The sequence below is a fragment of the Euphorbia lathyris genome, chromosome 1, assembly GCF_963576675.1.
Source record: "Euphorbia lathyris chromosome 1, ddEupLath1.1, whole genome shotgun sequence".
Classification (NCBI taxonomy): domain Eukaryota; kingdom Viridiplantae; phylum Streptophyta; class Magnoliopsida; order Malpighiales; family Euphorbiaceae; genus Euphorbia; species Euphorbia lathyris.
Window position 1 is genome coordinate 41,466,031 of NC_088910.1, and position 72,089 is coordinate 41,538,119.

At 37.5% G+C, this 72,089-nt stretch overlaps 3 protein-coding genes and 1 long non-coding RNA gene across 5 annotated transcripts in view; 1 reads left to right on the forward strand and 3 right to left on the reverse strand.

The window, feature by feature from the left end:
* Positions 1-15,712: 15,712 nt before the first annotated feature.
* LOC136233276 (cycloartenol synthase-like) lies at positions 15,713-36,199 on the reverse strand. Its single transcript, XM_066022929.1, has 19 exons — positions 36,002-36,199; positions 35,079-35,349; positions 34,820-35,005; positions 26,512-26,601; positions 26,236-26,430; positions 26,049-26,133; positions 24,628-24,794; positions 22,099-22,287; positions 21,424-21,537; positions 21,039-21,161; positions 20,817-20,936; positions 20,648-20,746; positions 19,460-19,516; positions 18,343-18,389; positions 18,118-18,261; positions 17,734-17,911; positions 16,428-16,508; positions 16,070-16,153; positions 15,713-15,898 (listed from the first exon to the last, which is right to left on the reverse strand). Exons 2-19 carry the CDS (start codon positions 35,277-35,279, stop codon positions 15,785-15,787), a joined length of 2,274 nt encoding a protein of 757 aa, XP_065879001.1. The 5' UTR covers positions 35,280-35,349; positions 36,002-36,199; the 3' UTR covers positions 15,713-15,784.
* A 2,714-nt stretch (positions 36,200-38,913) lies between these two features.
* Positions 38,914-41,590, reverse strand: LOC136233357 (cytochrome P450 736A117-like). The gene is made up of 2 exons (XM_066023017.1): positions 40,607-41,590; positions 38,914-39,698 (listed from the first exon to the last, which is right to left on the reverse strand). The coding sequence occupies exons 1-2, from the start codon at positions 41,504-41,506 to the stop codon at positions 39,069-39,071; spliced, it is 1,530 nt and encodes a 509-aa protein (XP_065879089.1). The 5' UTR covers positions 41,507-41,590; the 3' UTR covers positions 38,914-39,068.
* A 20,368-nt stretch (positions 41,591-61,958) lies between these two features.
* Positions 61,959-63,744, reverse strand: LOC136229624 (uncharacterized). Its single transcript, XR_010689184.1, has 4 exons — positions 63,424-63,744; positions 63,276-63,356; positions 62,964-63,003; positions 61,959-62,690 (listed from the first exon to the last, which is right to left on the reverse strand). It is a non-coding gene; the product is annotated as an uncharacterized lncRNA (long non-coding RNA).
* Positions 63,745-71,925: 8,181 nt separating this feature from the next.
* Positions 71,926-72,089, forward strand: part of LOC136229627 (serine/threonine-protein kinase AFC2) — a 4,025-nt gene continuing 3,861 nt past the window's right edge. Inside the window, exon 1 of one of the 2 annotated variants that reach the window (XM_066018540.1) lies at positions 71,926-72,089. This exon is cut by the window's right edge and continues 77 nt beyond it. In XM_066018540.1, the coding sequence (XP_065874612.1) occupies positions 72,068-72,089 (22 nt within the window). In that variant the 5' untranslated portion in view covers positions 71,926-72,067. The other variant, XM_066018547.1, reaches the window with a different exon arrangement.

Sequence of the window (72,089 nt, forward strand, 5' to 3'; positions counted from 1 at the left end):
TTCCCCATGATTGTTTTTCCTTTTATTCTTCTGAGGTTACTCCCCCGTAAGGGTTGCATCTATTGACTTAATTTAACCCTAAACTTTCTAAGATCTAATCGAGTGAAATTAAGACATGCCTTTACTGACTTAGTTCAGTTCTAGACCTTCCAAGATCTAATTCAGATGAGCCTAGGTCAGCTTTCAGAAGTAGGTCAACGCTTGGAACATTTAGTTATTACTTAGTGTCGCATATAGGTATCAGAGTTGTGTGCTGAGTATATTTTACTTGTATATTCCTTATGTTCACAAGATTTAATTTGTTGTTTCAACGAATAGTTAAGTATGACAGATCAGCATATAAGCACAACAAGTAAGCATCGCATATATAAAGTCAGTTTGAATAAAAGATGCTTATAAATCATGTAACTCAGCTTAACAAGAACACGCCATAAAATATAAGTTTCAAGCACTATAGACTATTGCTAGCACTATTTCCTAATATTGGCTTGAACTTGATTCGACTTGGGTTTGGTTTGGGCAGTTCGTTGTTGCTAAGTGTGGGTGCTCGGGTCAGCAGAAGTTGAACCAGGCTTCTACTGAGCTCCAGCAGCTGGCTTAGATATCTCCCCCATTTTCTGCTGAGTTCCAGCAGCTTGCTTTGTTCATTCTTTCTCCCCCATTTTGCCAGCATCATGAGATGGAGGAGAAGGAGCATAGAAAATTCCCTGTTGAATAGCACGAGTCAGTTTTGAGGAATACAGTTGGAGTTGACTACTCTTAGACCTTGGAAGACCTGCATGCCATCGGCCATACTGGAAGCGGGGATCTTAATATTGGCATTGAGCATACTTAGCAGATACTCTTGAGATTTCCCGATCCAAGTTATCGATTCTATCATCCGGGCATAGAATTGATGATACATCCTGAGCAGGGCAGTGTCGTATGCTTGACGTTGAGTATTTGTGTGCCGGACCTGCGCAAGAGTGGACTGAGTGCACTGCAGAATCTCGTTGGTCTTCACTTGGTCAGTGTCTATTTCCTCTTTACTCAGGTTGAGTAGGCGAATGGCTTCACCAATCTGTTCGATGGAGCACTGAGAGGAAGAGGAGATAAGGTCACGAGCTCTAGTCAGCTCAGAAGTTAGCTGGGAAAAATGTTGATTGACCTCAGCAGAGGTTGCATATGTTGAGTTCACAGCTAATAAGGTATTGAGTTGACCTTGGATGGAGTTCATATGATTGACCATCATCAGCTGAAGTTCATCCAGCTTCACTATTGACTCTTGCTTGGGCTGTTGAGATACAAAAGATGTCATGACACTCATCAAGTCTTTGAGACCCTTGATTTCGGTCAGAAGTTGAGTGACAGTGGAGATTTGAGTTGCCTCAGCAGGAACAGGCCCAGCAGCATCGGCTTGAGTTTGATGAATATCCTGAAGTAAAGCTTGAGATGAGTCGATGATTTTTCTTCCAGACTCAGAAGCATTAAGATAGGTATAGGAATCATCAATGTTTTGCTCAGGGGCCGGAATCTTGTCAGCACCGGATAGAAGAAGTGTTTGGTGCTGGGAAGTGGAGGTGCCAGCTTGGTTAACAGCTGCACTTATAATCAGGTCAGCAGCAGGTGCTGACAGATTGTCTTTCTGCGTTGAAGGTGTAGGAAGAATCTGATCAGCAGAAATATTGACCTGCTCAGTGTCAGTCTGAAGTTGAGTAGATTTGGGAGGTTGAGGTAACTCAAAACTTTCTTGAGCAGGGGTTTCCTTTGCGAGCTCGTTTGGTTGAGCAGCATGGACTTCGAGCACTTGCTCAGTGGAAGGATGAGCAGAAGTGTCGGCAGAAGTTTGACCCATAGGAACGTTGGGGTTGGCTTGTTCCTCAGCTTGAGAAACAGAGGCTTGTTTTTCCTTGATTTGGTCCGGAGTAGGTTCAATGACGTTGGTGAAGAACTGGAACTAAAGTCCGGTCAAGTCTGTGATTGGATCTCTGAGTGGGGAGTCATCCAACAAATCGATGAGGTTGGGTTTTTGAGCTTTGCGTTTGACATGCTTGTCCGTACTGTCCTTAGGAGTTTTGGTTGGTGGAGAAGGATCAGCAGGAATAGACTCAAGGGACTCAGAGGAGGAGTTAAGGTCAGTATCAAGTCCTTCCACAGCCTTGTCCTTCACTAGTGACTCAGCAGGGTTCACAACTTGCTCAGCATCAACTGGTTTACTTTACTCAGCATGACCCATCACGTCAGCATGAGGCTGATCTTCAGTGTAGCCTTGTTCTTCCTCCTGGCCAAAGGGAATTTTCTCCAGATCAATCTCTTGACTCCGTGCGAAGTGTGATTCCTTTGTAATCACGAAGTCAAGTGGGTTAGCTTCAATCGGTTTCAACCCCGAGGTTTTCTTCCTCTTCAGGGGCTGATCAGGTGTCTCCTCACTTTCTTCATCAGGCTCAACTTGCCTTTTCTGTTTCTCCGCTGACTTAGGTTCCCCTTGAGCTTGCTCAGTAGCAGCTTTCTTTGCACTAGATATTATTCGAAGCTTCCTCGGAGCTGTGTTAATATCTTTGGAGGAGGATTGGTCAGCTTCCTCTTTTTATCCTGCCTAGTGCGGTCAGTGGGTTCTTTGTCACCCATCACTTTCTTCCCTTTCTTGGTCAGCGCATCCTGTGCTGCTTCAACCATATTATCCCCTTCAACCATATTATCACCTTCTTCATTTTCATCAGCGGGATCTTCTTCAACCATAGCCCCCTTTCCTTTCTTGGGCTTAATGGGTTGGTTGTAGGCTAAGCCGAATAGTACTGCTGCAGTGATTTCCGTACCCCAAATCTCAATTTCTTTGACTAAGCTCACCTTGTGATCCTGAAGTATCCTGGTGATGAGAGAGCCCATCCTGAGTGACCCGGTACTTCATTGGAACGCACCGATGAGTAAGACGGGCATGTTGAGTGGCTTATAGTTCAGCATGTGCCAGATGAAGCACTGCTTAAAGTTAGAAGATGAGGAGGAGGCATTGATCTTAGGGAACAGGAAGTTAGTCAGGATGTAGTGTGCCATCTTCTGAGGCTGACCCATGCATGTGCTTGCAATTTCTCCTTTGTGATTCTTTGGTTTATAGAACTCAATAGGATAATCAATATGCGTGTAGTCGTTCGTGCACCTGAGTTCTGATCCTTTGGCCGTTAGCTTTAACATTTTGGCGAGATAGGACAGAGTGATGGTGATGTCCTTGCTTTTGACTTTGGTGACTAAATGGTCAACGTCATCTTCGGCGACTCTAAGATTAGTGTAGAATTCCCTCACCAGCTGCGGGTAAGTGGTTCCGGGGAAAGAGAATAGCTCGGTCCAGCCATTCTTGGAAAGCCACTCGCAAAAGGGTTTCTCAGCTTCTACGAACCCTTTTGAGAACCAACGGGAAAGGCAGACTTTACAATTCTTTATGCTTTTGTATACTGGGAGGAATACCTTCTCCTTCGGCTGCTTGCTCTTTTTCTCCTTCTTCTTTCTTGAAGGAGTTGCTTGGTCAGCTTGGGGGTTTTTGCTTGGAGTGCTAACCTTGGATTGGTCATGCTGACCTTGTTCTTGAGACTCAGTGGAAGTCTCTTCATAGTCCTGCTTAGCAGGAGATGGAGGGTTTAGGTCGGAGTGATTGTCGTCGTAATCGGCACTGGAGATGTCCTGAGAATCGTTGGACATGGTGTTCTTGAGGATTCTTGAGAGAGTTTAGAGGATTTGGGATTTGAGAGAGAGAAATCGAATGCCAAAGATTTCAAGTGTAAAGAGAATTTAGTTGGAAATCATCCACTATTTATAGTCGTTTTGAATTGATCTGATAGGTCGGAATGGCGGTTTCACCTCGAGTTGATCAATCGACCGTTATCTCTGGCATTTATGACACATTCGGCGCATGTGTTTTCTATTTATTACGCTTACGTCATCCTATGTGGCTATTTAACGCACGTGCTAACATTAATTGTGCAAGTGGCTTCACTCAGTATCTAGAATACTAAACGTTTTGAAGTTCTGAGTGCTCAGTTTTACGTAGAAGGGATTTTATCATGCTTAGTAACTCAGCTCATAGTAATCACTCAGTATGTATGTCTACTCAGCATAAGGTGATTTTATGTTATTTATATTAGCTCAGCATACAATAGTTACTCATTAAGCACTAATCACTCAGCATGTAATAATCACTCAACATTCATTTAAGCGCAGAAATCTATTGAAGAGGATTAGACATACCGATAGCTTCCCTTAGTATGTTAAATTGCTCACGAGCCAAAAGCTTCGTAAAGATATCAGCAAGCTATTCATCTGTTGGAACATAGGTCAGCTTGATCTCACCCTTGAGTACATGGTCTCTGATGAAGTGATGCCTAATGCTGACATGCTTCATCCTGCTGTGTTGGATTGGATTTTTGGATAAGTCAATGGCACTCTTGTTGTCGCATTTGACTTCGATTGTTTCTGTTTGTACTCCATAATCCTCCAAATGTTGCTTAATCCATAGGACTTGTGCCACACTGCTTCCAGCAGTAATGTACTTAGCTTCAGTTGTTGACAGGGCCACTGACGATTGCTTCTTACTAAACCAAGACACTAGACAGCTTCCAAGGAAGTGACATCCTCCTGAAGTACTCCTACGCTCTAGATTATCTCGTCCATAGTCAGCGTCAGTGTATCCAATGAGTGTGAAGTCATTTGTGTTTGGATACCATAAACTTGTATTAACTGAGCTCTACAAATATCTAAAAATTCTTTTTACAGCTATATAGTGAGATTCCATGGGGTCAGCTTGATATCTCGCACAATAACATACTGAGTACTGAATGTCTGGCCTACTAGCAGTTAGATAAAGTAGAGAGCCAATCATACCTCGATATAACTTACTGTCTACTGACTTACCTTTCTCATCAGCACAAAGCACAATGTCAGTACCCATTAGGGTAGATATGGGCTTACATTCTTCCATATCAAATTTCTTTAATATTTCTTTGGCATACTTGGTCTGACTAATGAAGATGCCATTCTTCCCTTGCTTAATTTGAAGTCCAAGGAATAAGTTGATTTCGCCCATCATTGACATCTCGAACTCAGTTTGCATCTGTTTACTAAATTCCTTGCACATAGATTCATTAGTAGCACTAAAAATAATATCATCTACGTATATTTGTGTCAGCAGGGTATCTTTACCCTTTTTCTTAATGAATAAGGTTGCGTCAGCTTTACCTCTGACATAGTTCCTGGTCAGCAGGAAACTGGTCAACCTTTCGTACCAAGCACATGGTGCTTATTTCAGGCCGTACAGGGCCTTCTTGAGTTTATAAACGTGGTTTGGAAATTTTGGATCTTCAAACCCTGGAGGCTGACTAACATATACCTCTTCGTTTATAACTCCATTAAGAAATGCACTCTTGACATCCATTTGGAATAGTTTAAAGTTCATGAAGCTAGCATATGCACACAATATTCTTATAGCCTCTAACCTAGCTACGGGTGCAAAGGTCTCACCATAGTCAATGCCTTCTTGCTGACTGTAGCCCTGAGCTACGAGTCTGGCTTTGTTCCTGACTACATTACCTTGTTCATCTAGCTTATTTCGAAAGACCCATTTAGTACCTATGGTCTTTTGATTCCTAGGTTTTGGCACTAAATCCCATACCTCATTTCTCTTGAATTGATCAAGCTCTTCTTGCATCGCATTGATCCAGAATTCGTCGTGCTCAGCTTCGGTGAAGTTCTTTGGTTCATGGACTGAGACGAACGTAACATTACTGAGATATCTCCTGAGTTGATTTCTGGTCATCAGGGTGTTCTCAGCAGCATCAAGAATGGACTTCTCTGAGTGTCCTTTTAGAATTTTGATCTCCTTGGGCAGTGTTGAGTTTTCAGGTGGAGGTGTTTCAACAATCTCTGCAGTGTTAGATTGGTCAGCAAAGGTAATTTCAGGTTCGTTTTTATCTTTGGTCAGCCCATGTGGTAATGACTCAGCGGCTCCATTTTGGTCAGCGGAAACTGATCATGGGTCATCTTCGGTAGGCTGACTTGACTTTCCTGCAGGGTCAGTTTCATCGAACTCAACATGTACAGACTCTTCTACGACCTGAGTTCGTTTATTGAACACCTTATATGCTTTATTAGTTGAGTACCCTAGAAAGATCGCTTCGTCAGCTTTAGAGTCAAACTTGGCAAGGTTGTCTTTCGTATTGAGTATAAAACATTTACAACCAAAGGCACGAAAATATCCAATGTTGGGTTTTCGTCCTTTCCAAAGTTCATAGGGGGTTTTCTTAAGTATAGGTCTAACTAAAGCCCTATTGAGTATATAGCACGCTGTGTTGACAGCTTCACCCCAGAAATACTTTGGAAGCCTATTCTCACTCAGCATTGTCCTAGCTATTTTGACTAATGTTCTGTTCTTCCTCTCAACTACCCCATTTTGTTGAGGAGTTCTAGGAGCAGAAAAATTATGGTCAATGCCGCTTACTTCACAGAATTCGTCAAACTGTTGGTTTTTGAATTCTCCGCCATTATCACTACGGATGTGAGCTAATTTCAAATCTTTGTCATTTTCAAGTTTTCTAATCAGTGTTGAGAACATCTCAAAAGCTTCATCCTTGCTACTCAGCAAGATGACCCAAGTATACCGAGAGAAATCATCTACAATGACCAAGGAAAATCTCTTACCGCCCAAGCTGAGTGGCTGGACAGGTCCAAAAAGATCCAAGTGTAGTAATTCCAATGGACGCTTGGTTGAGACAATATTTTTACTTTGAAAAGACTTTTTGGTTTGTTTACCTTGCTGACAAGCATTGCATAATTGATCTTTCTCAAATCTAAGTTTGGGCAAACCCTCAACTAATTGCTTTCTTGCTAATTTGGCAAGGAGGTCCATGCTTACATGACTAAGTCTCCTATGTCATAGCCAGAAATTATCTTCCTTTGACACTAAGCATATATTTTTTGAAAACTTCTTTTCTAAACTCAGCATGAAGACATTGTCAACACGAAGGGCAGTTAAAATCAATTCATTTGTTTTTCCCTCGAGTATCCGACACTCAGTGGCATCAAATACAACCTTTCTACCGTTGTCACACAGCTGAGCCACGCTCAACAGGTTATACTTGAGACCCCTGACTAGGGAGACTGACTCAATAGTAGGATTTCCTCCGATAGTACCTGATCCTACTATCTTACCCTTTTTATTGTCTCCAAAGCTTACATTTCCACCTCGTTTATGCACAAGTGTGATGAACTGAGTTTCATCACCAGTCATATGCCTCGAGCATGCGCTGTCAATGTACCATAGCTTTGACTTCTCCGCACACCTCAGGCTCACCTACAATTTAAACTATTCATCTTTAGGTACCCAATTCTTTTTGGGTCCTCGTTGGTTAGCATCAACAGGTGAAGAATCATATTTTATTTTGTGACGACATACATTTATGGTGTGGCCATCTTTACCACAATAGTCACAAAAAAATTACCCTTTGAGGGTATTTCCTCTTTTGGTCAGCACGATGGTGCTGAGCATACCAACACACATTTATAGTGTGTCCTATTTTTCCACAACAGTCACACTGACTGTTCTGCTGAATGTACTGTCTATGCTGACCAGTACCTTGATACTCAGCATTTGGATAGAACCTTTTCTTAGCCGATGTACTCAGCTGGTTCTGTATAGATGTGATGTCCTTTCTCAGCTTCTTAGAGTCTGATTGGACTTCCGAGACAAACCGATGCATGATTTTTAGATTTTCATCTTGCCTAGTGTTGTTTTCAATCAGATGTCGGAGGTCACTCAGTTTGACCTCTTCAATCTCATCACATCGCCTGCTGAGTGCTCTTATTTTCTTATTACACTTTTTGGTCAGTGTATAGAGATCACTCAGGGCATTAACCATTTCATTTCTGAGCAGAAGAAGAGATGTTACCTTATTGGAGTGTTCCTCTTGGTCAGATCCATCTGAGAGGTCAGCTTGCTCAGATCGACAGTGGTCAGCAGATTCGTCAGCAATGAAACATATGTTTGCTGACTCAGTGGCATCAGCTTCTGATGAGGTTGACTCGTCACTATCGCTCCATGTTGCCACCATTGCTTTTCTGCTACCTTTCTTTTCTTTCTTCAAAGTGGTACAACTTGATTTAATGTGCCCAGTTTGATGGCATTCAAAGCAAGTGACAGGCCTTGAGCTGTCCTTCTTGTATTTGCTGTCGCTGGACTCAGCTTTGTATTTATCGCTTCTTCTGAATGGCCTTTTGTTGTTCTTGTCATTCTTTCGGAACAGCTTCTTCATCTTTCTGGTGAACATGGCCATCTCCTCATCATCTGATGAGTCAGCTTCTGTTGAGTCAGCTTTCATGACAAAAGATTTTTGCTTCTTGCCCTCTGACTTTTCTTTAGCTTCGAAATTCTTCATGGAGATCTCGTGGGTCAGCAGAGATCCTATGAGCTCATCATATTTGTATGTGGTCAGGTCCTGAGCTTCTTTCACAGCTGTCTTCTTAGCTTGCCAGCTCTTGGGGAGACTCCTCAAGATTTTCTTCACCTGTTCTTCTTCTGTGAAGTTCTTGCCGAGTCTCTTAAGCTCATTTATGATATTGGTGAATCTTGAGTTCATCTCAGAGATATCTTCATTCTCGTTCATCTCAAACATCTCATATAGTCTCATGTGTTGATTCACCTTGGACTCCTTGACCTTGTTGGTTCCTTCATAGGTCACCTCCAGCTTTTTCCATATTTCCTGTGCTGACTCACAACCTAAAATTTTGTTGTACTCTGCAGCATCTAAAGCATAATGAAGCATATTGATAGCCGAAGCATTATTCTGTAATTTCTTAAGGTCGTCTTCTGACCACTCAGTCTCACTTTTAACAACTTTCTCGTTGTTAACAATTTTGTAAGGAACAAATGGGCCTTGGACTATCGCAAGCCATGCATTCATGTTTGTTGCCTGAATAAAAATTTTCATCCTGTTCTTCCAAAATGTATAATTTGACCCGAAGAACAAGGGAGGCCGACTAATAGATAATCCCTCAGGGAGTATCTGTGTTGTTTGATTTCCTGGAAGGAAACGAGTGCTGTTCTCAGCCATTTATAGGGATCAACTCAAGATAGTTTTATCTTTGAGTAGTGAGCTACTGAGCTCTGATACCACTTGTTGGTCCCGTGTAATGTAATAGGATTAGTTCCAAGGGGGGTTAGGAACTAATGTAACTTTTTCGCTAATTATGCTGACTTAATTTGATTCTTTAAATAACTTCACTCAGTTTTGGTCAGCAAGGCTGAGCGTGATGTAAGACAGCTTTAGTCAGAGGCTGACTAGTGTTTCACTTGTGAGTTGGGAAATAACGCTTAAGGTTAGCTTCCAACTCAGCACTCTGATTACTCAGCGTCAGCTTATATAAATTATATACTGAGTAGTTTAAGCAAGCAACACATACATGTATATATCAAGAGAAGGATTAGAGATTGCTCAGCAGTCTTATCCTGGTTCGGCCTCACCGCCTATGTCCAGTCCCCAGAATCCTTCCGGGCTTTTTCAATCCACTACTGAGCTCTTTAAAGGTAGAGCACAAACCGTTTACAAAGAAATTGAGTATGCAAGAGTACCATCCTCTATTCGTCTACTCAATCCTACTGAGCGCTATAACCGAACACTCAGATTTTCTCTACCGCTAAGTACTAAAACCGAGTACTCAGCTTCACTCTCTCAACCTTTACAATTGATACAAGATTTGTTCTCTCAAACGAAGAACACTTTAGATGAATACAAATTCACTCTAAACTTTTACACAGAGATTGGATTTGGGTGTAAGAACTTACTTTTTCTATTTAGACAGCTTCTATGTTGGATTTTCACTCTTGTGAAGATTTGCTTTTTTGTCTGTGCTTTCTTGTATTTCGGCAAAGGATCCAAGTGATGAACTTGTCCTTTTATAGTAATTTCTGAAGCTCCAATGATTTGAATTCGGACTTATCCGTTGAATTCAAATGGTCTTCTTGCGTCATTCATTTGGTCAGCATTCAGAATCGCAGGCCAATCCTGTCGTCTGAATTTAGCAGGCGCCAGGCTTGCTAGTTTCCTCTTCTTGCGCCAGGTTTCATCTTTTAGCGCCAGGTTTGTCTTCTTGCAAAATGCCAGTTGATCTATGCGTCTCAAAAAGGTCTTTTGGCGTAATTCCGAGGCTTCTGAATTGGTGCAGACCTTTGTCGGGCTTTGTCTTCTAGTTAACGGATCATTGGTACTGTCCTGACGATCAATCAGCTTGACTTAATTGACGTTGCCTTTAAGATCTCTTTTGACGGGGCTGAGTTATGTTCTACTCAGCTTCTTCGGTCAGCTTCGTCTTCAAGCGTTTGTTCTGAAGAAGACTTTTCTTCTATGATGCTGAATTGTGTTCTACTCAGCTTCTGTGGCTCATGCTGACTTCGTTCTGTCTTACTTTTTGTTCATGTTCTTATTTATTAATATACTCAACATTGAACAAACACATTAGTACAATTAAATCAAAGCACTTAAATTTAATTGTCTTAATCATGGGATTAACTTAAATAATTTTGTCAAATCAAAATCATGTGAAAAGGTGTTTCAACAAACGAGGCCTCCAATTCCTGCATGGACGAGCTGAACAAGAAAATGGACACATTAATGGTAACATTAAGCCTCAACAACCCGACATGGATGCCATTCTGTGCATAATATGGCGGCAATCACTACAGTAATGTTTGTCAAATCAAACATATTTTTGCCAAAGATGAGAATGTAAGTTTTGTGGACAACCACCGAATGTATAACTCTCACCCCAATACTTACAACTCTTCAAATGATTGGGAGAGGTCTCAATACCCGATTGGACCTTATAAGATATCTAATAACAACTTTTTGATACCCAACTTGACTTGGTCGTTGATTGCAAATGGAGCAACGTTGGAACGACCTCTCACAAACAAGCAGGGTATATAGATGAAATAATGTCCCTCCTGAGGAATATATCAACCCAGCTTGCAAGTAATGAGGCAGTTTGCAAGAACTTGAGCAATCAGTTAACCCTGATTAGGCAAAGGGAAGAATAGAACCAAGATATCCCCCAAGTTAATAAGGAATTGTTGAAACACGATTTCCATACTGACTTTTGATTATGACAAAAATATTATATAGGAAATTAAAATCCCATAAATAGGTTAAGTATAAAACTTAAATGTTATTTAATTTAACTAATTGTTTGTTAAGTGTGTTTGATTGAATAAGAGAAAGAAAATGAATTAAAAAAAGGCTTTAAGATTGGCTAAAAGCCCAAAGCTTCAATCCGGCCTAGAAGCTGGAAGAATCCAGAAGCTTTGTCTCAAGCCCAGAAGATTGATTCTACCGGAAGACAAGAGAATCAAAGTTGACTTCTCTCATTGACAATGCGCTACTAAATGTGGAAAGAAGTACAAGCAACATGTTGCTTGTCCCCCTAAACAATTTGGACTCTTTGGCATAATTGTCCAACCCGTCAGACTGCCTCCAGCAGAAATCAGAAACATGTTGTCTCAAGAAGATAGATGGAAAAGCAACTTCAACGGAAAGCATTTGTACTGAAATCAGAAGGTGAAAGCGATAAAAGGAGCTTTCCCTCCAACAGTCTTTTTTGAATTTCGAAATGACCTCCTCCAGACTTCACTATAAAAGCCCCAACAAAAGCTTCATTTGGACTTAATCATCAACGCTGAAATCAAGAGAATCATCCTTCAAGTGCCAAAAGCAAAAAGCAAAAAGCAAAAGTTTATACACATTCATTGTTTTCATTCATGTAATAGATACTTTACTTTGTGTTCTAAGTTAGAACAAAATTCATCTTTTGTTAAAAGATCAGAAGTTGTTCTGTTCACTTCGATTATAAGTGAATAGGTTGAGAGGTAGATAGATTGTTAAGTGTAGTGTGCAAAGGACGGTACTTTGTAGTGCCTATGAGTCTATTGTAAAGGTTTTTGCTCTACCGTTTGAAAGAGTTCATTAGTGGATTAAAACCCAGAAGAATGGATTTTAGGACTGGATGTAGGCAGGAGGCCGAACCAGTATAAATAACTGAGTAACTTTTCTCTAACTCTTTACTTTACTTACTTCTGATATTTGCTTACTTTGGAATAAAATCATCTAAGTAACGATTCCGACTCTTGTGCACAATAGATTGCATAACCTTAAGTCCTAACAGAAGCTCCTTTAGTTGAGTTGCGTTCTATTAAGAAAGATCAGAAGCAGAATCAAGCTTCGTTTGGCTGTATAACTCAGTAAATGAAGATTGCCTCTGATTCCGAATCTGCCTTTGTCTGTGCTATTGAATTAATTGTGAGAAAATTTATTAAGGGTTAAATTTAGCCAATAATTTCACTCACCCCCTTTGGAACTAAACTATATCTCACAAGGGACCAACAGGAATCACATATTCCACAAAGGGAATCAGCCCAAGCCATTGCCCTAAGAAGTGGTAAGGAAGTTGAATCATCACTACCACCTCAATTGCAAACTCAATTGTCATCTCAGGTAAGTAAGGAACCGGAAGTGGTAAGCAACCCCGGTCCTATTTCTGAAACCTCAGCTCCTTAGACAATTAAGTTAAGCTTTTTGTGCCTAAATTACCATTTCCTCAAAAACTGAAAAAGGCTGCACTTGATAAGAAATTTGCTACGTTTTTAGAAATATTTAGCAAACTGGAAATTAATATTCCATTAACAGAGGCACTTGAGGAAATGCCTACATATGCAAAATTCCTTAGAGACATGTTGTCCAAGAGGAAGAAATTTGGGGAAAACGAAGTTGTGGCCCTAACTGAGGAATGTTCGGCTATTATCACTCATAAACTACCCCCAAACTTAAAGACCAAGGGAGCTTTATCATCCCTTGTAGAATAGGAAGCATGCACATAGATAGAGCATTATGTGATTTATGAGCCATTATTAATTTCCAGGAAATTAGGACTTGGAGAACCAAAACCAACAAACATGACACTGTAGCTAGCAGATAGGTCGATTGCCCGATCTAGAGGGATAATCGAAGATGTGTTGGTATGGTGGAAATTTAGGGAGTATTTGAGGGTAAGTAGTTAGAGTTGAGAGTGTGCAAGGTTATGGGTGTGAGGGAGTAGCAGTTAAGAGTAAATTGCGCCATTAATTGATGCTAGAAAGAAAGAAATATATAAAAAAATAGTAAAATGAGAAAAGAATATTGAAGCTCTATTCTATTTACACGTAAGATAAATATGCTATCAAACTTCCATGTGTAAAATTTTGTTTAGAGCTTTAGATGATAGTAATAGATAGATATGGTTGTTGTTCGTTTATTGCAGGTTTCAAGAAATAGTGCCATTGAGTGCTCGAAATGTACTAGTGAGTGAAGACAATGAACCAACAGCAAAATGGCTAGCTCTGATAAACCATGCACTTAATAAATCCAGACATATGATCAATCTGGCACTATCATTTTCTAATTGGTGATTGCTTCCACATCGTTGATAGATTCTAACACAGTTAACTTTCCATCCAATATGGGTTGCATTTTATCTAATTGGATAGATCAGATGTGACCAAATAATAGATCCGAGACTAAATACACAAATTTTGGATAAATTAGGAACCAAAAAATGCTTTAATATTACTATGAAATACTATCTTACGATGAAATACTAATTTTCAGATCATCATTTCATTAATTTTTTTAATAGACGTTCATTAATTTGAACTTTAATATCAATATGAAGTAAAATTCAAAAACTTTTAAGTTATGAAATGAAATTTAGAAACCATAATGTTATAAAGTAAAGTTCAAAAACTTGTAAGTTATGAAATGAAAATTTAGAAACCACAATGTTATAAAGTAAAGTTGAAAAACTTGTAAGTTATAATTTATACATCACAGATGTAATTTACCCCCAAGATTTAACGAGATACTTCTCCAAGTAAAAAAGACATCAAAACCATTTGGGAAAGGAAAATTCACTGGTGTAGTTAGGAAAGGTTGAGTGTTAGAAAGGAAAATGGTGGGTTGGGTTTTAGGAAGTTGCATGAGTTCAATCTCGCCCTCTTGGGTAAACAAAGTTGGAAGTTAATTGAAAAGCCAAACCTGCTTGTGAGCCGTATGTTCAAAGCCAAATACTACCCCCATGGTTCACTTCTTTCAGCTAACTTGGAGAGCAATCCCAGTCTGGTTTGGCGGAGCGTTTGGAGTTCATTAGCCGTTATCAGGGAGGGCGTGAGATGGAGAATTGGAAGGGGCACTCAAATTTCAGTTCGGAGAGATCCCTGGCTGTTATCTGATGATAGGAGAATGGTGGAACCCCTAAGTACGGATGTGAATAAGGATGCGGTTGTTGCCGACCTTTTTGTACCGGGCACACGGATTTGGGATAGAGGGAAAGTTGAGGAGTGGTTTGCTATTGAGGATAGCAGTATAATACTTAATATGGTTGTGCCGTTATCATTTTTGGATGATTCTATCATTTGGCATTTTAATTCTAAAGGCATTTACACTGCTAAATCAGGTTATCGCCGGCTTGATCCTAGTCCGCCAGTAACTGAACTGAATTTAGGATGGAAACGGATTTGGAGTTTGGAAATCCCTCCAAAATTCCGTTCGTTTTTGTGGAGATTATGTGCAAGGATTCTGCCTCTGAGAAGTCGATTGTCGCATCGGTATATTGCGGTTCCTATTGAATGTGTAATCTGTGGTAGGGAAGTAGAGCGTGGATGGCATCTCTTCGGGGGTTGCGACTTCGCGGTTTCTTGTTGGCAGTTGTCGGGGTTGGATGCTCCTGGTTGTGACGGGGATTGGATCGAAGATTGGGTTCTTAATATGTTGATTAATTCATCTTCCGAGATAGCAAGTAAGTATGCTGCAGTTTTTTGGGCTATTTGGAACTATAGGAACCAGAAATTGTGGTCGGGTCAAAGAGGCGATGTTGGATCCGTGGTGGCACAAGCTGAAACGTTGGTAATTGAATGGAGGGAGGCGAATCGTAGATTGGCTAGTAACAGTGCTGGTACGCGAGCTGTTCGTGATAATAAGTGGAAAAAGCCAGTAGAGGGGACACTCAAATGTAATGTTGATGCTTCTATTTTTGCTGATACAATCCAATTCGGTGCAGGGGCTGTTGTGCGTAATCATTTAGGATGCTTAGTGGTTTGCTGCAGTATGTGGAGATCGGGAGTTATCTCGGTTCCGTTGACTGAAGCATTAGCAATCAGATATGCTATGGAATGCTGCATTTCACTGTCTTTTACCAATGTTTGTTTCGAATCGGATGCAAAAATCATCACTGACAGTATACATTTGCCGCAAATTGATAGATCGGAAGTCGGGGGTGTTATTGGGGATATCCGTAGGATACTTGTTGAACGTCAGGATTTTTCTGTGACTTATGTTCCGCGATTAGCGAACGGTGCTGCTCATACTATTACTATTGTTGAACGTCAGGATTTTTCTGTGACTTATGTTCCGCGATTAGCGAACGGTGCTGCTCATACTATGGCTAGGCATGCTCGTTCCAATGCTAATTGTTTCAGTGTTTTTGATGCGCCAAGTTTTTTGGCTCCTATTCTTTGTACTGATCTTGTTTCTTCTTAATAAAAGTTGGTTTTGTTTCAAAAAAAAATAAGCTCAATAAAAATAAGATTCGATGTTCGAAGTCTCGATGCATATTTTCCTCCGCAAAGAGCTGGATTTGAAAGACATTCATTTAATAAAATTAGATAATTTTGATTAACAAAAATGTTCACGAATCTGGACCAGTAAACAACAATAAACAGAAATTAGAAAAATTGAATAGTTTTTCTCTAAGAAGCCTGCAATACCCGGCATCTGTATTCCCCCAATGCCCAAATGGGAAAAACATTTCTGTAGGCTGCACATGTTACCAAACAATGCTTACCGAACATTCCCCTCGTCTCCTGATAATAACAAAAGCAAGAGAGTTGAATCAACGCTCATCTAGAAATTAAATGTGCGAAATTTATATGCAGCATATGTACATAGATAACATTGTTTTGAAATTATATATATTATGCAGAGCAGTAGCATTAGACCAGCAAATACATGACATCCAAAATCTTGCAGTTTACCTCCTCTGGAAAATCTCCGTTCTCCATTTGAGAATTTATCACGTATCTTGCTGCACGGTGCAACGGCGTTGGGTCTCTCTCAGCCTGTTGACCGTTGAAAAGCATATAGTGAAAATCTCTTTTTTATAAGTAAAATTTGAGGATATTTCAAAATTAAGCATTCTGTAAATATGCATATATGTTAGATACTTGACAGCATGCAATGCAGAGTGTAACAGCATATATGTGTTTCCGGCAATCAACATATTCCCAGTCAGGGAAAGAGAAATCAATTGCAACAATCAGCTTATCTTAAATAAACTAATAAACTAGTTTTGACTAATAATTCTATAAGAGACCAGTAAAACTGAACATCTACCTGGCCAGCCTCAATAAGACCCATCATAGCCCAACAAGTATTTAATAAATTAGACTTGTCATCTTCAAGATTTGTATAAACCTGCATCAACACATTTTATAAATTAGCATACAAAATAGTAAAATAAGGAGCACTAGCAAAAAAAATCAGTGCTATCTCCGACTATTGCTACCCAGGGAAAAAGTAAACTGGATAATACGTTCTTGTCTGATAAAATGGCATGTCATTGTCTACTGTTGCCAAACTAATAGAGTTAGTTAGTAAAGTCCTCACTAGAACTTAAGATAAAATACAAATGGTTCAATTTGACTCAAATTAGAAGTTTACGAGGCCGATGTGATTAAAAATTAAAGTTAAAATCTAATAGCTTAAAAATACTCAAAAGTTAAGCCTGATGGCTTGATATAATACAATACAAATTGCAGTACTTGATAGAACAAATAGAAATGTGAAACTCAAGAAAAGAAACCAGATAATCCAAAGACTTTTCTACATATAATAATAATCCAAAGACTTAATAATGAATTTTTCCAACAAACCCCATTATCTCAATATTGTCAGAACATGGGTGCACTCAGGATTGTAAGACAAACAAAATTTATTTTTATTGCTGTCAACTAGATTCCGAGTTTATTCAAATTTTCTGATATGACATGTCCAACATCATCTACTCCATAGCTTATCCTTTGTGGTTAAAAACTTATTGCTCAAGATTTTGGACAGTGTTTCCACAGTTTGGCAACTTCGATTATGACTCTTTGGTTTCCTATTCTCCTATTTGGGTTTAAGTATGTTATTTCTTTATCTCATTGCCGATATAAACCTCTTGCAGTTTTAAGTTTTTCATACCTATTCCTGCAAACGGCCCAGGTTGAAACCAGAACTGACACAGACAATCCACCTCGAACCAGTCAAGCCATATAATCATGGCAAAACAAAGGAGAAATCGTTCACTTTTGGTGCCTCCTTTCCAGAGAAACACTTAATATAATATAAATATAATATAATAAATAGGGGTCTGTAATTTCATAACAGTTTAAAAACAAAATAAAAACACGAATTTAATTCCTGTAAACCTTGAGAGGATAGATAAGTAGCTTAAATTAAGTCCAAATTCTTTTAAAGAAAAAACATTATTTTTTCAATTTCAAACATGTGAAAGATGAGAACCAAAGGTAAACGGAATGATCTTGGACCGTAGCCACGCTTACTCGTGACAAACATCCAAAGCAAATCTATTAGGAAGCATACAAGCAGATCAGTTTTTGAAGAGAATGCTAGATAATATTAAGTATGACCATTTTACCTGATTTTGACATGAAAGGTAACTCTCACCCCAGCCACCAGAAGGGCACTGTTTAGACAGCAGAAATTCACAAGCTTTGGGGATATTGGAGCAGTTGTGGAAGTTCTTTCCAGCATCCACCAAGCCTTTTATGCCAAACCATGTACCATAGGTGAAGCAAACACCCCATGAGCCATACCTGTCCAGCAATTTTGCATTTTCAGGAAGTTATGTGACAATGACCAGAATGCTCAGTTGCAGCAAATGGAATCATAGGGAAATTTGAAAACCATCAAGTGTCGAGGATTGATATTTGTAACCAGACAATAGGAAATCCAGAAGTTAGTTTATTGACCCAATCAATGAGTGATCTAAATAATAGTTCTTTAGAAAACAGGAACAAACCATGAGCCATCTGCTCCCTGACTACTTTCAAGGAACTTAGTAGCCTTTCTGATGCAAGATTCTATTTCTTCCCGCCGATGATCAGGATGTAATTTATTGAATGATGACAGAGCTTGAATCACAGCTGAAGTACACTCAACATGACTTCAGAGATTGGAGTAAGTCAGAATTCATATTAATAATGAAAAAAGAATCGTTGGAAAAAAAAAAGGTTAGACAACTTACGATGAGTCGATAAATAGATCACCAAAAGTTTCAGCACGGTTTATAAACTGAAAAATCAAAAATTGAGGCACGACAATTGACTAAGCAATTAATCAAACTATAATCATAATCATATAAGGCATGTATATATGTAATTGATTCATATTTAATATGTTTCAAAGCAAAGCATAAATAATTTTATATCTCTTGATAATAGTCAAATTTCTATCATAGAAGCTCTTTCTTATTTATTAATTTTAGAAAAAAGCACAAGCTTAAACATAAATTTTATTCTTGCTTAAATAGACTCGAACAGAAACAAAGGTAAGGAAGCTCAATACATCATGCCTATAATAAGCTTGTTTAACATAGCCATAGTTATTAAGGCGCAAGGCGCACTAAGGCGCAAGGGGGGTCCTGGAGCCTTGGTGCAAGGCACAACTTAAGGCGCGCGCCCGAGCGACTCGAGGCGCACCAAAAAAATATTCAGAAATTCATAATACTAGTCACAAATAGTCAAATACCAACAATAAAACCATAAAATGCATGAGTTAAGTTCTAGTTAACTACTAAGACATAATGTCTGCTGCGATATGTAGTAAAAACTTTCGATCTTTGTCTGTCTCTGTTTTTCTTTTATTTTTTGAACTTAAAAAACCCTAAAATACCCTAACCCTAAAACACCCTCAAAACCCTAAAATACCCTCAGCCCTAAAATACCCTAAATTACCCTAAGGTAACCAAGGCGCTAAGGCTGGAGCCTTAGCCGAGGCGCGCCTTTAATAACTATGAACATAGCCAAGCTCCACTCAGTTATTGTCGGCAAATGGGCTTGTCTATGTTCAACTATTATATATTTTTGTAGTTTAACATAGGGAAGCTCCACTCGCTTATGCCTATTACTAAGTTACTAAATTTAGACTATAACCTGTAAGCAACAGTGAGAAGATAGCTTGAAGAGCATCCCCTAAATCATGCATGCTCATATGATAGCAATATGTCTAGTGTCTGCTAGATATCATTTCAGAAGATGGATTTCATTGAACCATGCCCGTACAATTTCATGAAAAGTGCAGAATCAAGAAAATAAATTAAGGAAAAAAAAAACTGAAGGCAAGTAACATTTCATAAATATTACCTCTACCCATTTGTAGGATCTTATACGCTCAAACGTAGAATAGCCACCATCATCATTCTGCAAATTGCAGGAAAAAGATATTTGAATCTTAAAGGTTTTGATGGGAAATCACAATCAAACAGTAAACAATCCAACACAAAGCACAAGCAAGTAGCACGATTACGAAAAAGAATGGACGAATTAGGAGAGAGCTTTATTGAATGAAATGGGAAGGCAAACAGTAATGGAAAGGGAAAAGCAAGACAGAGTATTTCCCAGGGAAAATGTCCCCCGTCTCTCCTAGATATCACCAGGAACCAAACATTCACAATAACAGAATTATGCCTCCCCTAATCAGCCTGTAAATAGTACTATATAACTAACAGCACTCCATCCAACGCATAACTAACTATGCCCTTCTATTTTCCATATAACCCCTTTTCTCTTCTACAATACACATTGAGATTGATGGGCCATGAGTCGTCAGATGGGCCAACACAGGCTTATTAGTTGTCTATGGAAGATTCTCTATCTGGTTCTCTGTCTGTAGCAGATTCTCAATAAGGTTCTCTTGAATTGCTGATGTAAAGATTTACAGTACAACAGAACAATCATGACTAGCTAGCATATCAAATTTTCCAAAAATAAGTGGTGCACAAGAAGTTGGCTGCACTACATCTGAATATAGTTAAATTATCACTTTTCTATCAGTATAAATTATGTATAGAATTGGATTTATCATTTGTATAAAGAATGTCATACGTTAGTGTCGCAGAGAGAATGAGAAAAAGAGTATGATATATATTCTATTAGAGAGACCCAATTATTCCATCATAATAAGATCTGGAATTTCTTGATCAAGAGTATAAAAAAAAGGCGGCCCGGTCGCACTACGCGTCCCGCGAGCGAGGGTCCGGGGAGGGGTCCCACCACAAGGGTGTACTGGGGGCAAGCCTTCCCTTGCCAATTTATTTGGCAAGAGGCCGCTCCTAAGACTCGAACCCGTGACCTCTTGGTCACACAACAACAACGTTTACCATTGCACCAAGGCTCGCCCTCTATATTTAAGAGTATAATATCTAAAAATCTGAAAAGGGAAAATGTTTAAACCCAATATTTGTGTTCTTCAAACTCAAGTATCGTTCAGAGATACTTCTATCAGCAAACAACTAAAGATTGTCAAATTTCGAATACCAGAGCATAAGTTACCTGCAATGAGAGAAGAACATTGACTGTATCATATAACCGGTTTGCATCTATGGCATCCCCAACAATATTGGATGGAATTTTGGATAATAGAAGAGCAGCCTGTAAAAACTATATGTGAGTTTTCTAACAAAATAAGTGAAGGTAACAATTCTAGTTTAATAATCATTACTTTAAATCCTTCTGATGTACAATCTGGGAGAAGCCAACCCTGATCTGCCGTTGTAAAAGTCCATCCACCTTTTGATATGTGACGGTACCAAAAATTATGATCTGGACAATTTTCCAATATCTTCAAAGCAAAGAAAGTGGTTAATTGGGGCGAAATATTTAACAGTTAAAATTCCCAGTCATCAATAAAAAGGTCCACAGACTTGAGAAGAGAGAAACAAACCTGTGAATTCTTAATGTATGTATGTGCTTTTCTTAAAGCCAGGCCATATTCTTCAACAAGATTAGTTGACACGATGGCCTGAACTGCAAATGAAGCGTCCCACAGTTGACTTCCATTATAACCCTGCAACAAAGTAATAAATCTACTAATCATGATAATCTTCATAGCACACTGCACTGTAAAACTGAACAAAACATGTTCAAGTAACAACACAGTTTTCAACGTCCTAGCAGCTACAGATCATGTTGGTGGTACATATTGGAAGGTAGATACACCCACAACAGACATCTTATCAACTACAGTCCCTGAAATCCCTGCAAACTCTCCCTAACACAGTGCTTATACCACAAACGATTCATCTGCTAAATGGTACATATATAGATACCGTCATTTTCATTCCATCTTCTGCAATCCAAAGGTAATCATATATTCTTGGAATATGCATCTTGAAAGATTCAGAGTATGGGTCTTCCACCCAACAGCAGAGCATATTTAGCATCTGTACACCAGAGAGAAAGAGAGAGATAAAACACTGATTAAAATCAGAAAAGGGAACTTATTCTAACCTAAATGACATATCAACATGGACATGGCTGAATACTTTCAAATAAAATCACATTTACTGGATGATGTTACCAAAGAATAGGAAGTGTAAGAAAAGAAGAACCAGTATAAAAAGATACTCTCTCCATTCCAAAATATAAGTCATTCTAGGTTGTTTCACACAAATTAAAAACTATAATTAATAAAGAGTGAAATTAATGAATTTACATTGGTTAACTAAAAAAAATTCTCTCATGTAATGGTTGGTGAATAAATCTTGTAATTTTGAAAAACACATGGACCAAGACAAAAAATTTAATGCTTGGACCAGAAAACTATACTAAAAGTTCTTGGAAAACTAGAAAGACTTATATTTTGGAAAAAAAACTCAATTGCTAGAATGACTTATAAAAAGTAACGGGGGAGTATTACTTAAAGAATCTAGTTAAATCGAATTCGGAGTGAACAGGCAATTTTCAACAGAATTTATGTACATTATTACATCTGAAATGCACACCTTGTTTATAGGTCCAAGGCATACATAACAAGAAGTTTCATCTTCATAATGTATGTGCCGCATCACAGTCTGAAGAGCCTTTTCTCTCAACCCTTTTCCCGGCCAACACATAAAAATGGGTTCAACGAACTTATCAAGCATTGCTGAAAGTACATCTTGCAACAGAGTATGTGGATAGTTCAAATCTTCCTGGAAAAACCAAAAGAAATTAAGCTTTAGCCATTATAGAGAAGTTTACAGACCAGATGAAACTGATTGGGAAGCATATCGCTTATACTGTACTAGCAATGCTAGACTAACAATCAGAAAAAAAAATATGGATTGGGAAGCATATCGCTTTTAGATGGATTGGGAAGCATATCGGAAGAAACATGTATAACAATTTATTATGTTGCTAATTTCTTGACTTCTTTTCTTAAGTCATTCCAGGCAAAAGAGAAGATACATAATAGAAGACAACATATCCTGTAAGAGAACAGAGCTCCAATAAATCAATGAGCTATAAAACCCATAATAGAAGAAAACACAATAGAAGAAAAGAGAGCTAACTCAGCTAAGAACAAGAAGAAAACAAAAAATCAATGAGCTCCAATCAACACACAAAAGCAACACATCTGAAAGCTTATCCCAAAGAAGAACTAAAGTAAAAATACATGCAAAGCTCCAAATACAGGGATTTCTCTGCATCCATGTACTCCATATCAGAGCAAAGGAAACGCACCCTTAACCACTATGTAGCCCTATTTGTCACGTCTCAATAAACAAAATTAAACAAGTAAATAATAAATTAAACAAATTCACGGTCTATAGGACAATCAAGGGCTGAGTCCTTCCTTTGTCCTGCTCTTCTCTCCAGTACTTGTAGTGTGCTTAAACATCAAAACAAAACATAAATCAGTCCACAATTAGCAATGAGCATGCCAGTTCGCAACGAATTTATATTTTTAGTTGCTAATGAATCCTTCTTCCAGGCCAGTTCTTATGCACTTAAACTTCATCAAATAATGCATTGGCAAACTTTTTCTGGGCACATTATGCACGTAACTAGTATCATTCACACTTTAAGCACTTCTATTTTCCCTTAACTCACTTAGCACAAACCAGAGAAAGATGAATGAGAGAGAGAAAGAGAGAGAGCTATGGTAATTATAGGTTAATTAAACATGCAACAAAAGTTCTAAAATATAGAAAAGGGTAAGTTGAGGTGTGTAAACATGTATGATAGATAATAATAATACTGGGTTCAACAAAAGTTTTGGGGTTCAGTAAACCATTTCAATCAAGTTTAGGTGCATATTACATGTGTGGCCTTTTCTGAACACTAATTTGTCATGTCATGTTCTAATTTATAATCAAGTTACTTCTTCACAATTTTGAATTTTGCCCCGATAGTGATTAACCAATGAAGAATTAGTATTTTGTTATTGTAAATATAAAATGGTGAAATAACAATTACCATTATTTGCTCTTTCGCCAATCACTCGAATAAAGAAACTCAGGAAAAATAGTTGAATAACAAAATAATCATGTGTTCATTCTTAACCTATATCAAACTATAAGCAAAACAAACAATTCGAAACATGGAGGATAGGATATCAAATATAAAAATATTCAGTATTTTAAATTGAAATATTAGAAATGATAACACAAAATATAAACAGAAGATATTTTCGACAACTGACAAGAAACATCGCAATTACAATTGAAAAATAGACTATGTTCATAGAAACATTTCGAAAAATCATAAATTTTAAAATAGACACATGGTATCTAAATCCTCAAAATATAAAACTTTGAAATCTTGAAAACGAATGATATATTAAAATAGAATAGAATTTCGATGAAATCTTTAAAATTTGAAAAGTAAACACGAAATATAAAATATGCAAAGTAAACAGAAATTTTAAAAATAGAAGTTTCAATAATAGAGAATGATATTGCTAATCTCCTGATAACAATCCGTTAAAGAGAATCCCACTGCTAGAGCATTAAAAGTTTATGTGGGGAAGAATAAGGGTAAAGGGAAACAGGGGTAGTTTTGGTAATTAGTGTTTTGTACTGTGTGTGCGTCTTTAGTTGTCTGTTGAGGCAGCCTGGCATATTAGCTATTTGGGATATCTCCTTGGGTAATGCTTAGTTTAGTGGCTTACCTTTTGTATACCAGACTTCACTGTTCCATTGATAAAGATAGTTCTAAGTTCTGAGTTCTTACCATTATCATTCTTGTTTGTTCTTCTTGTGAGCATTTTGTATCATCTCCTCATATGAAAAGTGGTTCCATAATTTTTTATACTTGTCACATGGGAGTCTCTATCGTTGTCCGTCTTAAGAGAAAAAAGTACAAGAGAGAAAAATAAAAATAAAAAATAAAACGCATAGCATTTCACTCACATGACATGTAGGTCCATCGTCTAAACATTCTATGTGAGTAATAAACAGCAAAACAATTAAAAATAGATCTAAGCATGATAAGAATTGCATACACAATAGACTCGTACTCTGGTAGGACTGGGATACTAAATTACCAACCTTTGCACATTCGTTACGTGCTTGATTCCAGTCTATTTTATGATATGGGTCAGTAAATAGCTCCTTTCTCAAAGACAACACCATTGGTGTGACTGGACCAACAAATCTCTTTCCATATAAATATGACATGGGCAGATAAACCAAACGGCTGAGGCACCACATCTTCCCTGCACAACAGGCAAAATTCCATTTTATCTCCAATCAAGGACACCTGGGGAGGATTTTTCCCACTTTATAAGAAGGATTTTGCTAAAGAGTAAAGAAAGAAATATACTTCAGCACATAGTATATCCTTCTCTCAATATGAAATAAAAACTAGTTTATTCTGCAATGATGCTTAAAATTGAAGAACCTATCTTATGCCATGTAATTCTCTTTAATTACAGATACCAACTGGAAAAAACTGTAGAACACCAAAATTTCTGAACATCATTTCCCCAGCCAAAAGCCTCAACATTCAATTCCCAATTCCCCACGTGTTCCCTGACAACTTTATTCCAAAAACCAAACAAACAATTCCAAATCTTACACCTAGTAACGGCCCTCGAGATCAAGAAAGCTACTTGCTTCTCATGATATAACTAGCTCCCGAGTAAAAAAAAATTAGTTTTGCTTTTGTAATAAAGATTCACTTCAATTTGAGCAGCAGCTCATTAGAACGACATTTCACTTGCACATGTTAAGATACAAATGCTGCACCTCCCAAGAGGAATGAACGTTTAAACTAAAATTGCTAGCCCTACAGAAACAGGGAGCAAATGAATTTATTCTACTCATCTACCTTTTGAACCTTGCTTCTCTTACAATTCTTGCAACTTCCTTTCATTGATACAAAGCATTTTAGATCACATTTTAATGGTTCCTTAGTTTGCCTCTACTGGATATTTTCTTTTTCCATATTTTGGATATTTTCTTTTTCCATATTTTCTCATTCTGCTTTACTTGAATGGCTCCAGAAGAATTTCAGGTCTAAATCTTTTGACACAACAACAACAACATCATCAACAAAAAAGCCTTAGTCCCGAAATGATTCATAGTTTATTCATAGTTTGACACAAAAAAAGAAATTTAGAAACTAGTTTATTCATAGTTTCTTGAATTTGCACCAACTATCCAAACTCTAGAATCCTGGTGGGCAAATAGTCCTATGTTATAATCTTAATTTTGACCACCAACATCTAAGAGATTGCACTGCATAGCATCTCAATAGCACTGTCAACATTATACTTCACACTAACTACTTGCCAGTAAAACAGCCAAAATTAAAGCACATCAGAACTCTGATGACACATGACAGCATAATCAAGCATGTATATTCCCTTTATCGATAAATTGATGCATGTTCACATGAATGCTTGTTCACATTGATATTCAGCTACATATATTTTAACCATAACTAGGACATTTAAATGCATAAGTACCTGGGTGGAATGGGACAATATAAGGAAGAAGCCATAACTCAGGAGGAAGGGGATTATTTCCAGACCAATCAAACACTCCAAGCACCTGCTCAGATTCAGCAAAGAATCAACAAAAATGAAAAATTCCAACAACAAAGTAAAACTTGAAAACACTGCTTAACCATCAAGACTGAGTTTAAAACTGAACTGCAAGCCACACTTTTCCCCATGATGTAATTAAAGTAGCACCACCATGATCCAGAATCCAGTTCCGTCCTCTCTCCATTGCCCCTTCTCCATCATTAATCCCTTCACCAAGTAACCTTAAAGTAACATAGTTCAAGACAGTACCAAACATCGTGCTCGGGTTCATTATATGTAAGCCCCATCCACCATCACTGTTCTGAAATTGTGATTACATTAATAAATTGAAGAAGGAACAAAAGAGCAACAGAGAAAGATATAAACCATAAAGTAACCATGCCTGATGGTTGTATAGGTACCGACACATCTCCCGCTTATGTTCCTCGGATAAAACGGTATCCATTTCCCCGGTGATAGACAGAACTATAATCTGAAATCATTTTCCAAGACAAAAAAAAAAATTATTAATCTGTTATTTCGGTTAATTTTACTGTTAATACCTGCAACTTGAGAATCAAAGGCTAAAGCAGTTAACTTCAATTATTTGTTTGGGAGCTGGGAGGTTAACGAATGTGAGAGTCAAAGGAGTAATAGAAGGAAAAGTGAAGTTAAAGAAATGAAAGTTAAAATCAACCGAATTTATAGAATGTAAAAGAGATTCGTTTGGGAATTTAAATATGAAGGGAAAGGAAAGTTAAAGTTTATTCTGCATAAACAATTTTACAATGCCCATTACTATTTATGCATATGATTAAATGATATTTCATTCATATAATTTAACACAAAAATATAAAATTATAATCGCAACATTCAAAATAATATCCTCAACGTCCAAAATAGCATTAGAAAGTAATAAGTTTAATATATTCAAGGACATAAAAAAACACCATAATCAATTGAAGATAATAGATGAGATTCATGGAAGAAAATCCAATAAGATTTCTTTTTGCTCCTCTGGATCGGGACATCCTAACACAGCACTCAACATGTTAGGGTTCATGTTGAGGAAGACATATCTTTCTTCGTTGTGGGCCTTGGAAGGTGAGATGGAGCTGTCTCTCTAAGTGCCTTTGCAACTTCTTCAAAACCTTGTTTTATAAGGATTGCATCACTCTCTTCGTCATTTTTAGGTGCTTTACTTTGACTTTTTTTCCTCTTTTTTGATCCGATATTTTTGAGGAGGTGCTTTTTCAGAAATAGGAATGTCATCATCTATATTTAATGGTCGTGTCTCGTTATCAATTCCTCGAATGGAATCAAACTCGTCATCAACACACATAGATTTTCTTTTGCGCATTTCTTTCGGAGTCTCAGAATTTTCGTTTTTTATTCATCCACTTCTCAACTGCCAGTTTATCCTATAAAACAAATGCAATAAAGCATAACAAAAGCATAATAAATGAGATGGAGATTAACAAATTCAGTGTATATATTTATGCTTAATCATCCTGTGCACCTCACCCTATTTAAGATTAATCTCAGGGTACACATACCCTCATTTTGCCCATGATTCTCCAATAATTTCAATTTCTAAACTTCAATCCCTTCCAAAAATTTATCCAACTTATTACTCCTAACTCTAGTTTCTAAAATCCCCAATGCACATAATTCATGCACTTTAATCATCTTGTGCACCTCACCCTATTTAAGATTAATCTTTCCCCTGAAAATTGCCATCCACTCATTATCAGTATTATCTCTGTCATTAGTAAGATATGGAGTTTGTTTATTTCTGTCTGTACAACACTTTAACAATACATCTGCTATCACAATGTCCTACTACTATTCATTAGAAATAGAACACATAAAATCAAGAAGGAGAAGAACAGAGACTATTACTGCTCATGTAATTTTGCTGGTCATGTAAACAGAAAATCTAAACTATTACTGCAAAATATCTAACAGTTGAATTTATCTAAACTTCTTAGCTTTATGTCACGGGGCTATATTTCGGACCCGCGCGGCACTTAGTCGCTTGCTGTCAAAGTCGGCTAAGTAAGCCTATTTGATGAGTTGTGGGAGTTATATCCGAAAGCACTTGGGAAATAAAGAGGATTGGGAGAATGATGGTTTGTATTAACAAGCAAATATGATTTACAACCTAATGCAACAGATTCACAAAGTGTTGCAGTAGACTAGAACTCTCTCATGCACACTTGAAAGTTTTGGGATTTCAAGACATGCTCAAATGAATGGCCTTGGCACCTATTTATAGGCCTTGGCACCGACCTAGGAAGAATCTAGAACACTCAAGACTTGTGGCTACAAATAAATATCTAGAGCATTCTAGTTTAGGCGCTGCCCAAGCTGTTGGGGCAGCTTCTAGAAGTTTCTGGGCGCTTCTCGGGCTGTCTGGCACGTTCTGGCAGGCACTGGGCTAATCTCTCGCAATTCAGAGGTTAAGTGCCCATGTCTCTCGCAGCTCCTCGAAGATTCCAGAAGGTTCTGGCTAGCTCCCTCGCCTTCCGCTCGCCCATCCTGAGGTTCGCTGGGCCTGGCGCCCAGGCTGTCTTGCTGTCGGGCCCGTTGGGCTTCAGCACGGGCCCGTGGACTATGTCCATGCCAATTCTCCCAAAATGGGCAAGTTTCCCCGCACGATCCAAAGGTCATAGGCCCAATATAATCCATAAAGGACCTTTATAAAATATGAGGGTCAATGGGAACCTCTAACCATACCTTTGGAAAATCTGTGGTGTGTGGAGCTCGGCTGTGTCCACTGGCAGTGCGTCTCGACTTGGTATAAGACACACTATAGGGGGGGACTGTCTCTTGCCCAAATTCCTCCCCGGCAGGCACGTGCCCGTTGCCCGGCTGCTTAGGGCTAGTTGTCATGCCACGATGCCTATGTGACTTCCGGGATGGCCAACGACATGTTGAACAGTAAAATGACGAAAATGCCCTTGGTGGCATTTCTCGCCCATATGATGCTCTTGTCACGGGTAGTCTCTTGCTAGACTTTCCTTGGCCCGTGACATCCTCCCCCACTTGATTCGGCGACGTCCTCGTAGCCGTCTGAGGTAGGTTCTTCGATGGTTGCCTCTGGTTGTGTGTCCTTCGGCTGGTTTTGTCCCTGTTGGCCAATTTCTCCCCGGACTTTGCCCCTTGTCCCGCTGACTCGGAGCTTTGGCGGTCATTCTCGACCTTCTTTGACCCTTGCCGTGCTGGCTCCTTGGTCTTCATGGGCAGCTTGTCCTGGCACTTGGCTTGCAGACTCTTCGACACCTGCTTGGTCTTTGCTGCCGCTGCTATTCCTTGCTTGGGGCTTGCTTTGTGCTTGCCCCTGCCGCTGTTGGCTGTTGATGGCAGCTGTCTTCGGCATTCTGCCTGCGGACATTTGGTCACCTCCTGGACGCTTGCTGCCGTAGCTGCTGTCTGTTTGGGACTCGCCGCTGGCTTGCCCCGTCTGTTCTTCGATGTTGGCAGCTGGCCTTCACCTGTCGCGCACGGACTCCCTGGCTCCTTCGCTGCCGATGTCGGCTGTCCCTGGCTCCTTGCCTTCGGGCTCTGCGGCTTCTGCTTTGCCTTTCCTGCCGACGATTGGGAGGAAGCTGCTGCTTCTCCCTTGCTTGTCTCGGCCTTGCCCTTGCCTTTGGGCTTGCTGGCCTTTTCTGATTTCTTCGGCACCTGTTGCTCCTCCTTAGGTGGCAACTCTGGCTGTGCCTTCGATTGCTCGTCTTCATGCTTGTCGAGGACTTCATTAGCGCTTTACGGAAGCGTTTTTTCTGGTTGCACGCTCGATGGTGCAGAATCATTTGATTCCTTGGTGCCCTCACTGAACACCAAAGCTCCTAGGCACTTGTACTCATACGACGAGGGTTTGCTCGGCTCCTCATCGTGTACCATCGCACCAATCTGCTGGATGGAGCCCATCTGTTCGGACCCCGTTGAGCCATTGTCCTTGTTACTCTTAAGGATGGCCCTTTTGGTTGGGCAATCGCGGGTGTAATGACCTGTTCCATCACATATAAAACAAGGTCTCATTGGCTTGGAGAAGTTACCTTGATGGGCATCGCCATTCCTCGACTTCCCACTCTGATGGGCAGCGCCGCTCTTCGACTTCCCATTCTGATGGATATCGCCGCTCTTTGACTTCCCATTCTGCTTCTCGCCTTGGTAGTCCCGCTTGCCGTCACGATTGTCATCCCGCTCATGGAGACTTCTTGAACTTTCTCCCCCACTCTTTTCCGAGTCGGGCTTCGATGATTTGGAGATATCTACGAGATTCTCCACAATGGCTATGGCATCGTCCAACGTTTGGGCTTTGCCACGATTAACTTCAAGCTTTGCCCACTCCTTCAATCCATCTTTGAAGTAGAATAGGGCATCGTTGCTAGAAAGATCTTCCACTTCTAGCATTATCGTAGTAAACTCCTTCACGTAATCGGAGATACTACCCACCTGTCGTAGCCTACGGAGCCTCGTCTTTGCTTCGTCACTCGCATTATGAGGCGTGAACTGTTTCCGTAGCTCTGCCTTGAACTGATCCCATGTGTCGAGATTACATTCGCCTCTCTCCACATCTGTCCACTTCCTACGCCACCATAACTGTGCGGTGTCGCGAAGGAAAGTTGATGCGTTGACGATCTTCGCATCGTCGTCGCAGATTCCTGTGGCCTTGAAGAACTGCTCCATCCCGAACAGAAAGTTCTCCACCGTTGTGGCATTTCGAACTCCATTGAATGTGCTTGGCTTCTGGACATTCTGCCCTGCCAAAAGCGTTGCGCTTGACGTGCTTGCACCGTTGCCATTGGTGCAACGATGTGTCCGCCATCTTTGCTGAAGTTCTTCGAACTCTGCACGGATGTCGCCTAGTTCCCTCTCCATCTTTGCCTCTAAGGTTGAGAGATTGTCTACGAGCTGCTGTCGAAGTCTCTCGTGCATGCCTCGGGCTACTTCGGAGATTGCGCCTAATTCTTGCATGAGATTGTCATACTGGTCGGACAGGTCGCCTATGGTTTTCCTTGCGTCCGCCATGTCGCTTTCCAGACTTGAGACACGAGCTTCCATCCTACCACCATCGTTTGGGGTTTTGTACTTGTCGCGCTTGCTCTTGCGTGTAGCCTCCTCGCCACGTACGCACGTCTGGTCTTTGTGTGTGGCATCCTCGCCATGGTTGCTTGCTTCATCGTGCTGCGCTCCTGCGGCAGCAAGTTTCTCCACCTCGTTCGCCATCTGTGCTCACAACTCCTTCGATACCGTCGCTTCGATACCTCGTTACTTTGGCTGTTCAACGATTGATTACCTTCGCTTGGTGGAAGGACCAAATGTAACGCTTTATGGATGATCGTTGCGAATCTGATTCACCACCGATATCACCTTCGTGTGGCTGCAGTAGGCTCTTGATACACCTTTGCGTGTTCGAACTCCTCGGAATCGATTAGCTTAACCTTGACTCTGAATCTCGGCTTAACCTTGGCTCTGATACCACCTGTCACGGGGCTATATTTCGGACCCGCGCGGCACTTAGTCGCTTGCTGTCAAAGTCGGCTAAGTAAGCCTATTTGATGAGTTGTGGGAGTTATATCCGAAAGCACTTGGGAAATAAAGAGGATTGGGAGAATGATGGTTTGTATTAACAAGCAAATATGATTTACAACCTAATGCAACAGATTCACAAAGTGTTGCAGTAGACTAGAACTCTCTCATGCACACTTGAAAGTTTTGGGATTTCAAGACATGCTCAAATGAATGGCCTTGGCACCTATTTATAGGCCTTGGCACCGACCTAGGAAGAATCTAGAACACTCAAGACTTGTGGCTACAAATAAATATCTAGAGCATTCTAGTTTAGGCGCTGCCCAAGCTGTTGGGGCAGCTTCTAGAAGTTTCTGGGCGCTTCTCGGGCTGTCTGGCACGTTCTGGCAGGCACTGGGCTAATCTCTCGCAATTCAGAGGTTAAGTGCCCATGTCTCTCGCAGCTCCTCGAAGATTCCAGAAGGTTCTGGCTAGCTCCCTCGCCTTCCGCTCGCCCATCCTGAGGTTCGCTGGGCCTGGCGCCCAGGCTGTCTTGCTGTCGGGCCCGTTGGGCTTCAGCACGGGCCCGTGGACTATGTCCACGCCAATTCTCCCAAAATGGGCAAGTTTCCCCGCACGATCCAAAGGTCATAGGCCTAATATAATCCATGAAGGACCTGTATAAAATATGAGGGTCAATGGGAACCTCTAACCATACCTTTGGAAAATCTGTGGTGTGTGGAGCTCGGCTGTGTCCACTGGCAGTGCGTCTCGACTTGGTATAAGACACACTATAGGGGGGACTGTCTCTTGCCCAAATTCCTCCCCGGCAGGCACGGGCCCGTTGCCCGGCTGCTTAGGGCTAGTTGGCATGCCACGATGCCTATGTGACTTCCGGGATGGCCAACGACATGTTGAACAGTAAAATGACGAAACTGCCCTTGGTGGCATTTCTCGCCCATATGATGCTCTTGTCACGGGCAGTCTCTTGCTAGACTTTCCTTGGCCCGTGACATTTAGCTTGCTTTTGAGAGTTGGAGAAAGCAAGAAGAAGGAGAAGAAGATTCGTCCAAAATAAAAGAACAGAATCGCTCCATATAGGTTTACCGGTTTAAGTGTTGTATTATGTTTAGGTAAAAAAATTTAATGAGATTTCCATTACTCCATTAAACGAATTTGAAGAGTTTGGAAGTTGGAGTAAAAGTTTAACTCTCGCTAACATTCTTCATTAACCTTCTTCATTTAGTCTATAAAATCCCAAACAATATTAATGCAATATTTTACATTGCGCTCGACTTGGGCAGAATGAGGAAAAGCACCAAATAGCATAGGTGGATAGGACATCACATTATTTAAGACTTAAAAAATTACCTTTGGTGAGTTTAGGATTCCTGTCTCCTCCTTTGAAACTCATTATTATCTCTTCTAATTACTATCTCCATCTCTGTTGCATGACTCATTTCGATCCAACATGCCCAAACAACTACAATGTCGATTATAAAACCCATGCTGGCAAGAGAAGCACCAGAAAAACCCATCTACCAGGCAAATTGACGGATTACGTACCGGATTAGCAACTTGGCATGATGAGCTGTATCATTGCTAACACGATACACAAGAGAATACCCCTTTAATATCTTCAATTTGGCTGGTAGCTGTGTTCTTCTACGAGTTGTTTGGGCCTGTTGGATCAACGAGTTCTGCAACAACCTCTTTCACTATTTCTTCAATTCCATTTTTCCTCTTTCCTCCTTCACATTTCTCTGCAAACCCTAAATTTGTGGTCCACACAATGGAAGAATCCCAAAAGTAAACCAATGTTTTAGCCTTTGTTTGTTTGGTTGGGAGTTTGGAGGCTATCAGGTGAGAGTTCAAAGCCAATGGATAGGGAAAAATTAAATTAAATTTGGAAATTTATAAAATGTAAATAAGTTAAACATTTAACTTTCATTACCATTTTTTTACTCTCTAATAAAACCCACTACCAAACAAACAAGGTTAATACCTCCAAAACAAAGGCTTATTCTGTCACGAAGAAAAGCTTAAAACCATTTTAGCGGAAATATAAGGGTTAATATCGGTGTTTGCAACACCCTTATGGCGGAAACATGGGTTTTTATTTTAGCCTCAAGTTTGTTTAGGATAGCGGGTTTCATAATGGAATTGGACTCTAAGGGTTTTTGTATTCTAACCATGGGTTTGTAAAAATTCTTAGTAATACTTTCCCCTCCCAAAAAAGGGTTTCTATCAACCATTACTAACTCTTTCCTTATTAACCCTCTAAACCCCATCCAATCAAGTCCTAAAATTGTTATTAACTTTATGCAGCATGATCTTAATTTTCGGCATCCCTTCGATTGGCTTATCCATCAATGTTATGAGCCAATAGATTGGGATTAGAATATTACCTTCTCTCACTATTACTGCGAAACTAATCGAGCCATAGATTGGATGGCTATGTTATGAGCCAATAGATTGGGATTAGAATATTACTTCTCTCACAATTACCGCGAAACTAATTGAGCCATAGATTGGATGGCGAGGCAGGTTCTTCCTGTTTGAGCCAAACTGTTAAGTGTAGTTTTTTTCCTTGGTGTACTATTTTTTTTCTCTGCTGTTTCCGGACCTGTATAAGCCTTCTTCAACTACAAAAAAAAAAAAGAAGTAATCTCTCATCCTCTTGTTCGTCGAAATATCATTTCTATAATCTTCTGATGAACTGCTCGGAGCCCTCGTCACTATAAACCAAACTTTCTGAAAAGCCACCATTCTCTTTCGCGGGGAACGTTCTTGATATTTTTGCGGCAAAGAACGGAAAATAAAGGACAAATTCTGTAACGATCGAAGCATCCCAGAAACATAAAAAACCCTAACCAGATATGAAGATTGAACCGAAAAAATAAAACGCAGGGGCCAATTAGAAGAAAAAACAGAATCGAAATTTAGAGAAAAGGGAGGGCAGTCGAAGAACAAACAGAAATTGCAATTGATATAATATCCTTATGAAATCGCAAATTGTCAAACACAATCAAAACTCGGGTATTTATTTATATAATTTTATTTTTTCTGAAGAAGCTAAAACAGAGAAAAACCAGGAGGCAATAAATGGAAGAAAGTGTGAGTAAGTTGAAATATTATAATGTGGCTGCCACGTACGGATTAGTAAAGAGGAAATAGAAAAGAAGAGAAAGTACCAAACCAGGGAGCACAAACATAGGCCCCCCGTAATCCCCAGCCCAGTGACCATCTTCTGTCTGCAGTGTTGCATAGTAATTCATAGCCCTTCTCAAAGTAGTCGCCACTGCCTCTTCCGTCACTGGTTCTGTATCTTTCACTTTCACTTGACCCAACACTTCCCCCAATCCATTTTCCTTCGCAAACTACAATCCATAACAGCAAATTAGTATCCATTTTCCTCAACAAAAGAAAGAAAATAATGACTTAAAAATCAACCTGAATTCTCATCAGAAGATCTGAACTATGTTTCACTTGGAAACGATTGTTGTGGAAATCCTGACGAGCTTTTTCAATCTGTAAATGCTCTTCAGGAGACCCATATTCTGGATCGAACTCCCACACTTGTCTTCCGGCGAAATTGTTAACACTTTTCAGCAATGGATTTCCGGCTCCTTCGGAAACCTTTAACCTCCACATTCTGATCGACACTCACTTGCCTAAAACCAGAAAGGTAGTTATTCCCGGTCGGAATATTCAGTTGGTAGTACTGAAAACGGACGTCAAAGTTATTCCCGGTCAGAATATTCAGATAGTTATATACGAGTTAAGTATATCCAAGTAATGACATGCATAAACACCAACTAGTCAACAGCACTTTTAATTAAACATCTTGTTAAAGGAAAAGTTCAGCATATACAGTCGTTTTGTGATAAAGGAATATGATCTGCCGGCCGGCCGGTAGAGGAGGACAGATTCCCCTCCGCTAAAGTAAGTTGCACTTCCTGCCTATCAAGAGCAGCCATATACATACCTATTGTACAAAAAATATAAGGATGGCACACGTCCGGAATAAGATTGAACATTTCTCTTGAGACAAGTGGATTAATATGAAGGACCCAAAAGACGGCTTACCAATAACACGCGGAATACGAATAACAACACCATAATGATCAATCTCACAAACAATCAACCAAAGCACAACCCAAGTTCCAAATCAAAACAGCAACAATAACCACAAGAATGGAAATCTAAACCACAATCAACAACACGAGCGTGTAAAACCTGGACTTTTGAGGAGTCCACCCTTCTTCTCTTATTATGATAAAATTGAGTGCAAAACAAACCCAATAGAGTCTTACAAAGGTTTATAACCCACCAACAACCAAGAAACAATAAGAGATCAAGAAGAAAACAAATACCACAAAGAGAAGAAATCTGTCTACAATCTGCCCCAACTGCGAACAGATCTTCTCGACCTAACGACAATCACAACGGTGAGAACATGGAACAATATGTCTAGAAGCTCCTGTCCAAAAATCGTGACGATCCGACGGTTCAATCTCCGGGAATCCACAAAAACGTGGACTGACCTGATGTAGAAAAGCAAAAAACGAATTTCTGTGTCTTTTCTTCTTCCTTCACTTGTCTCAATAAATGACAACTCATACACTTAAGTACACATTAACCTAAGTTTCTCAAAGAAGCCAAAGTTAATAATAAATGGACCTTAAATATGGGCTGGACTCATAACATAATAGATACTTTTGGCAATTCTTCAAAATATTTAGGCCATGTTTGGTAAATAACGTTTTGAGATAAAAAGAGCGGTTTTGACCAACTTTAGCGGTTTGACCACTGAAACCTCTGATTGGAGTGTTTGGTGGAGAGAGGTTTGGGAGACAGGTTTGGTAGGTTTGGGATAAAAACGCTAATTTAGAAAAAAGCTTCTTTTATGAGCTTTTTCGATTAGCGTTTTGCAATATTAAAATTAATGGACTTCTTTAACCCTAATTATTTTATGTATATTTTTATGTATTAAAAAAAGAAATGCCCTTATTCGTCTTTTTGCACAAACCGCTATTATCAATCAGCTAATTTTTAACAAACAGATCTACACAAACAGTTAGTCAAATCAGCTAATGTAATCAGCTAACAGCTAACAACTAATTCCCAAACAGGGCCTTAGAAAACTAATTTCAAAATTGTTTCCTAAAAAAACAATTGGAGTGATCCAATTCAAATGCTTGATATCAAATCCTTAAATAGGATAAAATCAAAAACTGATTCCGAATATGATTTTTGAACCAAAAACGGTATATATATATATATATATATATGATGGCTCTTGTGAGAACACTCATCTTCCTCTTGTAATATGCATAATAATGAATTATTAATAGAAAAAAAAAAGGTATAATAATGAATTATTAATTGAAAAAAAAAATCGAAGAACATGCTCCAATTTCTTATTTATTTAATTCCTCTATATTTTTGTAATTTATGTTTTAAAATGTTAAGGACGATGTTCTAAACAATGTTACATATATTCTAAACTTTATAATTTGTGTTCTAAAAATTAAGTATAATGTTTTAAAAAAAAATCAGTAAATATCTGGATCATTTTTACATTTGTTCTATAACATAATTTATAATATGTTCGAAAAAATATAACGCATGTTCTAAAAAACATAACGTATGTTCTAAACTTTATAGTTTGTGTTCCAAAAATTAAAATATATAATCTAATGTATGTTTTAAAAAATATGTTGTACGTTCTAAACTTCATAGTTCGTGTTCTAAAAATTAAAATATATGTTCTAACGTATGTTTTAAAAAATATATCGTATGTTCTAAACTTTATAGTTTGTTTTCTAAAAATTAAAACATATGTTCTAAATTTCATGTCATAAGTTCTAAATATATCGTATGTTCTAAAAATATTAATATGAAATTTTATTAAAATATATAATATATTTTTATTTAAAAAATATAGTATTTGATTTTTTTTAGCATCAGAGTCACTTAATAATATATAAATAAAAGAATTGTATAATGAACAAACTAAAGCAAGTGTCCCAGCGGTAGTTGTGCGAACGCTCATGAATCAACATATCAAACAAAATGAGATTTTCTGTTTCCAATTAATATCTCATACTAATCGAGAAAATAAACATAGGTGATAGTCTAAGGATAGATAAATGTCCACCCGCCCCGAATCCGGATTAGTCGGCCAATGTGGTTCGGAGTACCGGATGGTTTAACCAAAAAAGGATAGATAAATGTCCAATTCATTATCCACCGAGCATATAACACTTACATCCTTTTCAGATCGGGTGTATTTCTAACTACCTAAAATATATCTACTGACTAGAAGCTAACATCTATACCGACTGATGGTTTTACCTTTGGACTTCTTATAAATAGAATGTGACTTCATAGTCAAGTTACATACACACCTTTATTGCAATTTACTCTTAAGTGTTTAGTGCTTTAATCATATTCTTTCCTAACTTAGGTATCGGAGTGGGGTCACTTGTCAATGACATCACCTTGATCATTTTTCTTAACAACAAATCATAAAGGCAAGATTTACAATCAGGGGTGGGCCTGGGGGGTCAGGCCCTCATGTAGTAATATTTCATTGTTTAAAGGTAGATGATATGGTTAAAAACACTTGCAACAAAGGTCATAGTTCAATTCCTCCAACCTCAATAGAAAGTGTTTATTTATTTACATTTTATTTTTCAATAATTATAAAACTATGTTACTATTATTAATTAATTTATTTATTTAAATAACACTTTTGAACTCATTTTTATTATATATTTTCCATTAAAAAGAATTAATTTCTTATTTTTGTTAAATATATCTCATTACGTGGTAGGTTTGTCCAAAATTCAAAATTTCAATATTTTGGACCTATTAGGTATTCCTTAAATCCAAATTTTTTGGCCTGTTAGGTCTCTATAAATTCAAATTTCTAATTTTTTTGTCTGTTAGGCCTTTTGAAATCCAAATTTCTAATTGTTTAGGCATGTTAAGCCTCTGTAAATCCAAATTATTAATTTTTTTTTACCTGTAGGCAATCTGAAATCAATTATTTAACTTTTTTATATGTTCAGCTCTCCCTAAATCCAATTTTTTTTACATGTTAGGACTATTAGACGAAATCTAGTTTAATTTTGAGAAATTGTACATTAATACTTAAAATTGGTTCTTGACCATTCAAATTATAACACACATATATACAACAAAAATTAAGGTTAATTTTGAAAAATTATACATTAATACTTAAAATTGGTTCTTGACCATTCAAATTATAACACGCATATATACAAAAAAAAAAAAAAAAAAAATCAAGCAAGTTCAATTTAGCAAAAATAAATAAATTCCCAAACACTCGTGTAAAATCAGTCCCCAATCGAGTATCCTATATTCGCCACTGTTTACAATTACACAGCATCTGAATAATTCAAGTAAGAATCCCTAACCTAAGCTAGAAACTGGAATTGCAATAGCACGAAGAGCATTTTTTCTGCGAGTGGCCAGAGAAATAGCTTCACTAATATCCAAACTCTCCGGCATAGCTCCACCAGGCAATTCCCAGTTAAAATTATGCACAAGATTGGCCAACACAAGCTCAATAATAGGCACAGAAAATGAAATTCCAGGGCAGCCTCTTCTTCCTGCTCCAAAAGGAATGAACTCAAAATCTTGACCTTTGAAATCTATAGGATTGTTCAAAAATCTCTCAGGCCAAAACTCCTCAGGTCTTGTCCATCTTTTAGGGTCAGTTGCCATAGCCCAAGCATTTGTGATTACCATAGTTCCAGCAGCAATATCATAGCCCATTAATTTAACATCTTGAGTTGTTTCTCTTGCGGCTAGTAATGGAAATGGTGGATGTAAACGAAATCCTTCTTTAATCACCATTTTTAGATACTGCATTTTCTCTAAATCAGCCTCAGTAATTATGCTACTTCTTTCTGATTTTTGTTCTGCAATTTTGTTGACTTCGTTTTGGAGTTCTTTCATGACTCTAGGATGTCTTATTAGCTCTGTCATTGTCCATTCTAGGGCTGTGGATGATGTATCTGAACCTCCAGCAAACATATCCTGCATGTTTTTTTGTAAGCATAAGTATTAACCGTGCATTTTTTAATTTAAAAGCTTTATTTGTAAATCTTAATAATTTGTACTTATGACACAGAGGATTTAAAAAAATGGTAAGGGAAATCTTAATATTAATTATTATCAATTTTATTATTATTACAAAATAAATTAATTGACTAAAAGTAAAATAATAAAATATTATATTATGATTAATCACTTTTTGGCGAGATTATTTTGAAAAGAGAGTTGTTACAAATAGGTGAAGTGGAAAGGTCGGAAGACGTGTAATTCTCTACCATCATAGTTGTTCTAAGAATTAATTATTTATATTATTTTTAGATAAAGAGTCACTTGTAGATGTTCTAAACTCGCATAGTATAATAACAAATTTAGGTTCGAACATTTTAAATAAGAAATTCTATATTCAAGGAGTTCATTTATCATTTTAAATAAATTAAATTTTTACAATTTTTACATTAAGGATTATATAATTGTTGAACTTATCTCAAATAAATAAATAATAAACCCAAACGGCAGATGATGACAAATATGTTTTTGAATAGGTGGCAGAGACAAATTAGTTATTAGCAGTAGGTCACTAACCAAACACTTAACAGGAGGAACCTAACCAAATACCTAAAACACTGCCTTTTAAAATGAAAAGACAAACAGAAAGTGAAAAGTAGGTAAACAAACACCCCTCATATGAAAAAAAAAAAGACAAAGGCTGATCATATACTCACTACTATTTGGATACAAAACTTTAGGGTTTTTATAATTTTTTATTTGATTTTTATCTTTTTTTAGATTCAACTAGTATAGTTCTTAGTTCTTCTTCAGAAAAGGAAAAATGTCCAAGGATGACTTGTTTATGGGTAAAATTAAAATCAAACACAAAAAAGAGTACATACCAGAATAAGAGCCTTGATACCTTCCCTATCAAGTGAAAATCCGACGTTATTGTTCTTCTGCAGGTCAAGCAAAACATGAACCAAATCTTCTTTTCCACCATTATTGATATGTTCTTCAACAACTCCATCTAAAAAATTATCAAACTCTTTAGCAGTTCTATCAGCTTTAGCATCAAATCCATTAACCAAATTAATCCAACCAAGCCAAGGAATAAATTGCCCAATATTAAAACTACCAATTAACCCCATAAAATCCCCCAACATTTCATGAAATCTTTTCCCATCTTCTTCTTCCCCTCTACCATACTTTTTCCCAAAAGCCACTCTGCAAATCAAATCGCTAGTAATCGAAGCGAACAATTCACTCAAATTCACTTCCTCCAAACCTGAATCTCTGATTTTCTTAATCAACAGATCTACTTCTTCTTCTCGAATTGCTCGAAAAGATTTAACTCTTTTGGTATTGAGGAGGTGAAGCACACAAATCGCTCGCGCTTGCCTCCAGTGGTCACCGTACGGTGCGGCCACTATGTCCTTGCAATTGTAGAAAAGCTTCTGAGTAATGTTTAGGTTTGGTCTGCCTGAGAAAATAAGATCATGAGATTTGGTGATCTCTCTTGCGATCTCAGGGGATGAGACAACGAGGACTGGTTTGCTTCCGAAATGAAGAAGCATTAATGGACCATAACGCTCTGATAATGATTTTAGGGATCGGTGAGCATAAAGGCCTAGTTGGTGGAGGTTTCCGATGACTGGGAGCTTGGTCGGAGATGGCGGCAAGGTTTTGTAATTGGGCGGAGAGCGAGTAGTGAGCCATTTGATGAGAAAGTATAGGAAGAATAGGAAGGAAATAATTGATAGAAATGGAGGAGAAAAAAGGGTCGCCTGCAATTCGCTCATTTCTGTTGAAATTGGGGTTTTTTCTCAGGCAAATTGGGGTTTCTGTTGAACTACTCTATTTTAATAGCTTTGAGTATTCCTATGGCTGACTGCTAATTTATTTGCATGCAACATTATATAACCGCGTTTATTGTTTCTCGTATATATAATTCAAACTAGGCGATTGTCTAGGATAAGATAAGAGTGTTGTTAAATCCAGTCCCAATTTCCCATTTTTAATCTCGTGAAAGGACGAAAATACCTTTTGAGGCTTTGAGATGGGAAATGGGGAAAAATACCTCTCCCGGCACACGCCTCACCACAGGGTGAGGCGTGAGGCTATCACGTCCGCACCTACGGTGAGGCGTGATAGACTCACGCCTCACCGGGTGAGGCGTGATTACCTCATGCCCGCATGAATAAATCCAAATAAATTGTTACTAATTGTGGTTAATTCGAATATTGCTATCAGGCTCTCTGTCACCAAAATCTGTCGCCCCCTCCGATCCATGAATATCGGGTTGATCCACAATCGGCCCTCTCCTCACCTACTCCATCGCAGCCCCTCTCCGCCTACGACCAGATATATCAACACTGACCTTCTTTTAATTTTTTTTCAATTTCGATATATATAACTAGTTGACCGCATAAATTTTATTTTAAAAAAAATATTCTACAATCAATTATATTATCTATTAAATTTGAGTTAATTTATGGTTAATTTTTTTTTTTGGGATAAGGTACCAAAATAGGTTTAAGGTTTTTGAGGAAGTACCAATTTAGGCTCAACGTTCAAAATAGCACCAATATAGGCTTAACGTTTATAATATAATATCAATTTAGGCTTAACGTTTACAATATAGCATCAATTTAAGCCGTACGTACAAAATAGCACCAATATAGGCTTAACGTTTACAAAATAATACGAATTTAAGCTTAACGTTTATAAAATATATTTGATTTAAGCTAAACGTCACAATTAAATTAATCATATTATATTCTTTTCCTATTAACTTTATAGGAAAAGAATATAACATGTATCAATATTGTGGATATTCAATTACTTTTAGTTTGCATATATTACATGAGCCATGGAATTTATGAGTCATGGAATGGTTGATGAAAAACAAATATAAGATTTTAATGGGCAAGAAAACTAATTAATTGTATTAAAATAAATAAGAAAATAGAACTAAATAAAAAGATAACCTATAAAGTTAATAGGAAAAGAATATGATATGGTTAATTTAATTGTGACGTTTAGCTTAAATTAGATATATTTTGTAAACGTTAAGCTTAAATTCGTATTATTTTGTAAACGTTAAGCCTATATTAGTGCTATTTTGTACGTGGGGCCTAAATTGATGCTATATTGTAAACGGTAAGCCTAAATTGATATTATATTGTAAATGTTAAGCTTATATTGGTGTTATTTTGAACGTTGAGCCTAAATTGGTACTTTTCCAAAAACCTTAGGCCTATTTTGGTACCTTATCTTTTTTTTTTATGTCATATGTTGATGAAACATGTTATTAGATGTCACATGAGTAATTTTGATGAAAAAACGATCGAAAAACGCCAAAAGTAACTTTATTAAGACAAAAACAAACTTAAGTGATTTTATTGAGACAAATTAAACTTTTGTGGCCTTTTGAAAATATTGTCCAAACTCTTGTGACCAACGGTGCTAATTACCCAAAAATATTGCATACACTAGTTTATCCTACTACATAAAGGTAATTCTTCTGTTCCCTCTCCCTAAACCGCCGTCCTCCTTTTATTCTCGGGTAGAGCTCTTAGTTCGTGGAACAACAAAGATTGTTCCTTTGGTTTAGTAACCTCCTAGATTGGTGATACGAAGCCAATGTTAATTACTTTTGTTGCTATTCAACGGATCTGCGCTATAAAAGGTAAGCTTAAATCTGTTGATTTATTTATTGATAGATACAGGTTCATTATCCGTCTTTTAAAATTAGAGAAATCCATAATGGCTATTAGAGCTTTCAGTATATTAAATAAAAGTAATTCAATAATTTTATTCCAAGGATGAGTCTATATTATTAAATATTTATTTGAACATTATATTTTGGATACTATTATCTTTCACATCACAAATAAAAAAATTTCAATCATTTTTATACTATGATTCTTGAAATCGTGACATACATTTGACCATGCATAAAAATAGGACGTGGGAAATATAATCCAACATGTTCTGTTGTGGAATTTCCCATAGTCTTTTGATTCGAGCTTTGAACCTCTATTTTTCTTTAATCGTATTAATTTCGGAGATGAAGTCGTAATTTGAAGCTATTATTTGTTTGAGAATCAAAATACAGAAATTTGAAATGATATATATATAAAAATAATAAATAATAAACCATTAGATATTATATATGGATTTATATTTTAGAGTTATTTCAAAATCAAAATTTGTAAATTTAAATAATATTATCGTATAGATGGGTTAGGCTATGCTTACTTTGTTTTTACCACCATTAGATGAACTTACTTATCATCCAATGTTAAAAAAACAAAGTAAACTTTACTTTGTTAAGAATAAAATAACCATAGAAGGCATCTGTATAAATGGTTTTTATCTATATTGATCTTTATTTTTTTAAAATGATATTTATCATCTATCATCTGTTATTGAAAAAGAAAATAAATGAAAATAATAAATTAATTCTGTATTCATACTTATCTATTTTTCAGAGAAATTAAAATTTGATGATGTATTTGCACAGAAACATGTCTTATCATTTAAAATCAATGTAGATGCTGCTGAGCCAAAAAAAAAGGACTAAACCTTTGTTTGGGTATAAATTATAAATTATTATAAGGTCGGGTTGGGTTGAAATTTATTTCTAAGGAAGGGGTTGTTTCTCGACTATAGTTGAGAAATGTAACCATTCCGGTGCATCTGGCGCGGGAATGGTTACTGTAAGTTAGTAACCATTCTGGTTAGGAGTGAGCAGAATCGAACCGAAAACCTAAATACCGAAAAAACCGGACCGAATTATATTTTGGTTTGGTCCTAATTTTTAAGCTAGTTTGATTTCGGCTTGGTTCAGTTTGGTCCGGTCCAAAACCGAACAAAACCAAACCGAAATACAATATGTACTACTTTTAGTTTTAAAGTTTAAAATTAATTAACTAATTATATATAGAAAAGAAAAAACAATTAAACATGTTTTTTCTCTCTCAACTAATTATATACACAAAAGAAAAACTAATTATATGGTTATTGTCTTTATATAATTGTTTGGTTAATGAAGTCACAAGTAATTATAGGTCTCTAGTATTTTGTTTGGTCCAAACATGAACCAAACCAGATCAGACCGAACTAATTTGGTTCGGTCCAGACCAAACTAAATTATAATTTGGTTTGGTTTGGTCCTAAAAATAGAGGTAATTTGGTTTGGTTCAGTTTTTAGACCGAACTGGACCATGCTCACCCCTTCCGACGCACCTCGCGCCGGAATAGTTACTGTTTTAATGGATAAGCCACCACCCAAACAAATATATATATTAACATTTTTTTAATTATTAATATATATTTTTTTATTTATTATATTATAAAAATAATATATATATAAAAATTATAATGATGTGGATTAAATTTATATTTTATAAAATTTTGATTAAAATTTAAATTTAACCCTGCTTGGAAACGTTAGGGTTAAATTTACATAATTTCATATGTTAGGGTTAAATCTGCATTTCGCTTGAAATGTTAAGGTTAAATATTTAATGCGTTACTGACAAAAAAAATATTTAGTACGTTAACAACACAGTAAAATATCTTAGACAATTTCAAGCGAAGTGCAAAGTTAGCCATAAAAATAAAAATAAAATTATATATAAATTATATTGATATATAGATTAAATTCATGTTTTATAAATTATTATGGCTAAATATGCACTTCGCTTGAAATTGTATAAGATATTTTACTGTGTTGTTAACGTACTAAATATTTTTTTTTGTCAGTAACGCACTAAATATTTAACCTTAACATTTCAAGCGAAATGTAGATTTAACCTTAACATATGAAATTGTACAAATTTAATCCTAACGTTTCTGAGCATGGTTAAATTTAAATTTTAATTAAAATTTTATAAAATATAAATTTAATCCACATCATTATAATTTATATATAATTTTATTTTTATAATATAATAAATTAAAAAATTTTAAAAATATATATTAATAATTCAAAAAAATATTAATATATATTTGTTTGGGTAGTGGCGTGAAACCACTGCCCATAACCATTCCGGCAGGTGCACCGGAATGGTTACTAACTTACTCTATCACTGCGCAAAGTTTGCGCGGTGGTACAGTAACTATTCCGACGTCAAGTGCGCCGGAATGGTTACATTTGTCAATCATAGTTGAGAAACAGGCCCTTCATTGAAAATAAATTTCAACCCAACCCAACCTTATAATAATTTATAATTTAAGCCTCAAACATGGGGTTTAATCCCAAAAAAATTGATATTTATCATCCTTGAATTCAAAACTGAAATGAAAGTGTAATTACATAAATTTATTGAATATAATTCTAAGGCTTAATAGATCGATAATCCCTTAATTTATTTCAAATGTTTGATTGGTTCTCTAAATTTACGAAGTGTCTCATTAGCCCCCTAAACATGTCACACTTTAAATTATAGAATATTTGCTAACTAATACAAAAATGGCCTTTAATGACGCCTCATTGGCAACGGTTTGTAAACAAAACCGAAGCCAAAGGTCTTTGGGGCCGGTTTTGGCAATAAACCGACCTTAAAAAAGCATTATCGATATTGGGTTTTTTACAAAACCGATGCCAAAGAGTTTTGGCATCGCTTTTAAGAAATATTGTTGCTAATACTACTATTTGTAAGGTCGGTTTTTTAAAGCAACCGACCAAAAAAAAAACATTATTGGCAACCAATAACCGATTCGAACGAGCTTTGGCATCAATTTTAATAAAAATCGATGTCAACACTGTTATTTTTGGGGTCGTTTTTTTTAATAAATTAACCTAGAAAATAATTATTGGCATCGGTTTTTTTTATTAAAACTGATGCCAAAGCTCGTGGGTATCAGTTTTTGTAAACAACTGTTGCCAATTCTATTATCACTGGGTCAGTTGATCAAAGAAACTGCCCCCAATTATTTTTGATCTGACATCGTTTATTTTTAAGAAACCGACTTCAATTCTAAATCAATTAATAACCTAACATAACACTATTGTTATTGTTTAATGGGTAAATTACAAATCTAGACCAATTGAAGGGGTCTATTAACATATTTGACCCACTTTCACTACGCCAAAAGTCCATTCAGATGACGGTTAAAAACTGTCGTCCTGCACGATATAAATCTGTCACAGGGCTCGCTGCCATATGTTGCACCTTCAGACGATGGTTAGGTTCTGTCATGTGAAGATACGATGCATGACATATGCCTAGTTTCGTACTGTCATATTAATCTTGTTACGATGCATCTTTTTTTATTATTAATGTCGCCTTTAATGTCATCACATGACATGCTAATAATTAAAAATGTCAAGTAGATATATGGAAATTGGCATATTGGTATTCGCGATGACAGTTTTTATAATAATTTATGTCGTTGTAGCTTGTTTCAGATGACATAGGTCTTGATCAATCATGTCAATGGATTTATTTTCAGATGACAGATTCGTTTATTTTAATGTCTTTGTATTGTTGTTTAGATGATATTTTAATGTCTTTTAGTTATATTAAAAGAATATTTGATTTTAAATGATTCTGTATTTTGATTGTAAACTATTTTGAGTAACTTCAAGAGAATATTTGTATAATTGTGGTTATTTTTACAAAAGGGCTAATTGAAGCCAAATGGTTTATGGTTATGAAATAGTTTGGAATTTGATTGTGAAAGGAAATTTGAGCACGTTATGATTTTCTGAATCTTTATATCCATCTAGAGTAATCCGGACCGGTGGTTTTGATATTTGAAGACCATGTTCAGTGAGGGACATGGCCTGTGTACACAGTGTAAAGACCTAGTCGTGTATTGGCAGCGAAGTGTGGGGTAAGACCAATACGGGATTAGGCAAGGTTAAAGAGACGTCTCGATTATGTGATTCTTGATATGTGAGGTTATGGATTGATACATAAGGGGAAAAACTCTAGAATGGATATAAGGTTTTATGTTTTCTGTTATGAGTTGATTTTGATATATAGTTTTATGTTTGATTGATTACGAGTTTGATTAATTACGAGTTTGATTAATTACGAATTCGGTTCGATAGAGTATTTGATTGATTACGAGTTGGTTTGATAAACTGCTGATATAAAGATATAAAGATATCGATATTTATTTGTGATTTGATTTGATTTGATAACGTGATTTTTTTAAAATTTAAAGTTTCGTATTGTTGAATCGATAAAGTATTCGCGTATATATTTAATAAATAATAAATAAATTTACGATGGTCTGAATAAGCGTTTTTGGTCTATTTCGAAATTAAGTTAAGTTATTAGGAAATTAAATTAAGTTTTTAACGGATTAAAAATTGACGAGTCGAAATCGTAGATCTGGATACTAAATATATTGTGAATAGTAGTAGCGATAAAACGAAACTATATAGAAATAAAGTGAAGTCTATTAATTTCATCAAAGTCTCAATAAGTTGAGAGAACTACGTGGCTTTGATTCCTGGTTAAAGACTAAAAGACGTTTGGGATACGTAGGAAGCTCGATAGAATCAACGAGTTCAAGCTAAATAATTAAATAAAACTTTAGGTAGTCCAAATAAATTTTTAACTATGAAGAAAATACGTTTGAGTTTTAGACTGTTAGAAGTTCGTTGCCCTATTTTCCGTTCATACCCGATGCCGTTTAAGGTCGGGTGTGACACCTAGAATCCCCAAGTCTTGATATCTGCAAAACCAACTGATGCTCATTAATCACATACCGTATACAGAGAGACCTAATAACTCTCATTTACCCTTTCCCCTTACCCACAGTATAAATATGAAGCTTTTACCAGTTCTCAAGAGTCCACAACCCAACACTATACTTACTCTAGTTATATCGATCATGGATAGACATATAAGGGACCTCCATACTCGTGTTGAGGCACAGATTTCCCTACTCCAATATGAGGCACCCAGTTGGCTCATCAATAGTTATGCAGGTCCTGCCCGTCAGTAATGGACTTTCGTGATGAAGGGCCCTCCAAACACCCCTTATGAAGGAGGTGTATTCATAGTCCATATGGATTTCTCTGTCGATTTCCCCTCCCGTACACCACCAGTTGTAAGAACATGAACTTATTAACACATAGTAAGCAGTTCATATATATGCATATACACTCATGACATTACTATTATTCGCAACTCATGTTCAGGACCAAAATTTATCATCCTAATATCGGTCCTTTGGGGCCTGTATCTATGCCCCAGCTACTTGATCGCCCTTCCCATAGTATTGCCACGATAAGATGATGCTATAAATCTATGCATTTGCCTATGTTTGGGTGCTAATTTATCTATTCATATGTTTGGGGTCTAATTTATAAATGCATTTTCTAGCTGCTGTGGAATATTTATGGAATGCTGATAGAGCCCTTCATTGAGGAGCCATTTTCTGGCCGAGAGCGAATTGCTGAACGATATCTCAACAACAGGGCAAGTTATGAAGCAACTGCCAAGAGATGGACTGAAGAGTATGCAGGGGATATATGATGTGCGAATAGCAAGAAAAGGGGAGCATAATGATGTGACGTGCGAATAACGTACAAGGGGGCGTGATGTGTGAATAGCAAGGAGATTTGGATGCTAAACAAACACTGAGCTGGATGGTGTGGACTACTGGATAGGCATAGAGCCAATCTTAAAGAACATAATGATTACTGATTACAAATCTACTTGATAATCAATCTGATCTTCAATGTTGGCTCCATGCCCCTCCAGTATTCCACGCCATCCAACTCTAGTGTTTGTTTAGCATCCAAATCTCCTTTGTTGCTATTTGCGCATCACGCCCCCCTTATATGCTATTCGTACGTCACATAATCATGCCCCCTTGCACGCTATCCGTTTTTTGTAATATAAAGTAGACAACTTATTCAAGTAGACATATGTGGATTCAAGTGACACAGAACATGCTATATAACAAGTAGACAACTTATTCGTGTATATATGTCTATTCTTTAATTGATATAAAACTTGTGCTGATAGTATCATAAATCCATCACTATACTTTAGTGACACATAACATGCTATATGTATATTCAAGTGACACAAATAGCAACAGGTTCATACACATACTTCATAGCAATACACATACACAACTATTGTTTATCACATACTCATGTCTGACTATTGTATATACAAACGAATTCAATACATGGCAATTCCTATACACACAACCATATGTTGTAAGCATGAACATTATTTCACTTAATGAACATTCATAGGATAAGAGTATTCTCATATGTTGTAGCCATCTCTTCCAGGACAGAACATGCTATATGATACTTGAAAGCTCATTACTATGTACGTGCTACTTGGATTGTACAGTTCATGATGAAGTGAGCATGGTGATGAAGTGTATGATACTGTCACCATAAGCTTAGTCATAAACTTGTGTTGTTAGAATCATACAACTTCATCACCATGTTAAGTACTTTTCCATAAGCATACCAAGCCAAGTGACTCGATACATAGTGATGGAGATTTAGTTGACCATATGACTATGCTTCACTTGGTGACCATGCTTCATACATGTAAGCTTCATATTGTTTATCACATACTCATGTCTGACTAAGTTATATACAAGTAGCACTAAGCATGTTCACACACATAAACAACACCATGTTGAATGTTTTTCCATAGTTTATCACATACTCAGAGTTAGTTTTAAGCTTTATAGCAATACACATAAACAACACCATATTGAATGCTTTTCCATAAGCATACCAAACCAATTGACAAGATACATAGTATGGAGGTTTAGTTGACCATATGACAATGCCAAGCATAATACTCAATTAACACAAAACATGTTGTATATGTATATTCAAGTGACACAGATAGCAACAGTTGACTATATAACCATACTTCAATGATTAAGTTATATACAACTTGCACTAAGCATGTTCATACGCATACTCATAGTCAGTTCTAGCTCCATAAACAGAACGTAAACCATAAGCTTCATAGCAATACATACACAACCATAGTTTATCACATACTCAGAGTCAGTTCTAAGCATGTTACATACAACTAGCATTAAACATGTTCATACACATACTCATAGTCAGTTTTAGCTCCCTAAATAGAACGTAAACCATAAGCTTCATAGAAATACACATACACAACCATAGTTTATCACATACTCATAGTCCGTTCTAAGCATGTTACATACAACTAGCACTAAGCATGTCATACACATACTCTGAGTTAGTTCTAGCTCCCTAAATAGAACATCAACCATAAGCTTTATAGCAATACACATAAACAACACCATGTTGAATGCTTTTCCATAAGCATACCAAGCCAAGTGACACGATACACATGTTGGAGTTTAGTGTCCTAAAGACAATTGTTTTAGGATATAAATATTAATGAATAAATTGTTTATTTAGTTATTTGTTTAATCAGATATATAGCATTAAAATGTAACTATATATAAAGGCACAAATCTTTCATAAAGAAAGTAATCCTAAGTTTATTTAAGTAGTTATAAAGTGTTCATACAAGTATGAAGTGAGACTATACTTTATAATAGACCAATAGACTTAAAATCAACCCAAGTCAAGTAATATGTTATAAGAGTTGGCATATTACTGTTGAGACTTGCATGTAACAGTGTTTTCTGTCGAGACAAAAAGCTGATCTCACAAGCTTTAGATATTTAGATATCTAGACAGTTACATGGATCCGGTGAATGAGTTCATTAGGATTGGGACCCGACTTGAGATAACAGCATGGATTAATTTATCTAAAAGTGTCAACTGTTCATCTCATTGGTATTAGTAGGTATAACTAATCCTCGGACTCAAACATTCGTTAATTAGTGATTCTGGATTATGGAGTCTGATACTTTGATTCTGTGTGAGCACGATCCAACAGGTGAGAGCTTGGGGTGTGTGAGAGCAGGGTTGGGTATCACACAAAGTGATTGCAGAATAGTTAATATCAGATTGAGCATTCGTCACTCCCGATAAGTGGGAGATATATCCAAATAGCCGCTTGTGGTGAATTAACTGAAATCCTTGCAAGGTGATAGAGTTAAGAGTAGAAATGAACATTTCACTTAACTTATCTTTCAGAGTGAATTCAACCTGTACAAGTAAAACCGGACTCTTCGTTATATATAACCTTGACACGTTTCATGGTTATAAGGAATTGACCGACATGATATAGTTGATGAAGGATCGTATTATACTGTACCTAATGCAGAAAGGTTAACGTCAGTTATCAACCTGACTTCTTAATTGCTCTGGGGGAATATCATAGGTTCTGCTAGTAACAGCTCGCGACGGTATTCCGTTATATATATGTTGGAATTAATCATAATGAATTAATTTCAAAGGATATATACGGCTAGTGGCAATAAAGGACCTAATGGGTCGCATATGTGACTTGGAATCGGAGGACGAAAGTGTAAATTAGTGAGACACAATATATGGGCCGAAATTTATACATATATTAATTAGGGGATAAATTAATTTGATTAATAATTATAATTTGATTATGGTTATGAATTAAATTAAAAGATTATCTGATAATATTAATTAGAAGTTTTTATGTGATTGAAACTCTAATTAATTATCCCTAACATTAATTAAATTATTAATTTGATTAATAATATTATCTAGATATAATTAGTTATTATTTAGATAATAATAAAGTGTTTATTTAATTATCTAATTAGTAATCCTATTCCGAATAAGATTCTAATTAATTAATTACCTAACACAACTAGGATTAGAGTTTTGAGAAGTCTATAAATAGACTCCCTAGCCTACATATTTCGCCTAACACAATAAGGAGGCAAGAGGAACCGTTCCGAAACCGTCTCGGCTAATTACAATCTTTCTTACTCTCTATTTGATCTCGTATCGATTTCTGTTAGAGGCAATCATTGCGATTGCTATTATTAAGGTTGATTACTGATTAGTTATTCTTTTCTGTGTTGTTTGTTTTGTTGTTCTCATGAAAGAAGAAAAGACAAACAAAAGGAGAAATTCGTTTTGCTCCTCCTACATCAGGTCAGTTCACATTTTTGCGGATTCTCGGAGATTGAACCGTCGGATCGTCATGATTTTTGGACAGGAGCTTCTAGACATATTCTTCCTTGTTTTTACCATTGGGATTTTCATTTGGAGGACTGGAAGGTCTGTTCGGGTAGGGGGCAGATTCGTTGACAGATTCTATTCTTTTGAAGTTGTGGGCACTTCGTTTGTAACGGTAGATAGATCATCATAAAGGTATTTCGTTCTATTCCTCTTTATATGAAATAACAATTAACAGATCTTGGAAAAGGGAAATAGATAAAATAGATAAAATTTTATAATTCCGCTGTGCCTAGGCTTGTCTATTTTCATACAACACATTCACTGTACTCAAGTCATATACAAAGTAGCACTAAGCATGTTCATAAACATACTCATAGTCAGTTCTCTATCTCCCTAAACAGAACGTCAACCATAAGCTTCATAGCAATACATATACACAACCATAGTTTATCACATACTCAGAGTCAGTTCTAAGCATGTTACATACTACTAGCACTAAGCATGTTCATACACATACTCATAGTCAGTTCTAGCTCCCTAAACAGAACATCAATCATAAGCTTCATAGAAATACACATAAACAACACTATGTTGAATGCTTTTCCATAAGCATACCAAGCCAAGTGACACGATACACATTCATTATACTCAAGTCATATCAAAGTAGCACTAAGCATATTCATAAACATACTCATAGTCAGTTCTAGTTCCCTAAACAGAACGCCAACCATAAGCTTCATAGCAATACACATACACAACCATAGTTTATCACAAACGAATTCAGTACATGGCAATTCCTATACACAACCCTTTATCGCATACTCATGTCTGACTAACGCATACAACCACATCATACATGCAACCAACATAACAATATATGTACTCAACAAGTTAAAGAAATCTTCCCATATCTTGTAGGCATGAAACCATCTCTTCCATCAGCCATCCCATATACTTCAGCACTCTTGCGTACTATCCTTGCAACTAAAAAGAACAATATTTACCCATGTCAGCATCACGAACTATATATTGCCCTAGGTTAAAAAAGATAAAGACCAGAGATCTAACCTTTTCAACGATATAATAGATATCGTTTCCAGCTGCTGAAATCAACATACACATGAGTAAATCGGATGAGGAAAAGGAATTATAAGGAACAATGAAACTCTAATACATCCAGGAACGAAGTAATTATGGCTTACCATTACCTAGTTTCGACCCAGTGAGAAAGCAACCGGCCGGAGATAGCCAAGGAGAGGGTGGGAGAGATGAAGACGATGTTGAAACACCTTTCCACATGATTTTGGTTTGACAAAATTATTTAAATTAATCCATGATTAAGGGACAATTAAATTTAAGTGCTTTGATTTAATTATACTAATATGTTTGTTCAATGTTGAGCATAAATATAAATGAAAATAGAAATAAAAAGTAAGACAAGACGAAGTCAGCATGAGAACACAACATAAGCTGAGTGAAGTGCAACTCAGCGTAATAGAAGATAAGTCATCCTCTGAACAGAAGCTTAAAGATCAAGCTAATCAATGAAACTGAGTGAAACGCAACTCAATATCAAAAGTAGAGAAATCTTCTTGGGAACTATATCTTGCAGAACGAAGCTGACCATGGAAGCTGAGTAAAAGAGAACTCAGTATCAGAATTGGCAACAATCATAGACAACAGCTATCAAAGTCAAGCTGAGTGATCTTCAGGATAGCGCGAATGATCCGTTTGCTAAAGACAAGAACCGACAACTGTCTGCACCAATTCAGAAGCTTTGGAATTATGCATGGATACAATTTCGAGATGCATGGGTCAACTGTTCATTAGCTAAAAGACGAACTGGCGCAAGAAGACGAAACCTGTGAGAAAAAGACAAACCTGACGACTGTGGAATTCAGACGACAGGATTGGCCTGCAAATCTGAAGCTGACTAGAACATGTCGCCGGAAGGAGCCGTTTGAATCCAACGGACAATTCCGGATTCAAATGATTGTGCCTAAAGGTTTCAACTATAAAAGGACAAGTATACTTCTTGGATCCTTTACCGATTGCCGAAATACAAGAGAACAAAAAGCATACATACAAAGCACACGAAAACAAAAAAAAAAGACCTTACACCAAATTTCCAATTCTGTGTAAATGCTAGAGTGATTTTTGTAATCATCTAAAGTGTTCTTTGTCTGAAAAAGAACAATTTTGTATCAATTATAGAATTGAGAGAGTTGTGCTGAGTACTCGGTTTTAAGTACTCAGTGGTAGAGAAATCTAGGTGTTCGGTTATAGCACTTAGTAGGAGTTGAGTAGACGAATAGAGGACGGTACTCTTGCATATTCAACTGCCTTGTAAACGGTTTGTGCTCTACCTTTAAAGAGCTCAGTATTGGATTTACAAAGCCCGGAGGGACTCTGGGGACTGGACGTAGGCGGAGAGGCCGAACCAGGATAAGTCGTGCTGATTAATCTCTAACTCTCTCAATATATATCTGTATGTGTTGCTTGCTATATTTACTCAGTATATAAATTGTTTGAGCTGACACTGAGTAAATCAGAGTGCTGAGTTGGAAGCTGACCACAAAAGTGTCATTTCCCAACTCACAAGTAAAACAGTTCTAGTCAGTACCTGACTAAAGCCGTCTTACGCCTCACTCGGCCGCGCTGACCAAAGCTGAGCTGTGAAACTCAAAGAATTCAATCAAGTCAGTGTAATTAAAGTGAAAAAGTTATATTAGTTCCTAACCCCCCCCCCCCCCTTGGAACTAATCACACGAGACCAACAGACGAGCTGCGCGAAACCTGGTTAGGGATTTGGAATGAGAGAGGGGTTTATATATGAGCTGAAATTTCAGTCAAACAGATTGAGCGTGATAAGTTTTCGTTGGCCGCGTAAGTGAAAATTTCATTGTCGCTTTTTATGTTTTCCGCAAACGATGACAGTTATTTATAACGACTGTCATCTAATGATTAAGTAAATTTTGGCTTAAACGCGCGCTTTTTATAGATGATAGACTTGTGTCATCGGAAGGCCACAATGAAATTGAGTTGATTTAAACTTACGCTTTAAGATGACAGAATTTTAATATACTGTCACGAAAAATAATCAGACGACACGAAAACAAATCTTTGTCATGTATATTGTGTCATGTGAAAGGGAAAATGGCATAGTGTTTGCTTCCATCTCACCAAATTAGACACTTTCATCCCTTTTGGACAAATATACCCATAGTTCCATTCGACTTCTGCTTCTGCTCCTGCTCCTGCTCCCGCTTCTTCTTCTTCTTTTTCGTTTCAACCGAAGGGATCTAAATAGGGAAATTTAATTATATGGAAGAAGAAAAAGAAGAAGAAGAATGTGGAAGAAAATTGTATCGTTTGATTTTTTAGCGGTGAAGAAGAAGAATTGTGGAAGAAAATGGTATCGTTTGATTTTTTACCGGTGAAGAAGAAGAATTATGTGGAAGAAAATGGTATCGTTTCAATTTCCTTGATTTCCTCCATTTTTGACGTATTTGTGAAGAAATTTGTCTCATACCGTCACAAATGCGACAACAGTTGTCACATTTGTGATGAAAGTTGTCGCATCTGTGATAAAATTACTCATGTCGCAGTTGCGACAACTGTTGTCGCATTTGTGACGAAATACGACAAATTTCGTCACAAATGCGATAAAAATGGAGGAAAATTGAGGAAATTGAAACGATACCATTTTCGTAATGGAGCTTCATAATCTCTTCTTTCTCTCTCTATAAACCACCGTCTTTTCTCTCTCTAGATTTGGCGGTAATGCCGCTTTCGTCGGTTTGGGATGGCGAAGAAGACGTTGAGAGTCTGAGGAAAAAAGTGAATTGAAATAAGGGTATTCTTGTCCAAAGTGGATGAAAGTGTCTAATTTGGTGAAATGGAAGCAAAATGGGTCAAATATGTTAATTGACCCATTCAAATGGACTAGATTAGTAATTAGCTCTTAATATATGCATAATTGGAGTCTTATTGTGCTTTGTGTACATAAGCATGAGATCTACTTGTTTGATCCTATTACGACTGGTAAAACCAATGGAATGAGGTCACAACTTAATAACTAATGCATATACTTCTATTAATGTTATTTCCATTTAGTTGATTGACAATATATATGTATATATAAACATGCGTATATATTGTTTGTTTCAAATGTGTAGGGCTTTCCTAAGCTATGTACAATTGGAACCTAAACGAACGTCTAAAAAAAGGTTGACATGGTTTGATGCAAAGGTACCTACATATATTTATTTGGGGCTTAGAAGTAGTGAGTACAATGGCTAATTGCATAGTGGAAAATTGGACAAATTACTGTCGTGTTATGGGTCATATGGAAGGAATGGAATGAGCAACTATGGAACAGAACTCGTCTGCCGCCAGAGGCTACTATTCATTGGGGGGCTAGTGTTTGATGCAGATTGGAGAGATCAACAGTGCAAGGTGCAACGCACACCTGCTATAGATAAGGAATGAGTGCCAAAATGCTCGAAGTCGGTTCTAGGTTGCCTTGCCTGCAATGTAGACGCTTCAGTGGCCAGAACCAACATCAACTATGGCTGGAGTTCAGTTATTCGCAATGCCCAAGGCTCTTTTGTAGTGTGTCGTAATGGGTTCTCTAATGCTATTCATTCGGTTAAAATTCTCGAAGCACTTGCCTTGCTGGATAGTTTCCAATGGGTGTTAGATCTCGAATTAATGCATGTTCGATTTGAAACTGACTTGAAATCAGTGGCTGATGTTGTTATACAAGAGACAGTCCTTCACATTTATAACTTTGGTAGTATTATTGAGGACTATAAGAGTCTTTTATTGAGTATACCTGATTTACGGGTAACTTTCTGTCCTAAATTAACGAATGATGCAACTCATACTTTAGATAAGAGTGCCATTTCCAATGCTAATCTGTTTATTTCCTTTAGTATTCCATCTTGTTTAGAATCGACATTGTTTAAGGAGCTGTCTGATTAATGATTTTTCCGGTTTAAAAAAATTGGACAATTTAATAAAACACAGTAAAAAGACATATGTAGTCTATTTATGGGGCCAATGTCTTGGGCTTTTATCTGCTTATGTAGGCCGATTTTCAGCCCGATTATTAATACTATTAGGTCTAGTTTAAATCACGATCCAACGGTGAATGGAGATAACCCGGTTGCCGAACATGTAGACATCCTACCTTTTGTGTGTGTTCCACGAGTTATATTCTTTCCTACCAGTCTTTCTCGCTATAGTGCGTGCACTATCATTATACCAATTCACCTATATAATCTCTATTTGTCTTTTAAAATACTTGCAAGATATTCTTTTAGGTGGATTTTCTAAATAAACCTATATAATCCATATTAAAATAATGCTTTCTAAATTCAACGATATTTATGGTAAATTTTTTTTATTAAATGATTTTTTAAAGCAATTAAAAATGATTTTTATACTTATTTACATAAATGTTTTTTTTGTTTGTAAATTACTATATTTTATTTCAAAACTACGAGCAAATGATGATTTTTTTAAAAATAAATAGCAAATTTCCTTGGTATGAAGAGAAATTTTATTGTATGCTAGACATACACATAAGAAAGGTGATGTGGTATGCCTTGGCCATTAAAAAAATGACATGTGTTAAAAAAAAAGTTAACAACTCAAATAAAAATAATTAAAGGAATATTAACCCCATGATCACCTTCATGTTTCTTCTCGAGTCTCCCTTTTTTCTGTATTTGGATTTTTTACAAAACCAAAACCTTCTCTCTATTCATCTCTCTATCACTTTCAGAACACAACCACCGAAACAAAATAACTTTTCCATTCGTTCTCCTTTACCGGACGCCATTAATGTCTGTTCGATCTCCACCCGATGACACCAGTTCGTTCTCCATCGTTTATCCTTTTCCATGTGCTCTTTCTTTGTATCTTCTATAGTCGAAGTAAAGCACCCCACTACATATGCTCGACCACACAAAAAGAAGAAGCAAATTCCACCATTAGTGATCTGTTCGATCTCCACCCTTACCTTTTGCTTTAATTTCATCTAAATACTGAGAAGGAATGTGAATAGTTTTTGGTTCAATATCATTTACTGTAATTTTAGTTTTAGCCTATTTTCTTACAAGAAATAATCAATTTTTCAGTGTTAAACAATCAATTAAACGTTTCAAGCATTAGGTGTTAATGATTTCCAGGAAAAAACCAATATCACCGTAAAAAGTGTTAATAATTTCAAAAAAAAAAATCAATATCAGAATTGTACAAAGTGTTAATAATTTCAAGAAAAAACCCAATATCAGATATTGCAGTGGGTTTTCTCTTATTTGTTGAGGTTTATGTTTTTTTAGTTGTAATTATTTTTAATGAATTAAGTTGAGAGAACATTTTGGTTCGGGAAAAAATCCAAATAGAGAGAAAAATGAGAAAGAAAAATGAGAAAGGGAGAAGAGACGTGAAGGTGATGGAGATTAATCATAATTATATTTTTTACCCTTTAATTATTTTTCTTGAGTTGTTAATTTTTTAAGGGATGTTATTTTTTTTTTAATGGCCAAGGCATACACATCACTTTTCTTAAGTGGTATGCCTTGTATAAAATAAAATTTCTTTAGTATGAATTTGTTCTCTTAAAAAATACAAAGCTATTAAAATAGATTTAAAACTAGTTTTAAACCCGCGCATAAATGCGCGGACCATTTTATTATACTTATATAAACTCATAAACTAATTGAATATTTGGAACTTCGTCGCGGATTAAATATTATGTTTTTTTCTTATTTACCAATTTCTTTTTACATTAAACGTGTGCATTATTGCACAATATTTTAATTTTATTGCAACTATTAAATAAAGCCTAACAAATGTGTCAATTGTTATACATGTAAAGTAAAGCATGGTCAAAATGGATCAAAATATAAGTTATGATCGTGATAAATGACTTTGAAACTATAAAATTATATATAAACAACAATCAAAGTTAATTTCAAGATCATTCTATATGCTATAAAACATGAGTTTATAGATATTAGTTAGAATAATTGACTTATTTATATAATAAATAAATAGTTGAATCAATAAATAAGCGACAACAAATTTTTTTTTCTAATATCTTTAATTTATGTACAACTCTCCATAAAAGACATCTAATATGAAACAGATGGAGTAATTAACTTGTACTTAATTTCCTACTTTTTCGACTTTCAGTTGCTTTCCACTTGATCACAATTTCCTACTATCCACTTTTCTTGATTTAGTTGTTTGTTTTTAATTATAACCAAATTATTTTCAACAGATAATCCTATCTATTTTCAATATATAAATACGATTGACTGATTGATTATAAATGTATTATTATGTATTTTGAATTCCATAAAGATAATATACTTATTTCTAGTTCTTTAGAAATGAAAAATTATAATGGAAACTTCGTTTTTTAGAGGTTCAATGTTATTTCGTTGGATTCTTCTTTTATTGATTATATACCTTTTGTATTAGATAGGGTTAAGGTGCAAAAATACCCCTAACGTTTTGAACCAGGAGCAATTTTACCCCTAACGTATAAAATGGTGCAATTATACCCCTAACGTTGGAAGCCAAGAGCAATTTTACCCCTCACGTTAATAAATTGGGTCAATTTGAGAAATAATTCATCAAACTGTCTTCTCGGTCATGAATCTTGTTATCTACACTTCATACGTGTGTCATTTTATCAGTAACAAATCACAAACATTCGTTGGGATGTGAAAAAAAATAAAAAAATATACAATCTTTTTGTACGGATTAGACAAAAAAAATTCAAAAAATCCACCGAATTTATAAATATTAATCTCAAATTCTATTATTAAATTATACAAAATATGAAATCCTTTTTTTAGAACGAATTGGGTTCGGTTCGTTAGCTGGTATTTGTTTAGTCATTCAGATAGTGACTGGTGTTTTTTTAGCTATGCATTACACACCTCATGTGGATCTAGCTTTCAACAGCGTAGAACACATTATGAGAGATGTTGAAGGGGGCTGGTTGCTCCGTTATATGCATGCTAATGGGGCAAGTATGTTTTTCATTGTGGTTTACCTTCATATTTTTCGCGGTCTATATTATGCGAGTTATAGCAGTCCTAGGGAATTTGTTTGGTGTCTCGGAGTTGTAATCTTCCTATTAATGATTGTGACTATTAGTGTGGTCACTATTAGTGTCACATCTGATAGTGAAGAAGAGGCCAAATAGGGTAAACAGGCAATGCGCGTAGGCATAGGTCTTCCACTATCACCTCTGGTGTGCCACTCGTCGGTTGAGAAACCTGGGGGAGCTATCTTCGTGGTACCAATAACTGGGGTCAGGGGGCCATTATATAAAAAAAACAGGGCAACTTAAACATATGCTTTGAAGGTGGAGCCTATTGCTACAGAAGGGAGGCCAGACTTTTCCAACTATGGCCTTATTGCTAAGAAGATAATGCAAAAAATGGGCTATGACTTGGAAAATCCTGTCGGACTAAAAAATGGGAAGGGGATTAAGGAGAAGGGGCTTGACGAAGGCACATTTGGTGCAAAATAATGAACAAAAATATCTGTATTTTATAATAGTGTCTGAAATTGATCAAATTTATCAACGTTAGGGGTAAAATTGCTCTTGGCTTCCAACGTTAGGGATAAAATTGCACCATTTTAAACGTTAAAGGTAAAATTGCTCCTTGCTCATAACGTTAGGGGTATTTTTGCACCTTAACCCTATTAGACATGATATGCAAACTCCAACAACTTCCACAAAAATACTTAACATATGGCATAGTATACTATACTTTTAGAAGCAATTTATAAACAGTTGCATCGAAACAATTTGTGCACATAACAATTAAGATTGCAGTATTGGGTCTTGATGGATGGAATTGCTCCATCAGTCTTTAATCTTTGCCTTCTTCACAAAAAATTTACCCATTTGGTCTTGTTGAACTGTTATTGAAGAAGAAACTAAAATCAATTTAAATATTGCTTAGTATTTCAAACTAAAATCAATTAAACAATAGAATTTTCTCCATAAAAATGAAATAAAATTTTAGAGAACAAACTTGCCCACATACCTGATAACCATCCACATCAACGAAAAATAGAAAAAAAGGAAAGGGTATTCATTGAAGAACTAACTCACAATTTCAATTTTATACCAAAAATTAAAGGGAGTGCAATGGATAGACTAATTGAACATGAATTAAACTCAAACCAAGTGCTAAAAGAGGCACAAAGGGTGCATGGAACAAAAAACCTCTTTAGAGATTACTATAATGGATCAAATTTTACATTACAACTATAAATTCCTAATACCTCATTTTGAAATCCCACAATGCCATGAAAATTTCTAATACAAATTTAAGAGTCAATTAATCAAATAAAAAAATTTACATATGTAGCTGAGTCTCAAAGATCATCAATAACTTCACCAAATTGGAGACAATGCATCTTTTGTCCTACACATATATCCCTACATTGGAGATTCATGTCAACAAATTGAATAGAACACTAATTAATGTTCTAATCTTTAATGTAATTAGAAAGAATAAAAGAGATTAAGACGGACATACTCGCATAATGCTCCAAAAATATCAGGAAAAGAAATGTTAAAAACATATTCAACATTGTATTTCATTTCCTTACAATAAAGGATGTTAAAGCCATTACCTCAAAATCCTGAGAATTCAAATTCCGGAGAGTAAAGTGGTAAGATGATTTCATTGAAAGCTCTATAAACTTATCATGTCAATCATGTAATATTATAAATTTAAGTGAGATCAAGTACCATTTTACAATTAAAAGTCAAGGGAGCAGCTACAGAGAATAAAACCAGATATCTTACATGGATTTCTTAATCATTGTGGGTTTTGATTACTGATTCGCAAAGAGGAGAGAATGGAAGATGCGACCTGAATCAATAAAGGGAGAATAGAAAACAAAAACTTGATAGGATGACAATGATATCTTAAGAAAAAGAATCAGTAACAGTTTTTAAAAGAAAAACAATAAGTAATATTGAAAGAGATAATAAAAAATTAAAAGGATTCAAAATAATTGATAAAATTAGACATCAGCCAAATGCTCGAGGTTCTGCCAAGTTGATGATTTAGTATTCTCATTATATATATATATATATAGAGGAAAGTAAAAGATTTCAATAAGTAATAAAAAAAATGGATTACCTATGGTACAATTGAAATCTGGAGTTGTGCACTTGTAATCCTGCAAATTGAAACCAAAAATCAGTATTATGCATTCATATTTATACAGAATAAGAAACTCAGATGGGCTGTGATAGACAAAGAATAAAAGTGGAAAAAATGATTAGTTTTAATATGAATTATAAATATAATAAAAAGGTAAATTGAAAGGAATAGAAGGATATTGTTATAGGAATGCCACAAATACCCAAATTCACATATAACAACCCAGATAAACAAAATTTCAGAACATCAAATGAAAATCGAAGGAAACTAAAATAAACAAAATTTCACCATGAAAGCAGCGAGTTAGAGGTTACATCCGCCTCTGAATCAAACCATCGCTGATGTTGAGATCCTCACTGGTTACATGATCTGTATAGAGAGTTAGAGGTAAAAGGAAACCCAAAAGGGAAAGAGAGAAGACCGAGAGTATCCTTACCATAGTTGACGGCCAGAGATGTGCGATTATAAGAATCCCATGCATCATTGAGTAGCTGCCGCCGTTGAAGAGAGGCTTCCGTCGTAGCGGCAGCGCTGCATTCTAATGAGAGGTTGAGGCCATGAAGGTAAGCTTTGAAGAGAGAAGATGCATAGGTTAGGGATTAGGATTTGTACAGATTGGAGGAGGCGGCTATAGTATAGAGAATACGATGGATTTAGGGTTAATAAAAAAATTTTACAAAGTCGCTTACCGAAGAAGAAGATGAAAGCGGGTATAGTGGGAGTTAGTTTTCCCTAAAATATAGCTTAGTTACGTGTACAGAAAAGAAATTTAAAAAAATCCAAAATTTTATCAATTAAATTGAGAACTCTTCTACAAAAGAAATTAAATTCACAAATTATCTCCACTTGACACGTCAGCTTTTTATCTCCTGCTTTTAGTATAGGTATAGATAGATGTATAGATTTTTCACCAATTAATTTAGACTCTATATAAAATAAATTGATGTAGATTTCACGTTTATAAAAAAAATATCAATTTAATTTTTAATAACGAAACAAGATGCATTATTTATTAATAGACTAATATAAAATAATATGTTATATTTTGTTATCAAAACCTAAATTGAGGATCAACATAATGTAAATTGATACTCAACAAATAAAAGTTACAAGAATTCCACCTATTCTCTCTAAAAAAAAGGGAATGGCGTGTGGCCAAAACTTGCATTATTCTCGGGTAAATTACATCTATGGCCAATGAACTTTATCCATTTCACATTATGGTCAGTGAATTTTAATTCTTAAAGGTGACTTTAATATTTTAATACCGGTGACTACTCAACGTCTCAAAACGACCGTTTACGATCTTAAAATAAATTTTTTTGAAGAGTTAATGATATTTGAAGGAATTTTAATTCTTGAAAATTTTCATTTTGATGTCATTTAGGTGTTGTTTGGTTGGGAGATATAATCAATTTTTTTAGAGAGAGAAAGCTCCAAAAAAGTGATTTTGAAAAATAAAAATGTGGTTTCATGGTAAATGTCGTTATGAAATTTTTTAATTCTTGAATATTTTCATTTTGAAGTCGTTAACGGTTATTTTGAGGAGTTAGTTAAAGTTGAGTGACCACCGATATTAAAAAAAAGTGTAAAGTTCAGTAGTTATACCATTAAGAATTGAAATTGAGCGGTTACTATGTTAAAATGGATAAAGTTAAGTAGCCATAGGTGTAATTTACACATTACTAAACCCAGCCATGAATTCCCACCCATAGCCCCATGAAAAGACCAAACTACCCTTTACCCAAAATTTGAAAAAACACAAAACCTCTCAAATACCCTACACACTCTTTGATCAAATCCGGACTAATTTGTGAACCAAAACATGGAGTGTAACAACAACCGTAAAGCGAAAGCGAAAATAATAAGATTTACCGTTTTTGTTTTTTGATTTAAGCTTAAAAATTGAATCTGTGGGTGATTTTTTTAAAACGCCGGAATCGCAGTCGGGCGTATGAACATCACGCCCGACCTACGGTTCCGGCGTATGAATATCACGCCCGACCTGTGGTTCGGGCGTGAGGCTATCACGCCCGACCTATGGTTCGGGCGTGATGTTCATACGCCCGAGGGGTTTTAATTAATTTAATTAATTTTTTGTAATTTTTAGTTTGTTTAATTTAGTTTAACTAAATTTTTATTTTGTTAATTTTAGTTAAATTTTTATTTTGTTAATTCAGGTATTTACGGGTTAAATTCAATAGCGGACTAATTTTTTTACGGGTTTAATTCAACAGCGGACTAATTTTTTTTACGTAACAGGTATTTACGGATTTAATTCAATAGCGGACTAGCTATTTTTTTTGCTCTCCCGACACGCGGGCGTGTGCCTAGTGTAAGGGGGGATTATCTTTGTAATCAAACTATGTAACAATGGGGAGAGACTTACTCTATTGTGTTATATGGAGCTTTGTAATAGCCATTGTCAGTAGGACTCAAGTTGGTATAAGAAACACTATAGGGGGGAGTGACCTGTCATACTGGACAGTCACTCGGTTGTTGGTAGTCTACCATCTCTAGTAGTTGCCCCCCTACTACTATGAGATGGGACCCGTGGTGTAACACTGTTGCTTATCTATGAATAACATCATCCGCGTATTGTTCCTTCTTGAGTGTCCTATATGTTATCCATGTGTGTGTGCCTGATTGAGATGCTTGTCCTTATGTGGCTATCGTATGTATGCTATTATATTCACTACATGTGGTTCCTATCTAACCTTTGCATGTGATCTTTGCAGCTAGAGTGATCTAGTTCCCTTGGCTGGCTTACTTCGGGGGAGACAAGTAAGCGCCGCACGGGTCCGGACGGTAGGCCCCGTGACATTTGGTATCAGAGCCCAGGTTTGACGATACTTAGAGGAACCATGACGATTGCAAACGCCAAACGCATGGATGCCATAGAAAAGCGAATTGAGGATCACGATCTTGATAATCTTTCTATAGCAGTGATAGAAAATTGCAGGCAGATCGAGCGTATGGAAGAAGCCATTATAAGACTCCAAGATGAAGATGGAGGAGGCCTGGGGGCCAATACAAATGAAATTTTTCTACGCATTGATAGCCTTGAAGAGGCAATGTCGAAACTCCAGGGCGGAGATGAAAATAGAAATCCGGCAGGGGCCGAGGCCGTGGTGGCTAATACAAATCCGGCAAGAGCTGAGGCCTTGAGGGCTAATGAAAATCCGGCAGGGGCCGAGGCCGGGAGGGCTAATATAAATCCGGCAGGGGCCGAGGCCTTGATGGCTAATATTGAACTGTTCCAAGCCGTGGTGGCTAATGCTGATATCTTTAGGGCAATGATTGCCCGAACAGAAATTTTTGAGTTCGTGATGACGAATGCAAAGGCTATTAAAGATGTAATAGCGAAAAACAATCCCCTTCCCGGTCAACCACCTGAGAGTGGTGCGGCTCGAGGAAAAGGGACAAACACAATTAATGAGAATGCTCATTTTGCAGGTGAGGAAGAGATAGACAGGCTGAGAATAGCCATGAACCATGTCGAAGCAGATCAAAGAAGATTATTCGAGGGTATAGAGAAAACTCAAAATCAAACAGGAGATGGGTTTGATGCCCTCAAACAGGAGTTGGATGAACTACAGAGGAAGGTGGAATCTCTGTCCCTAAATGGGGGAAGTCATCAAGAGCCGTAAAAATCAAAATTCGAGATCCAAAACCTTTTGTAGGAACTCGGGACTCCAAGGAAGTGGACAACTTCTTATTCGATGTGGAGAGTTATTTTACAGCTACAAAGACAAGCCTCGATGCGGATCGACTAGCAGTCGTACCGATGTACTTAGAGGGGGATGCCAAGCTATGGTGGAGACACCAGACCAGTTCAGGGTCAGTAAACACATGGGAAGACTTCAAACGAGAGCTGAAGTCTCAATTCTCTCCTGTAAATGCGCAGTTCTCAGCCAGAAATAGGCTAAGCGAACTACGTCAGACTGGCGATATCCGAGAATATGTTCGAAGCTTCCAAGCCATTACCTTAGAAATTCCGGACATGCAAAAGGATGAAAAGTTCTTTGGCTTTTTGAAGGGGTTGAAACCTTGGGTTCATAGTGAGGTGATCAGAAGGGGAGCCACAGATCATCTCTCAGCAATTGCAGCAGCTGAAAGCATAGCTGATTTTAGTAGCACCATGAAGAGAAAGTTTCCGGTCGGAGCAGACTCAGACTCCAGGACTAACAAATGGAGCAGGCCATGGAATGGCGGAGGTGATCGAAATTACTCCTCGTCCGGAAGCGAAAGACGGCCGTGGAACGCCAACAACTCTGAACGTCGACCCTACCTGGGGAACTACTCAGAAAGGAGGAATCCTCCACTTAGGACAACAAGTCCCTACTCACAGACCCAAGGAAGCCTTCCACAAAGGAACCAGTCATATACACCGAGGCCGATGTCATGCTTCCTCTGCACAGGATCGCACAAGGCAGCAGATTGCCCAAAGAGATCAGCTCTGGCCTCACTACTTACGATCCAGGAAGAAGGGAGCATCGTAAGGGAAAGGCAACGGGAACCTTCTGAACCCTCGGTAATGGGATCCCTTCGATTCATGGGAGCTCTGGCAAAACAAATAAAGGAGACAGGAGACAGTTCAGAGAAGGGACTCATGTATGTAGAGATGATAATCAATGGCAAGAACACGAGAGCCATGATCGACACCGGAGCGACAGACAACTTCATAACAGACTCCGAAGCCTCCCGCTTAGGACTCCATGTGTTGAGGGAGACAGGAATGATTAAGGCTGTGAACTCACCTGCTCAGTCGATTAGCGGAACAGCCCAACATGTACCTTGCAAGTTGGGACCCTGGACAGGGACGATCGGGTTCACAATAGCACCCATAGATGACTTTGATGTCGTATTGGGGTTGGAGTTTCTGAAACAGAGTTTCGCAGTACCCATGGCGTCAGCAGGTTGTCTTTTGTTCTTGAACCAGGATCCGTGCATGGTCCCGATAACGTTAAGCACAGTCCGAGGGAAGAAATGCATTTCAGCAATACAGTTCAAGAAAGGTATAAAGAGGGGGGAACAATCATATATAGTTGTCCCTAAAGGTGACGACTCAGAAGGTAGTGTCATCGTCCCTCGGATATTGGAAGGGGTGATGAGGGAGTTCCAAGATGTTATGCCAGAGACATTGCCACAGACATTACCTCCACAACGAGATGTTGACCATGCTATTGATCTGCTGCCAGGCACGAAGGCCCCAGCAAAAGCACCATATCGAATGGCTCCCCCTGAGTTGGCAGAGTTGAGGAAACAACTAGATGAGTTGCTGGAGGCAGGTTTCATCCGGCCATCGAAGGCCCCATATGGCGCCCCGGTACTGTTCCAGAAGAAAGAAGATGGAAGTCTGCGGCTGTGTGTTGATTATCGAGCACTCAATAAGATTACGGTGCGCAACAAATACCCCATTCCTATGATATCTGACTTGTTTGATCAACTCAGTGGAGCCAAATACTTCACTAAGCTTGACCTACGCTCCGGGTATTACCAAGTCAGAGTAAGGGAGGAGGATGTTCCAAAAACTGCTTGCGTAACTCGGTATGGGTCCTTCGAATATCTTGTTATGCCCTTTGGACTAACAAACGCTCCGGCGACTTTTTGTACTTTAATGAACCAGGTATTCAGGGACTATCTTGACAAATTTGTGGTGGTCTACCTAGACGACATCGTCATATATAGTTCCACCCTCAAGGAGCATCAGGAGCACTTACGTCTAGTTTTTCAGAAACTGCGGGAGAATCAACTTTTCCTCAAGTTATCCAAATGTGCATTTGGTCAGACGAGCATCAAATTCCTTGGCCACATTATTGAGGAAGGGAGGATAAGCATGGACAAGAGTAAAGTACGGGCTATAGTTGATTGGAAGGTCCCTATGAATACAACAGAACTGCGATCCTTCTTGGGATTGGCTAACTACTATCGGAAGTTCATCAGAAGCTACTCAGAGAGAGTTGTCGACCTTACGGATCTGCTGAAGAAAGACAACAAGTGGGAGTGGACAGACCAATGTCAAAAATCCTTCGAAAACTTAAAACAAGCTGTCATTGCAGACCCTGTGTTAGCCATCCCGGATATGAGCAAGCCATTCGAAGTTCACACAGACGCATCCGATTTTGCCTTAGGAGGAGTCATAATGCAAGAGGGTCGAGCAATAGCTTTTGAAAGCAGGAAGCTCAACAATGCAGAGCGACGATATTCCACACATGAGAAAGAGTTACTAGCAGTCGTACATTGCCTGCGGGTATGGCGCCACTATCTGTTGGGATCCAGGTTCATAGTAAAGACAGACAACACAGCGGTTAGTCATTTCCTGACTCAACAGGAATTGACATCCAAACAGGCCCGATGGCAAAGCTTGTTAGCAGAATTTGACTTTGTACTGGAGTATCACTCAGGGAAAATTAATCAAGTGGCAGATGCATTAAGTCGGAAGTCAGAATTAGCAGAGTTGACAAGAATAGCCTCTTTGTCCAACAGTCAACTATCATCCCCATTGCGACAACAGATCCGGGACAACCTACAGAAAGACCCTCAGGCAACTGCTATCATCAACCTGGCAAAGCAAGGGAAAACCAGACAGTTCTGGATGAGCGATGACTTGTTAATAACAATCAAGGAAAGAGTGTATGTACCAACCGCAGCTAATCTGAGGAAGACACTGATGAAGGAATGTCACGACACACTATGGGCAGGCCATCCGGGGTGGCACCGCATGCTAGCTCTCCTCCAGCGAAACTATTACTGGCCAAGGATGGAAGATGATGTGAGAGAATATACAAAAACGTGTCTAATCTGCCAGCAAGACAAGGCCGAAAGAAAGAAACCTGCAGGGCTGCTGCAGCCACTGCCAGTACCAGACCGACCATGGGAAAGTGTCTCCCTCGACTTCATCTCCAGCCTCCCCCGAGTGGGCGACTTCGATTCCATCTTGGTGGTGGTTGACAGGTTTTCCAAATATGGAACTTTCATTCCGATGCCAAAATATTCAACTGCGGAAGTGACGGCACAGGCTTTCTTCAAGCAAGTGGTCAAGTATTGGGGAATCCCAAAGAGTATTGTCAGCGACAGAGATGGTCGGTTTGTGGGAACCCTTTGGGCCGAATTATTTCGACTCTTGGGGTCGAACCTCGATATGTCCACTAGTTATCACCCTCAGACTGATGGTCAGACAGAGCGATTTAACAGCATGTTGGAAGAGTACCTTCGGCACTTTGTCAATGCCAGTCAACGAAATTGGCCTTCCTTGTTGGATGTGGCGCAATTCTGCTTTAATAGCCAGAAAAGTTCTGCTACTAATAAATCACCTTTTGAAATTGTTACAGGTCAACAGCCGCTGGTGCCTCATTCAGTTGACATTCCATACACAGGCAAAAATCCAAAAGCGTACCTATTCACCAAAGAGTGGAAACAGAACGAGGAGATCGCGAAGGCACATTTGACAAAGGCATCAAGGAGGATGAAGAAATGGGCGGACACAAGCCGACGTCCACAAGAGTTCCAAGTGGGAGACATGGTCTTGCTCAAACTTCGACCTGAACAACTCCGCTGCCTACGGAACAGAGATAGACGACTTGTCAGGAAGTACGAGGGACCCCTCCCAGTCCTAGCTAAAGTGGGACCCGTAGCCTACAAACTGGATCTCCCACAGTGGATGTCATTCCACCCAGTGTTCCATGTCAGCAACTTGAAGGAGTACCACCCAGACACAGTAGACGATCAGCGCAACAAATCAAAGCGACCTCCAATTACAAAGAAAGCACCTGCGAGCAAAGAAGTGGAAGAAATCCTTGCAGAACGCACAGCAACGGCATGTCACCGCCGCCCGCACACAGAATACCTTGTCAAGTGGAAAGCTCAAGGAATAGAAGAAACAAGCTGGGAGAAAGCAACCGACCTCCAACCTTTCCAAAACAAGATTGAAGACTTCATCAAGACCCGTTCGACAGGGACGTCGAACCTCTGAGTGGGGGAGAGTGTAAGGGGGGATTATCTCTGTAATCAAACTATGTAACAATGGGGAGAGACTTACTCTATTGTGTTATATGGAGCTTTGTAATAACCATTGTCAGTAGGACTCAAGTTGGTATAAGAAACACTATAGGAGGGAGTGACCTGTCATACTGGACAGTCACTCGGTTGTTGGTAGTCTACCATCTCTAGTAGTTGCCCCCCTACTACTATGAGATGGGACCCGTGGTGTAACACTGTTGCTTATCTATGAATAACATCATCCGCGTATTGTTCCTTCTTGAGTGTCCTATATGTTATCCATGTGTGTGTGCCTGATTGAGATGCTTGTCCTTATGTGGCTATCGTATGTATGCTATTATATTCACTACATGTGGTTCCTATCTAACCTTTGCATGTGATCTTTGCAGCTAGAGTGATCTAGTTCCCTTGGCTGGCTTACTTCGGGGGAGACAAGTAAGCGCCGCACGGGTCCGGACGGTAGGCCCCGTGACACCTATCACGCCTCACCTTGTGGTCGGGCGTGATAGCCCCACGTCTCACCGTGTGGTCGGGCGTGTAGCGATCACTTCCGGCCACTTGGTGAGGCGTGGGGCTATCACGCCCGACCACAAGGTGAGGCGTGATAGGCACACGCCCGCGTGTCGGGAGAGCAAAAAAAAATAGCTTTTTCCTCCCCAAAACCCATGAAAGGGTATTTTCGTCCTTTCACAGGGCTAGGGGTGGGAATTTGGCTGGGTTTAACAACACCCTTATTCTCGCTGTCAAGAAACGCTAACTAAATCATGGTTAATTCTCACTATAGTTTTCAAATAAACATGAACCAAGGGTTAGTAGCTGGTGAACTTCACACGTGTATAGTCATACACACGGATAAGATCAGGACACGTGGACGGCCAAATATCGTCTCAACCGGCTTCCGCTCTCATTGTTGTGAATTAAAATTAGGGTTACGCAATCAGTCGCCTTCATCCAACTAAATCCCAACGAAATCCTTATCTTTCTCCTCTGTCTGGCTGTTAGCTTCTGGGAAAATTCATCTAATCTTTTTTTTTTCTCTTGTATTCTCGGCTAGTTTCTCTTAGATTTTGCTTCTGATTATGGAGATGGAACGCGCAACCG

What these genes read in the sequence shown, in the direction of transcription:
- LOC136233357 (XM_066023017.1), bottom strand. Translation starts at nt 41,506, where the DNA reads ATGAGCGAATTGCAGGCGACCCTTTTTTCTCCTCCATTTCTATCAATT. An exon ending in GTATCAAGGCTCTTATTCTG is followed by an intron (nt 39,699 to 40,606) that starts GTATGTACTCTT and finishes AAAAACATGCAG; the next exon opens with GATATGTTTGCTGGAGGTTC.
- LOC136233276 (XM_066022929.1), bottom strand. Translation starts at nt 35,279, where the DNA reads ATGTGGAGGTTAAAGGTTTCCGAAGGAGCCGGAAATCCATTGCTGAAA. An exon ending in CACGTAACGAATGTGCAAAG is followed by an intron (nt 22,288 to 24,627) that starts GTTGGTAATTTA and finishes TGGTTTTTCCAG; the next exon opens with GAAGATTTGAACTATCCACA. An exon ending in ACGGAGATTTTCCAGAGGAG is followed by an intron (nt 15,899 to 16,069) that starts GTAAACTGCAAG and finishes TGTTATTATCAG; the next exon opens with GAGACGAGGGGAATGTTCGG.